Source organism: Carassius carassius, chromosome 8 (genome assembly GCF_963082965.1).
Source record: "Carassius carassius chromosome 8, fCarCar2.1, whole genome shotgun sequence".
Classification (NCBI taxonomy): Eukaryota; Metazoa; Chordata; class Actinopteri; order Cypriniformes; family Cyprinidae; genus Carassius; species Carassius carassius.
In genome coordinates this window covers 12107563-12178378 of record NC_081762.1, presented here as the reverse complement: position 1 = coordinate 12178378, position 70816 = coordinate 12107563, and the positions used below count along the sequence as shown (strand labels likewise).

The 70816-nt window shown below is 38.3% G+C and overlaps 7 protein-coding genes across 16 annotated transcripts in view; 3 read left to right on the top strand and 4 right to left on the bottom strand.

The window, feature by feature from the left end:
• The window catches only part of LOC132145297 (proteasome subunit beta type-2-like), a 12793-nt gene extending 12054 nt beyond the window's left edge, over positions 1-739 (bottom strand). Inside the window, exon 1 of the mRNA XM_059556199.1 lies at positions 521-739. Coding sequence (XP_059412182.1) covers positions 521-611 — 91 coding nt within the window. The 5' untranslated portion in view covers positions 612-739. The remainder of the gene's footprint in view (positions 1-520) is intronic.
• Positions 740-7801: 7062 nt separating this feature from the next.
• On the bottom strand, positions 7802-10057 carry LOC132145295 (uncharacterized). 2 transcript variants are annotated; one of them, XM_059556196.1, is made up of 2 exons: positions 9927-10057; positions 7802-9130 (listed from the first exon to the last, which is right to left on the bottom strand). In XM_059556196.1, exon 2 carries the CDS (start codon positions 9100-9102, stop codon positions 8116-8118), a length of 987 nt encoding a protein of 328 aa, XP_059412179.1. In that variant the 5' UTR covers positions 9103-9130; positions 9927-10057; the 3' UTR covers positions 7802-8115. The 2 variants fall into 2 exon arrangements, with proteins under 2 accessions (XP_059412179.1, XP_059412178.1); XM_059556195.1 differs by lacking the exon at positions 9927-10057 and adding an exon at positions 9794-9910.
• A 1661-nt stretch (positions 10058-11718) lies between these two features.
• Positions 11719-23675, bottom strand: LOC132145294 (claspin-like). 3 transcript variants are annotated; one of them, XM_059556194.1, is made up of 24 exons: positions 23656-23675; positions 22478-22589; positions 21962-22305; positions 21706-21870; positions 21562-21618; positions 21408-21480; positions 20023-20125; positions 19426-19928; positions 19156-19344; positions 18903-19057; positions 18579-18778; positions 18450-18502; positions 18116-18300; positions 17391-17916; positions 17245-17305; positions 17051-17132; positions 16238-16362; positions 15884-16045; positions 15445-15566; positions 15168-15295; positions 14979-15096; positions 12840-12916; positions 12500-12661; positions 11719-12035 (listed from the first exon to the last, which is right to left on the bottom strand). In XM_059556194.1, exons 2-24 carry the CDS (start codon positions 22536-22538, stop codon positions 11919-11921), a joined length of 3768 nt encoding a protein of 1255 aa, XP_059412177.1. In that variant the 5' UTR covers positions 22539-22589; positions 23656-23675; the 3' UTR covers positions 11719-11918. The 3 variants fall into 3 exon arrangements, with proteins under 3 accessions (XP_059412177.1, XP_059412174.1, XP_059412176.1); XM_059556191.1 differs by lacking the exon at positions 23656-23675 and adding an exon at positions 23103-23364; XM_059556193.1 differs by lacking the exon at positions 23656-23675 and adding an exon at positions 22748-22883.
• Positions 23676-23945: 270 nt separating this feature from the next.
• LOC132145292 (protein argonaute-4) lies at positions 23946-44264 on the top strand. 7 transcript variants are annotated; one of them, XM_059556186.1, is made up of 19 exons: positions 23946-24139; positions 27991-28162; positions 28693-28813; positions 28955-29136; positions 29247-29383; positions 29485-29619; positions 32686-32721; positions 33775-33862; positions 33970-34117; positions 34230-34349; positions 34485-34613; positions 38108-38256; positions 38525-38709; positions 38782-38941; positions 39383-39698; positions 39863-39997; positions 40722-40823; positions 40906-41105; positions 41194-44264. In XM_059556186.1, the coding sequence occupies exons 1-19, from the start codon at positions 24121-24123 to the stop codon at positions 41300-41302; spliced, it is 2643 nt and encodes an 880-aa protein (XP_059412169.1). In that variant the 5' UTR covers positions 23946-24120; the 3' UTR covers positions 41303-44264. The 7 variants fall into 7 exon arrangements, with proteins under 7 accessions (XP_059412169.1, XP_059412167.1, XP_059412171.1 ...); XM_059556184.1 differs by having other exon boundaries at positions 34485-34646; XM_059556188.1 differs by having other exon boundaries at positions 23947-24139; positions 38123-38256.
• Positions 44265-46391: 2127 nt separating this feature from the next.
• On the top strand, positions 46392-47680 carry LOC132145290 (claudin-4-like). Its single transcript, XM_059556182.1, has one exon. The coding sequence runs from the start codon at positions 46826-46828 to the stop codon at positions 47510-47512; it is 687 nt and encodes a 228-aa protein (XP_059412165.1). The 5' UTR covers positions 46392-46825; the 3' UTR covers positions 47513-47680.
• A 768-nt stretch (positions 47681-48448) lies between these two features.
• LOC132145291 (AFG2-interacting ribosome maturation factor-like) lies at positions 48449-49859 on the bottom strand. The gene is made up of 4 exons (XM_059556183.1): positions 49579-49859; positions 49332-49511; positions 49095-49213; positions 48449-48700 (listed from the first exon to the last, which is right to left on the bottom strand). The coding sequence occupies exons 1-4, from the start codon at positions 49845-49847 to the stop codon at positions 48660-48662; spliced, it is 609 nt and encodes a 202-aa protein (XP_059412166.1). The 5' UTR covers positions 49848-49859; the 3' UTR covers positions 48449-48659.
• A 331-nt stretch (positions 49860-50190) lies between these two features.
• Positions 50191-53728, top strand: LOC132145289 (borealin). The gene is made up of 11 exons (XM_059556181.1): positions 50191-50329; positions 50443-50543; positions 50621-50749; positions 50919-50956; positions 51056-51128; positions 51209-51273; positions 51751-51833; positions 51940-52035; positions 52339-52468; positions 52551-52637; positions 53453-53728. The coding sequence occupies exons 2-11, from the start codon at positions 50450-50452 to the stop codon at positions 53483-53485; spliced, it is 828 nt and encodes a 275-aa protein (XP_059412164.1). The 5' UTR covers positions 50191-50329; positions 50443-50449; the 3' UTR covers positions 53486-53728.
• The last annotated feature ends 17088 nt before the right edge of the window (positions 53729-70816 follow it).

Below are 70816 nucleotides of genomic sequence, written 5' to 3'. Positions count from 1 at the left end.
TTAAGTTTTAATCTAGACCACAAACAGCAACACTAACTTTACTTTATGGAGTTTACTTTGAATTTTAATATTCCTTCTTTGTAACTATGGAGGCGATCTTACTTTCACTTTCAGAAATAAATCGCAAACTCATCCGAGGACGCTAAACTGACACTCGAGGATAATCACAATATAATAACTTACGTGTTGTTCCCGTTGAAGGTTAAAGGTGTATTCTAAATGAAGTTTAATAAGCTGATTTGAATATATTAACTTAATATGTAAATCAGTTCAAAGCACAAACTGTGTTAGCACTAGGTAACGTTAGCTAACATACTTCGGATAAAACTTCTTAGCAATTGCCATCTATTCTGAAATGTTGACAAGTAAATTAAGAAATTAAGACATATGTACAAACACTAAAATATGGTTCATTTTTGTGGTCTACAATACTTTTATAGATTAAAATTTATTGAAATTAATGTAATTGATATCTGACCGGTTAGCATGCAGCTAGCATGCTACTACACGTCAAACTCACCGTGTTTCATCTGGATTATACTGCTGGCTGCTACATTATCTGCCGCAACCAGCACAAAGTCTGGCCCCTGAATCCCGATCAAGTATTCCATGTTGCAGACCGAGTCTAGAGGCAAAAAACACGCTCTGATCAGTGAGTAGACTTATAGTGCAGCTCAATCAGATATTACACAGCAAAACCTAAGTGGAGCTCAACGGCGGCGCACACTTCAGACGTCATCAGAGAGCGCGTGTGCTCGCTGTCACGTGACGATCTGTTTATGGACATGCTAAACCGGTGTAAACCCTAAAAAGGGACAATCTGGTGGGAAGACAGAGAAACTCTTGGAGAATATTACAGAGTGCACAATGTCATGGTCATTAAAATATAAAGAAATACAAAGTGTTTTTGGTGTTTTTCAGTGAAAAGTCAAGGTAATTAATAAAATCTTAAACAGGCTAGTTATAGACTATATTAGATTAGATAAAATTTGATTAGATTCAACTTTATTGTCATTATGCAGAGTACAAATACAGAGTTAATGAAATGCAGTTAGCATCATATAGTGTTTTATATACATATAAGCGCAGAGTAAGTGAAGCTGTGATTTACAGAATGTACAGTTCTGTACATCTGATAGAAATTACACTCTTTAATTATATTAAATCTCTAGAATTATATACTCTATATCTCTACATAGAGATAGATCGATAACCCTATTTGTTTTGCAGTGCATTAGTAAAAAATGTATAGTATTATGCCTATTCCATTCCCATAGAATAGCTTCTGTGAATATGAATGATTGATCATGTTGTCTAGACAGAAGGGGTTTCATATCTTATATACCCTCAGCTGCAGTAGGAACTTCTATAGCCCCCAACCACTACAAAGACTCTCATTCATGTTCATTAGTTTTGCCTCTTTGTGTCCCTTTCCTATACTGTGGTGCAATTAATACACTAGTATTTAGATATATAGAGCTCTTTTGTCTGAGAGCTTTTAATCTTTAATAGTTTTGTTTTTATATTGTGAAGATAGCTTTACTGCAGTTTAAGATTTTTTTTAAGATGGAAATCTGTGTATCCATGTGATGAAAGTATTCCTCTCTCCCCATCTCTCTCTTTTGGTAGTTGTCACTGGTTCAGCTTGACTGCTTCGTTAGGACTCGTCATTTGCATTCAGATTAATTATCTAATTACCGACAAATGTCCGGCGGCCACCCCGCACTCCGGCTCGTCAGCTCTGCGCCTGTAATTATTTTAATCATTTACTTTCATCTGGAGTGTTCCTGCCATACTTCTGTGTTTAGAGGCCATTCTTAATTACCCTGCCAAGACACTGTTCCCCTCTTTTCATGTGAGGAAAAGGGGCAGAGAGAGAGAGAGAGCCTGATGGGGACAAAATCCAGGAATCTTGACAGCATCATAAAAGCTCTGAGCTCTGCTGGTTGTTCACTCTGTTTTCCCCCCTTCAACTTCTCTCTCTCCGTTTCTCTGTATCTGACTCCCCCACCCCTCCGCCAACCCACATCCTTCTCCAATTCGAACTATTCCTCCCTCTCTCTCTCTCTCTCTTGCTCCCCACCCTCCCTCACTTCCTCCAGTTCCCCCTTTATCGCAAGCACACACAGGAACCGCCTCCGGGGCCCAGTGCTCTGACTACTAATACACTCACACACACTGTGACATACATCATGCGCCACGTTCTCTGCATATTATCTGGTAAATCTATACACCTCTCTCTCCACAGCTTCTCTTTATTTAGACACCACCAGACAGTCTGGTTCTCGAGTGCATGTGGTTTGTGTCTAGTAGTTGTTGGCTCAATTCCTGCCATCGCTCTTCTCGCTGTTGTGCCCTCTCAGCAATTGTGAGACACGCGCTGCGCACTGGTGCAAATATATAAGCTATAATTGAGGCCCCTGGCTGTTTAAGGATTATTCCAACTTTGGAATATCTGAAGTCTGAATGGTGGTGTTTCAGTTTCATTCAGTTCAAACTCATTAACTGAAATTTTTGTTTTCTGTCATCCGAACATAAAACAGTACTTGAGCTCTGTAATATATGAGTTCAGAGTGGTATTCGGGAGGGGAAAAAAGCACAGTTTCTGCTCAGTCCTGATAAAATGATGGGTGGTATTGTCCTATTTTGAGATAAATTCTTCAGCCAGAGACTCTGCAGAGAAAGAACAGTGCTGAGCATTAAGAGACACTCTGGCTCCGGAGGGATTCGTCTGAGTTTGGAGATTATGGACTCATAGCCCTAGGGTAGTTTGTTAAGAGTAGGGTATGTTTTGAACTCAGATTAAGAATATAGGTGGTGCATGGAGAGGGCAGAGTAAATTAATACTATGGTTTTTGTGTGGGCCCCGCAGCGGATGAGAAATATGGATGTTGCAGTTTTCAGTGTAATAAATAGTTAAAAATGCTGAGTGTGTGTGTGTGGGGGGGGGGACTTGCGATCCATTGTGCGATCACACAATGGATTGCAAGATGTTTATTCTTTACACCAGACAAGTATCTACTTTTATTTTACTAGAACTTATTATTAGTTATTAATTAAATCTGTAATTTTGATATGCATTATTCACCTCTTGACTAGAATTCTTTATATTTTTTAATAAATACTACTATTACTATACTATAAATACTATTCAAGACAGTAGCATCTCTTCATTAGACATTAGTGGGTATTCCACTCCTTACAAGTAACCATCGTACTACAAGATTTTTATTTTATTATTTTATTGTTAATTTTGACTAAGCAAGTAAAAAACAAGAGTAAGGTATAGGCTACTAAACTGAAAAACATACTACCTGATAGTTACAAGTAACTGGGATGAGCTACAATGAAACTGGAATAGGCACCTCTAACAATTGGAATACATTGCTGAAAGTGAACAGCGCATAATTCCATAAAATTCAATGGATTAAAATTCAATTTGAAGCATTATTTTCCATGAAACTGCACTGAAACTATCAGATGAAAACAAAATTTAAATTAAGCTTTTAAGGTGTTTCACAGCTGAAATTGAATTTGTTTCATTATTGATGAATTCTGTAGCAATAACACCGTTTATTGTGAAGCTGCTTTGACACAAACTGCATTGTATAATGCCTGTTATCTACTTGACTTGGCAAACATTTGCAATTGAATAGTTAGTTACTCAATATTGGAATAGTGACTGCAAAGGCATCAGTAGGCTACTAGCATAATGAAGTGCAACTGATAACACTTTGAAGGAAAATGTTAAAACGACTTGCCACATCCAGTGTGTTGCTGTAATATAATCATGCCTTTTCACTTTATCTATACAAAACTTTGACTGTGAATAAAGGTTGCATCAGGGAAATATGGTCAGCCGTGATGTCAGCGTGTTCAACATTGCAATTTCCACATTTGCATTCTTGAAGAAACGCAACGCCGGTGTCACCGGCACCGCTTTTCTCGGTTTAATCAGCAATTTCACGGTGCTGAGAGCGGGCCGGGTTGAATTCATTGTCCCGGCCTGTCGTCATTTAGCAGTGCTTTGCTTTTGTTAAGTGGCAGAGGGCGTCCACTGGACCTAGGCACGAGAGGGACCACTTCATCTGAAGGGGTGAAAAAGAGCAAGCTAAATGGAAATGACAGCCTCTGAAAAAATTCCTACCGGCAGCTGGGAGGATTTGACATGGCGAGCTCCCCCACCACCGTCGGCCCTGTGACCCCCGTGCCTGGCACACGCACCTGCCGCTCTGAGGCGCGCTTTCACCGGCAGAGAGATTATCGCGGGGCGTGGTGTGGTTGACCCGTCGTCAATAAAGTCCTGTGAAAACCCCCTTATGCGTGAAAGAGCCTCTATTCAAGAGCCTTTGTTCAACACATTTTTATGGGACAACATTGGCCATTATGAGGTTTCGAGATTTACATGGGACTCCATAGAGGGGTATAATCCTTTCAAGCAGCAAACAAATAAAAGTTTAAACCCGCTGTTTTCATATTTATTAGCTGGTTAAAGCAGGCGAGGCAGCTGATCCCACTTAAACCAACAGGCTTCAATATGTCTAGGCTCTTGCAGAAGATTAAACACAACCAAGATCGATCGATCGATCGATCGATCTATCTATCTATCTATCTATCTATCTATCTATCTATCTATCTATCTATCTATCTATCTATCTATCTATCTATCTATCTATCTATCTATCTATCTATCTATCTATCTATCTATCTATCTATCTATCTATCTATCTATCTATCTATCTATCTATCTATCTATCTATCTATCTATGATGCATGGACCCCAAGGCTGTCCACATCCCCCTGACTCTCAGCCACCCCTTCTCTGTCCAAGCTGATTGTTTCCACGCCAGTGGAGTTCTAGGGGCTACTTCATTGTCACAGTGCATCATGAAGAGGGAAAGATGAGGGGAGAGGTAAGAAAGACAGAGCAAGAGACTTTAAAATCTTTTGAGGGCACACATGAGAAGGGACCAAGTTCCCAAAAGTGATGCCTATTCACTTGAAAGTGACTGATATTGCCCCCTCGTGTTGAGGAATGTTTAACGCAACCAGTTCCTTTCGCTTTGCATAGGCATTTTAAGCACTAACACCTTGAATAGTTGCGAATTTTACATTGGAAATAATTTTATTCTGGAATTATGCCACATACACCTTTCCAAAAATACAATACAGGATTTAAAATAGTTCACGTTTCGATAAAATGGGCTATTAGCCTATAAAATTATTTTCTGAGACATATGTAATAATTACACAAATAGAAAAATAGAATTATATTATTATAAAGCCCAGTAGTCTTAATATAAACCGTGCCAATAGCTAGTAATAGCCCAGTTGCTAGATAGCCTATATAGCCTATTAACGGATGGATAATAAATAAATACATAAATTTGGTTGGTTCTACATTTTTATTATTATTATTATTATTATTATTATTATTATTATTATCATGGCTATCTGTCTATAAACATATACAATTTTTATAGGCTTTAGGCCTATATGTTGAAAATATTTGAATTTAGCTAATGGTAGAACTTGAGAGATCCGGAGATGCATATTTAAGTAGCCTACAGTTTCGCGTTTGCTGTCACAGCGGTGATACTTTCTTAAGTTCAACATATAGCCTATCTTTATTTTGGGCGCTAAAATCAGCGGCTCCGCATCATGAGAAACACGGCGTTTCATCCTGCAGCACACTCGCATCACACCCGTATCCTCGGGTGCAGAGACGTTCTCACCGTCGCCGTTATTCGCGCCCAGCAGGGACCTTCTCACTCAGCAGTCTGTCCCACTGCCTACATTATACAGTGTGGCTTTAAACTTATTTTTTATTTTTTAATGCTTTCTGTGTGAAGACACACATAGTCACAAAAAAAAAAAAAAAAAAAAAATCATGATCGACATCCCACCACTTCTTTTCCTCCCAGAGTCATCCCAGGGGCCTTAAAAGCAGGATAAAAGGAATAACACTGAATAACAAGGGACAGTTTCTAATATATTAGTCAAAGGTTTTCCTAAAACGGGTGATTAGTCAAAGTCTATCCCCAAAAAAGGGAAAGCATCACCCAAAAATGAAAATTCTGTCATGATTTACTCATCCCAAGATGTATGCTTGTTTTTCCCCTGCTGTTGAAAATAGAATATGTCTATATTTTGAGAAAAATACAGCGGGAAAAATATGGAAGTCAATAAGTAAATAAGCATTACCCACATTATTCAAAATATCTTTTTTTGTGTTCTGCAGAAGAAAGAAAATCACTGGAACAGTTTAAGGCTAGGCTAAGAAAATGACAGAATTTAAATTTTTGGGAGAATATTGCTTATGTATTCCTTAGAACAACGAAAGTCAAAATAAGAATGAATGGAGCTTAAATTAGACTACTTATTACAGAAACTTATTTTGTTTTAACATAGTGTTCAAGTATTCACTTAACTCAGATAGGGAGTAAAAGTATGGGCTCTAACTCAGAGATGAACTTTTACCTGAAAAAGTTAATATTAAGCAAGAGCTCTACGTTAGGCTTTCCCTGAGAGTTCATCGATAAAACGTAAGTAACTTAGGCTACTATCATTATTAACCTTACAGATAGCACAAAAACTTTAAGTGCTGTGTTTAAAACGTTTTCAGAAAAGTTGACTGTTAGCAAACTTTGCGAGAAGCGCCAAAAAATGGGTTGCGCACGTAGGCCTAACCCTCGACAGATTTCAGAAAGAAAACACTATTCTAAAATTATCAATTATTTCCCTTTTTTTTCGCAAATGTGCTGCCTATACGTAAATGAGCTGTCGTTGTTCGTTAAATGAGAAATTTTATCCCTTGTAAAACACACGTTTTCTTTAGCATTTTGTATCTGGTTAATTCTCGCAACACTTGTGCTCCGAGACAAAAACGCTTTCAAAGACGTGTGAGTAATTCTCTTAGCTCGCACTTTTGGTAGTGTGACATTGAGCCAAAGACGACAAATCAAATCATTAAACATGTTAATTCTTCAATACAGTCGCAAAAGAGTGTGATAAGCGCACACGGTTAGTAGTAAAAATTCTCTCGGATTATCCCTCATTTCGCCCCGGGCTTTTGGCTGCCGAGTCTTCCTGGACCTGCGGGCTACTCACCGGCCGGATTGGACCAGGTGCCCCGAGGCGCGATCGGTCCAATCTCCCTCAGGGAAAAGGAACCAGTGCAACTCTTACCCCGCAGCTCTGCTTTGACTGTGGATTATAGGGAAAACACTGGTATCTCCGTAAACACTCAAGACACATGCATACACAGAGAAAGGCCAGACGCTCTCAGCCCGGGGCAACAAGATATGAGCCCGTACTATTTAGATTAATGTAGGCCACTTTGATTTAAAACTCTCACCCAGCACCTTTTCTGTGTGATAAGGAGAAACAATTGAACACTGTGTGGTTCTTATAGAAAGCACTGTCATTAAAGGTCAAGAGAGGGTCTGGAATATATAATGTTGAAGCAATATCAAGCCTTGCTTAGAACATAAGAATTGCCAAATATTGTTATATAATGTGTCAGTACTAAATTTGTCTGAATTGTTTTTACACACTGGCTGGAAATGTGATCAAGAGAGCATGTGCTGTTATTACCCTAAAGAAAAATTCAACCTGATCAGACTTCTAAAAATATTTATAACTGGTGTAAAAAAAAAAAAAAAAAAAAAAAAAAAAAAAAAAACTGATCTCCTCAAAGCAATAATGTATTTAATTTAAATGTAAAATAATGTAGATGTTACTGTAAGAACTGCATTTTTAGGTCAACAGAATTTTTTTTTGCAATGTACTGCTCTTCAAAAAAAGGACACATTGAGCATTTATTGTGAAATATAATTTATTTTATACCACACAAAAACATTTATATGACATTTTTAAAAACATATCAGGTTGGAGGAGTTCAGCGACATCAGTAACCACATGGGCACAGTGCAAGGTGATGTTCTGGAGAACTTTTAACCACATTTATAAGAGTGATAAAAAGTTTAGCATTATGGAACATAATAGTTCAGAGACCCAGAAGGTAATTTGATTCAAAAGAACAAGATGAACAAAGATTACTTTTCACATGATAATAGTCATCAGCTGGTCTCATGACTTTTCTTAGATTGTCTGTTATCGGGCAGCGGTGGCAGCGCCCATGCGCAGAAGCTCTTTCCTATGCGTAAGAATGATGTCGAAACTGGACTGGAGCCGGTTCTGCTGCTCCTGGACACGGTTTTGTAAGGTGCGAACCCACCGAATAAGGGCCAGGCGACGATACATAGTCAGTTGGACTTGATGCTTCTCCATCTCCTGTGCCTTAAACCTCTCTCGGTCCTGTAGCGTCCAAACAGCCTCCATAAGTTCCGGCAGCTCTGAACAGGGGTCGGTGTCTGAGTCCGAAGAGCCGTCTTCAACTGCATCAGCACCCTCCAGGCTCTCTCGACGTCGCTCTGCCGTCTTATCCACGTGGTTTTGGTTTTTCAGGGTGTCCACAGTTGCATTCCCATTGTCTGCCATTGGACATTCTCTGCAGATTTGATCCCAGATGGAATTGTGGGCCCCTGCGCTCCCGATGTCTCCACTCTCTGTGCTGAGTGGGGAAGAGCTTTCTGACCTGTAACTGAATTCAAACTCTTCATCACTGTCAGCCCAGTCTATCACATCATCCTCCTCTTCGTCATCATCCAGTAGGTCCTCTACTTTCTCACTCTCTCCCAATGCCTTCTCCTTTTCATCATCTGTCACTCTACTCATCTCTTCATCAACCTTGCCTTCTTCTGCACCATCTGGAGGCACTCTACCTCCCATATCGTCACCGCTTTCAATCTCTGGAAGAGGCTCCAAAGGGCTCCAGCATGGCAGACGAGACAAGGGGGAGAGGGGTCCAGGTCCATAGTGGCTGGCAGAAAGGGGCAGATCACGGCCCAAAGCCCTTGGACGCACCCGGTTGCGATTTTCATCTCCTGTCATGGGGTCATCATCCTGCCCCAATAAGTTAAAGTTACCATCTTTCTCGCATCTCTTCTGACTGTTGGTATGGATGTGCAGAGTTGACTGTGGTCCAACTACAGCTTGACTTCCAAAGACAGGGTTCATAACCCGATCTTGCTGAAGCATTTTCAATTTTGTTCGAGATTCACTCGCTCTTTGAAAAGGGAAAATTAAAAAAATTTAGTGGTTTGACAGAAGAGTCTTTATAGGATGCAAAAGCCAAGTAATACATTATATCATTATATTTTGCCTGTGAATATAGTTTCAGACAAAACAGAAAAGTGCTGAAAGGCCACTAACACACTGTAAATAATATCTGTGGCTAAAATCCCTCGCTATTAACGGTTAAAATAATACATGAAATATTCAGTGGTGCAATTCCACGGCATGTTCTCCATTTCGGCGACATGAAATATTCAGATAGTCCACGTAATAACTTCTGGGCCCTGTCAATCATTCGTCGTGACAGCGCTGTGGTGCTGAAGAACCAGCGATTCAGGGGTGCACGCCTGAGGCCCAAATAATAAAATGATTGAGGACATAAAATCTGCAAGTAGTCCAGGGCTGCGTTAAAATAAATTTATACGATGCAAGAAGGAAATCAATAAAAATTAAACCACCAATCTAACGCATTTTTTGGAGCTCGGATGCTCGACTGGCCGCCTAACGAGCACAAACGTTATCAAAATAAATGTTATCGTGGATTTAGATAATTAGCAACAGTCAATCGCAAGAAACAAGAACAAAATATATCGATATAGAATCCAGATAAACAGGTTGGATTACGTAAGAGCGAGCGGCGTTGCGCTAGTCTCACCCCATCTCTCCGCTTCGCTCGCTCGTCCGGGAACGCGGAACGCCTAAACCTACTGCAATTTTATTTAGCCGTTACATAAATGGCTGATTGACAATAACATTTGAGAATCAATTATTAGAGGGCATTGTCTTACGGTTTGTTGTCTGTTTTTTCGTCCGCGAATAAGATCTAGTGTCCTCCCTGTTTTCCACTCCTCCTCCTCCGACCGAGCCTCTCTAGCGATGTTCTCTCCCTCCCATCCGCTCTCTTTTCCCGTGTACTGCAACGGACCACTGGGCTATGACTCACTTCCTAAACTGGGAAGGGACCACATAAGATGGAAACCGGTGAAATTAGTGGAAAATAGTGTGGGGAAAACTAATTCAAGTCTTGAACAAAGGAGGGGGCTCTAAATTAAGGACTGAACCCTCTAAAAAGAGGTCAAAACACATAATAAAAGTCATAGGGTCTTTTGTTATAAATTCTGGCAATACATTAAATATACGTACCATTTCATTATTAGATGCATCACAGAAACCCGTTTTACATTAGCTATCTGTACAAAAGGCGCTAGACTACAATTTGATTTACACTATTGCAGAAATTAATATTTTTTGCAACAAAAACCCTAAAACTCAAGTCATACAAAGTGTAAAATACACTCAACGTAATAAAAAAATAAAAAAGGACCACTATTTTACAACCAGGTTTATACCTTTTAATGGGCCTGCAGTTTTGTTGTTGTAGGTCTGTGATGGCTTATCATGAGGCACTGTGTGACTGTGTTTTGGTGCTTTCACATCAGACAGACTCAGTAAGTACATTCCCTCCTTACCCCATGACAAGCAATTGCTGGCGACAGAAAAGAACTCTTCTCCCCCACCCCACTCTGTCCAACAACATCCCCATTCAAGGGTGCACCTTCAGGCTGTCTCTACTCTCTCCCCCTTCAATCTCTCAATAAGAGCCTTAACACATGAAAAATACATCAAATAAAAACTTTGCCTGCGGCTTCGTCACATGGAAAATCATCTACATCAAGCAAACAATCTGGGGAAGGAACGGGAATGAAGATGAGAGCAAGAGACAAGAGATGCTTGAAGTTGCCTCATAAAATGAGCTTTAACACTTGCTGCATGAGTTCAAAAACATATAACCTGTAAAACACTATGGGTTAGACAAGTTTATGCCACTAAATAATAATGAAAAAGCTGGATTGTGTCCCACACATACATGATAACTTGCAGTAAAAACGTGCTGTTGCCAGAAGACCGAAGCACTTGTTTGGATGCGAGCAGCCTGCAGTTATGACCCATTTCCCTCAGTTCAGTTGCACGTCTCCCATGCCGGTGGTTTGAGCAGTGACAGAGCCCAGAGGAACTCACCCCTGGCACTGCTGTCAAAAGCCACCACTCAGATCCAGTATGACATTCAACCAATTGCCCAGAAGCTCTCCATATATATATATATATATATATATATATATATATATATATATATATATATATAAACACACACACACACTACATGGCTTTGCAGGCAACATGGAATTAGTTTTCTTGTTTGACAAGGTCAATTATCTTCAAAAGAGCATGTCTTTTTGGGACCATTGGTTAAAACGAAATGAGTGATGCGGAGGCTCAACATGTTGCTGGAACCAAACTTGCTTAAAAATCGCATGTTACAAATGAACTCAAAATTATCCAGCGGCTTTCGAGAATGATCTCTGTATTCTCAGCCTGGAGCAAGGTTGATCTAAAAAAAAAAAAAATATATATATATATATAATTACATAATTACATAAAAGAAAATCCCATTCCAGAAAGGAGCTGGATTAAATCCCTTACAAAAACACAGTAAAATGAATCATACCCAGACAAAATTTCTTGATTTGAGCAAGTTAAATAGAAAAAAATCTTGGCATTAAAAATGCAAATAGCAAGTAATGATTTTAAAATACACTTTAATACACTATTTTATAAAAACAAATAAAATTACACCACTTAAGTGAAATCACATATTTACATGATACAACATACAAATAGTCTAAAACATGCCAAACTCTCAACATCATAGCATTTAGTATGGACAATGGGACAAATATAATTATGTATTGTTAGTAACCCTGAGAAGTGTGGAAGCAACTTCAGTTTTCCAGATAGCTGAAAATACTTCGTGGTGGTCCTGTAGGTTTGAAGGAGTTCCCGAGACATGGCCGCTTAGCAGCAGGGCTTAAAGAGTCCATCTGTCCTCTTTTCTTAATCTGCAAAGTTAATTTACTCATTTTTACTCATACTTAAGAACAAATGTCTATACATATATACATACGCCCCAATTTGAGGTGTCTAATTACTTCACCACTCAAGATTAACGTTTTATTGTAAAATGATAGCTTTTAAAAACGTATACACACACACATATACATATATATGTATGTGTATATATATATATATATATATGTTTTTAAAAGCTATCATTTTACAATAAAACGTTTATCTTGAGTGGTGAAGTAATTAGACACCTCAAATTGGGGCGTCTTAATTAACAAATATTCTAAGACTACAGCTCCATCCGGTGGTAGAACTAATAACTACATATAAAAAAAAACCTTCCACCAAGGGACCACTCAGCATTTCTTTTGGTTCTACTTAATGTTATTCTAACTCCATAGTAAAATATCCTTTCAAAAATGTAAATATGGAAAAACTTAATGATCAAACAAAGTACCTGTTTTCTGGGTCCCTCTGATGCAGGTGGCTCTTTTTCTGGTGACAGGGTTTGGAAGAGGAAACCTCGTGAGTTACGAGGGGCCAAGGGATTGCTGTCAGAGATGCTGGCTAACTTTTGCAACACTGCTCGAGGCTGACTGAGTAATGAGCCTCTCTTGACCTGGAAATAAATTACAAGTAAAAGGTTACAAATCTGTGACAGCATTTCCTCTTAAAAGCCATTTAAACAAGTTGACAGTGGAATTGCTATTACAAATGCTAGAAAAATCAACACTAATAAACTAAAATTTACACAGGAAGTAGAGAACAGCATGAGGGAGTCTGCTGTGGATACTGACCACAGTGGGCTGAAATGGCTTTTGGAACTGGTTGGTATTGGGAGCCGCCCTCTCTTGCAAAGGAGCAGCTGAAGAGTCTGTAAACAGGTGACAGTTTTACAACAGGTGACGGTTTTAGAAGTGTATCCAGGAGAAAATATCCATCATTGGGCAAACAAATACTTCATCAGCACTTCTGTCCTAAATAGTGTTGTCAATAGACCCGGTACTTCTGTACCAAGTCGGTACTAAAAAAAATGAAAATGTGAAGGTACCAGGTTTCTGTAAGTACCAGTGGTACAGAGTACCCGGTCAACCCGGTTTTTGACGCATACAGCGCTATGATTTCCGAAGCAGAAAACGCGGACGGAATCTTAAAATCCAGTCATGAAAATGAAACGTACATTTTAATATGGACAGTCACAGATTTTGTCAAAGTCAGCATAAATTAATCAAATCAAATCTCTATATGGACCGGTTTCTGTAAATGTTAAGCTGCAAAAGTTGGTTGAAATATGAATCCTGCATGTTCTGCGCGTCTCTGTGTGAATGAATGGTTAGTTTACTACATAGACTGAATAGGAGTAAAACCAGTGTCAGTTTAAATGTATTCATGGTAACCCATCAAAATAAGTTAATTTTTACATAAAGGCATTGTGCTAGAAATATTACTATTATTTAGTAGAATGTATGTGATAGGGATGCACCGAAATGAAAATTCTTGGCCGAAACCGAAAAAGAGAAAACCAAGGCCGAAAACCGAAACCCCGAAAGAAATTATCCCAATTATTAGTACCATTGCATTTATTGCTATGACCGTGTACTAACTTTACTAAAATTAAAACATTGCAATTGCATAAATTAATATTAAAGTTTCAAAGATAATTACAATTACATAAATTATAAAAAAACATTAAAATGCATAATTACAAATTATGCAAATATTTATTAAGCACATTGCAACAATGCACAGTATAAAATAAAATTCAAACTAAAATTTAATCCCACTCATCTGTATATTAAATAATAATGTACAGGCCTACTGGCCTGCAGAAAGGTTTTAAAATTAACTGTTCTCTCATAAAAAGTGCATTTAGGTGAAGAGCATTTGAAATTTTTCTCTGTAGGACTAGAAAGTGCATTACTTCTCCAGTAGGCAAGACTGTTATCACTTCTGGGGATGGGGACTTCAGACAGATAACCATCTAGCTGTTGAGCAGTTGAGCTTGTCATCTGCCTGACATTTGAGAAATATTTGAGAGAGTGTATTTAAATAGGGCCAGGGCATAAATAAACATTTTTATCAAATTAAAGCAGAAATCTAGCAAAAAATCTAGCAGAAATATGGCTACAATCTGATATTATGCATGTATATGTATATGTGTGTGTATTATATATGCAGAGACGAGTCTTTTTTTTTTGCGCTCTGATCCGTCTCCTGCGCTTGGCGCTTCTCCGTCTCCACGCGGGTTCTCCGCATCCAGCGCGGCCTGGAGCATTTCTCGTGTGCTCTGCCATATTTCCGCATCCAAGTAATGGTCTTTATAACGCGGATCAAGCACATTCGCGATGAAGTGCGGAGGATCCGAAAAGATCTCAGTGAGACGTGTGCTAACAGACTCTATAAGACTGTACTTTTCTTTGTTTTCACTTCGTGGTCCGTCTCAATCTCTTTTTTTTCGGTGGCCGAATATTCAGTGCATCCCTAGTATGTGATACTGCTACTACGGTTGAAAAAATTTATAAAACTTATTTTTTAAAGAAATAAATCACACGATATTTCTTCCTTGTTTTAATTTTAATAGCAAATCTCCTTTATTTACCAAAAAATAAAATGTGTGTTTAAATTAATTATAAATTAATAAATAAAAGAAATTAAATTTGGGTGAAACTTGTTTACTGTTTTTCATAATTATATTACTTGTATAAGTCATTGGTTTTATTTTTAGTGATAAAAAGTGTGTGTTTTTTTTAATTAGCAAATTTTTGTGTTTTGTTTTGGTACTGAAATTGGTACAGAGAACAGTGGATTTTCACTGGTATCGGTAGCGAATACTGAAATTTTGGTACCGTGACAACACTAGTCCTAAATACTGTCAGAACACCTGAATTAGTGCATAGTTATTCTGCAATCCTTACAATCTCAGTGCATGTCGGTACCTTTCTTTTGAAGGGTCTTAGCAGTAAGCTTCTTAGCTAGCTTCATAAATTGACTGTCCTCCTCTTCAATCTTTTCCTCATCATCTGCATCCTCTCCCTTTTTGGCCTGAGCTTCAGTCTAAAGAACAGGATCCAAGTCAGACACAAGCACACAGGCATGAACACAGCATTTTTTTTTCTTACACACACCTGTTCTCTCATCCACTGTTCCCTTTCTAGCCGTTCTTTACGTCTTCGCAACTCCAGTTGATCGATTTCTTCATCTTCCTCTTCCTCGTCTCCATCAGGACCCATTCCACCAAACTCAAAGTTATCATCTGGACAAAACAAAACCGAAAAAAAACTACATGAATACAGGTCAGACTCTACTACATCTACTCCATTTAGCTGCTACAAGCACTGTCAAGAAACACTCTTCAACATCAGTTTACTGAGGAGTGGGATCCAGATCACAAGCTGAACTCACCAATGTTTTTCCAGCGGAAACGGCGAGCTCGTCCAGGTCCATCAGAATGCAGATCTCCATCAGCGAGGTAACGCTCCTGATACAGCCGCAGTCTTCGCTTATCATCATCTAAGACCTGCTTCCTGTAGGAAGAATATAATGAGCCTCATGTTCCTAGTGAAAGACTACGACAGTCTACAAAAGCAGCCAGATTTAAGGCATTTATAACACTTACAGAGTTAATTGATCACATGGCATGACAGAAGTACACAGCTAAGCAGCTATGATAAAAAGGTTGGCTCCCCCATGTGGCACACTGATATTACAACAATTTCTAGCAGCAGACAACTGTAAAATGTAAAGCTACCAGCAAGCATTTCAGCTGCTTTTGCAAGTACTCACCTGTTCCACCACCTAGTAAAAGAGCAAGTCAGTGGAGGATTAAGATAACATTTCTTACATGTGAATCTTGTTAACTTGATCCATTAATTCCTCATCTGATGGTAAATCTTCCTGTATCTCCTCCTCCTCGTATTCATCACCACCACAATCATCCTCATCCTCACTGCCCACATCACTGCCAGACAACTCTGCCTCGGATTCCACAAACTCTGCTAAACGGCTGTTGGGACACAAATAACATTTACAGATATCAATACACACACATAAAATCACTTTCACATAAGATGAAATATATTCATTAAGCAGTAATTCCCAATCTCTACCACACTAAAATGGTTTTAAACAACTTAAGATTGTTCATAACAAAAACTTACACAACTTCGATTGTGCTGAAAAACAAAAATAGGCATACATTTTCTTTTTGCCAGTGCGTCGTCCAAAGACCGCTTCCCTTTCCTTGTCCTGCTCGTCGTCCTCCTCCTCCTCTTCTTCATTCTCAGTTTCTTCTTCAGCATCTGATTTATCCTCATTTTCATCCTTAAATTAAAAACAATGTTTACAGCACTAAACAATGAACAGGAATTAAAGGGTTAGTTCACCCAATAATCTAAATTATGTAATTAATATCTCATATACTGATACACATGGCTCCATTCTTTTTTTTTCTTTAGGAGTGCTTGTCCTAACTTAAATTTAGGAGCACCTTCTGATCAATAATCAAAAATTCTAGCCACCTAATACGAGGTGACATGTGACAGGTATTTTCTTTTTACCTTTGCAATGGCATAATTCCATCTATTAAGTTAAAAAATGTATGTTTACAAACTTTTACATTTCCATTTAAACAATGTAATAAGAAGTAGAATAAGACAAATAAGTAACCAATCATATGAAATTAGTATTAATAAAAAAATAATTTGTACGACAGAGGGTGCACAGAAGAACACAAAAGTGGCTTGTAGGTACATTTCAGACGTTTAATGAGGCTCAGAGGTTGGTATGAGTGTAATTAAATTCATAAATTAATGTGGAGATTAATGTTTTAAATATTACATTTTTCCAGTGCCGTTATGTTGTCAGTGAAAAGCTGCAGCCGTGGCTGGGATGATTTTTGTTGTGCAGGCAGAACAATACGCTACAGGTTTCTTTTCCCCTCATTTTTTCCAATAGATGGAAATCTGTCAAAACCCGAAATGTTTTCAAAGTTCTTTTATCTGCTGAGTACCTTTTCACTGAGGCTGTCTACATCTGACAGGAGCCGGAACTCACAGTCACCTTCCTCCTCTTCCTCAATTATGTTCTTGTTCCTATGGGGACAGTATGAGGGTATAAAGCATTTAGTCTTTGGAACAACAAAATACAAACTATAATTTTCAAGGATATGCAATGAATCCATGCACACTGATTATAGCTTAGTACCTGTTCATTTCAGATGGCTTTTCAAAGGCAGGACTTGAGACGGAGCGCAGCGACAAAGCAGCTAGAAACAGGTTAGATAGCATTTGTTACCTACAACACTTAACAAGTGTCCTTTTAACCCTCAGTATAAATAACGCAAGACTTACACGGGCTTCCTGTGAACTTGCCAGAGCAGAGAGCCAGAAGCTGGTCCATGTCTGCCTCCGAGCTGCCCTGACTTTCACCTCGTTGCACTTCTGGCTCCAAGGTCTTGTTCTTTTCCCTTGGCTTGACGACTGGCTCTTCAGGCTGTGTGGAAAAAGCTCCAGAGCACAGCCCCAGAAGCTCATCCTCTGCTGCAGGCTGAGTAGCCCCTGGCTGGGTCTGCCCTGTTCTGAAGCCCCCTGAGCAGAGCCCCAGGAGCTCACCCATGTTAGCATCCATGGCGTTTTCATCCAGACTGTCTAGTATAAGCTGCCGTTTGTGGGAACGGCTAGGCAAACCGCGGGGACCGACGTTTAAGAAGCCATCGGCATCCAGTAGCTGGGAGTGGGTGTCCTCCTCCAGTGAGAAGCGACCCTGGGAGTCCCCAGCCGCAGGGAGGGCTGACTCACTCGGGGAAGAGGGAGCATAAAGGTCTTGAGAATCCTCCACAGGGAGGGAGAGGGAGGGTTCGGACATCTTACCTGAGCTCTGAAAAAATATTTAGGGTCTCTTTATTTAGTGATTTAACAGATTTACTTACTAAACTGGCAAACCTTGTTGTGTGTATTTAAGATCAAGAAGACTGTTGCAAGGCTGTTGAAACGACTGTAACAGTGGTGAAATTATGTGAGATTCAGCAAAAATTTTGCAAACAAACTTCATTTCAGGAGTTCCAAGAGGCCCTCACCTTTGAAGCAGAGCCGAGGAAGCTGGATCTGAAGAGGCAGGGAGATGGAGAGCGGAATGCAGTGTTGGACAGTCCTCTTCCTACAGCTCTATTGAATGGCTGGTATGATGGGATCATTGAGCCCATTAGCTCAAAGCTACTATTATGACTGCTGTCCTTAACCAATGAAAGGGTGTCATCCTCCTCTGTGAAAAGAACGAAAATTCAGTCTGATTTCACATTTATTTTATACTACCAATACTAAAAGAGCGACCAGTTGTTAAAGCAACAGGTATAACAACTTATTTTTTTAAATAAGAAACAGTAAAAGCATGTAAAATCCATATGCACTCACCCATTTTATTGTCGGCTTCATGGCCAGCTGCTCCTAATCTCCTTACACCATCCCTGGAAAGAAGATGACATTCAGTTAGTATGGACCACAGAAAGTGTGTTGCAGCTCAATTAGGAAACATGCACATACCCTGTGCGGGAACAGGAGTTGCCAGCAAACAGAATCAATGTTCCATCAGTGTCTGCTGGAGTTGGAGAGGGACTTTTGAAGCCAGGGGAAGGGCATGTTTTTACTGAAACTTCATCTTCACCTTCCTCTTTGTCCACAGTCTCTTCTCCCTCCTCCACTTCATCATCACCACCACCACCACCCAACAATTCATCAACACCCTAAAAAAAGGAATGGAAATAAAAATAAAATTGATGACTATAAAATGAGGAAAATCATGTTAAAGAGTATTGGAATCTGGAAGAAAACATTGACCAATCCAAAAGGAATGCCAATTTTTAGTACCTCTTCATCCTCTGACTCAGTCATCTCTGCTTCCTCTTCTTCCTCACAATCCTCATTGTCAAGGCGATGCAGAGCAGCTCTGTGCTCTCTCTCCTCCTTCCTGCGGATGGCCATGGCTTGTTGCAAGCGAGACTTCAACAGTACCAGTTTCTCACCTACAAAGATACAAGCAATGAACAATAATAAAAATGAAACATTATAACAGCATCCATAACCGGAAATCAAAGCACTGTGGTAAAAATAGTGATTGTACCTGGTTTGACATTTGCAGGCTCATCCTCTCCCTCATTAACAGTTACTGTGATTGATTCAGAGCGTAGTTCTTCCTGTCCTGAGGGGGCGCTGTCTTTTCTCACCACATTAAGCTGCAATGTGCGCTCCCTTTTAGGGCGAGGAGCAGGTTGGATGTGCTTCATGAAGCGTTCCTGTAGTGCTTTCAGAGCTATAATACACACACAAAATCAATTACTAGTTGTGGCAAAGGGTGAAAAACATTTAAAAAGTGATGATCCAAAACTCTCACCAGGGTTTTCCTGAGGTGGCTCCAACTGGACAAAAGCCCCATCATCTGCACACAACTTTGCCACAGGAGGAGGATCTAGACCAAGCTCTCTTAATCTGGCTAGTTTATCCTTGCGAGGTTTGAGCATATGAGCAGCAGTCTGAGCATGATCAACTGAGACCCGTTGCTCTTCTTGGTCCTTGTCTGAGTGTTTAGCTCCCTCAGTTTCTTGCTCAGTGGGAGTTTCTTTCGCTAGACCAATAGGGTTGGGTTTGTCAGTGCTTATATCATGTTCTACTTCTGCTTCACTTGAGGTCTGTGGGTTGCTATCATTTGTCAGATTGTCCTTATGAGTGCTGGTAGCAGTGTCTTCTAGAGGTAGGGATGTGGTGGAGGATTGGTTAGCCAGAGATGATTCTTTTGGAGGGCTTGAGTCCTGCTCTGGCATGTGCAGAGATCTTGTGGTTTGATCTGAAGGTGGTTGTGTAGTGCGCTCTAAAATACAAGCCTGGTACTTGGCAGACCTTAAGGACAAGTGGAAAAGATTACACTGGTAAATTCTACTGTATGAAAATATACAGGAGATCAGTTAGTTTGTTAGTGATAAGACTCTCATACTTGAGCAAAGCCATTGCACCACCCTCAGGACGAGGTTTTCTCTTGAAGAACTGGTCAATACTTTTGGGCTCTGGCATATAATATGGAAGATTGAGCATAGACTCTGCAAATGTATAAAAAAAGACAAGTGTCAGAGAGCATTTTTTTTAAATATTATATTATCCTGAAGTGATATTTGCCCCATCTACACCACACGTTTGGAGACGCATATATTTATAAAGTTATCATGTGCTTACTAAATCAAAACTTATTTGATCCAAAATACAATAAGACTAATATTGTGAACTAATATTGCAAAAAAACAACAAAAAACAACAACGACGACAGTTTCCTATTTAATATATCATCCCCCGGTTTCACAGACAAGGCTTAAGCCTAGTCCTAGACTAAAATGCAAGTCTGAGTTGTTTCAAATGAAAGAAACTTGTACTGATTGATCTTAAAATATATCAGTATTTGTTTTGTCTCAAGATGCACACCAGTAATGTTTTTTTCTAAGGCATGTTTATAAAAATTACTTAAATGTCCTAATTGAACTATGGCCTAATCCTGGTTTAGGCTAAGCCCTGTCTATGAAACCAGGCCTATATAATGTAATTTATTCCCATGATGGCAAAGCTGAATTTTCTGCTGTCATAACTATTCTTCAGCGTCATATGATCCTTCAGAAATCATTCTTAATATGCTGATTCAAGATTTTTTTATCAATGTTGAAAAGTTATGTTGCTTAATTTTTTTGGAAACCATGATACATGAATAGAAAGTAAAAAAAACAGCATTCACTTGACTATTTTAGTCCAAATGAAATCAAAGTGCATGATGCATGGTGCTTTTCCAATGCATGGTATGATTTAGCTCGACTCGGCACAGTACGGTACGGCACGGTTTGTGTTTCCACTGCAGTTCAGTATCGCTTTAGAGTGGGCGGGATTCCTCTACTGCCACGACTCCTTAAAAAAAAAAAAATAATAATCATTCCGTGTCGCCCCATCAAGCTCCCGCTGTATCCTCTCCTCTTTTATAAACAAGAGTAAAATCTGTACTTCTTCAACAGACTACAAAACCTTTTGATGGTTAAGAAAATGTGTGCTCGTTCAAAACAGTTGCATTCCATCTTTCACTGGCTGTGCCGATTTAAATCTAGCAGTTCTTTTGTGTTTGTGTCGCAAGTTCAGTGAAGCAGGTAGTGACATTACTCTCCGACCAATCTGTGATCAGCACAGTTTTTACACGTCATGTTTTGGGAACAGTACGTTTCACTTGGAGGTGGTACTAAAAAAAAAAACGAGGTACTGTACCCTGTGGAAACCCACCCAAAAGTGAACAGTACCGAGCTGTACCATGTAGTAGAAAAGTGCCTTTAGTGAGCCTAGCAGATGACTGACCTCGCACAAGTCTCTGACTCTCACTGTGAAGCTGCTTGAGTGCCTCCTTGCTAGCTTTTGCTGCTTTCCTCTCCTGAAAACAAGTCAGTGCTTTTATTATACACAATTAACACAATCAATGAGACCGTATCACTATAATAAAACAGAATCTCACCTTGCGTGGTGACCTGTTATCATGTTCCTCATCTCCACTGAACTCAGACAGGTGAGGCTAGAGAAAAATAATAATAAAAAGTAACCATAACAGATTCAAATCATGTGGTGACTTCAGACAGTCAAAGCAAAAGTCTGTGCTTACTTTGTGTTTGGCCTTCTTTTTCACAGCTGATCGAATAGCATCTAGAGACTCTTCCTCTTCACCTTCCAATTGCGGTTCAGAGTCTTCCTCTAACTGGGCGTCAAATAGATCAGAGTCTCCAAGCAAACAGCCGCTGTCATTAAACGCTTTGATTGGAAGGGCCTCCTTAAAATGAGAGAGAGAAAAAAAATCAAACAAAAGTGATTAAGTCAAATAATTCTGAAACTGCTAGTTTTTAAATGTTCTAAGCACCCACCTCTGTTTTTTCTTTCAGTCGTTTTACAAGGGCAACATTGCGTTTCTCTTTTTCTTTGCGTCTCTGTGACTTCTCCCTCTTTTTCTTTGCTTCTTTTGGTTTGACTTGGACTTCCACTTTCTCTGGCTCACTCTCATCACTGTCCATTAAGATACGGGGTACTCGTTTTCCTCGCTTCTTTTTAATGCTTTCGGTCTCATTAGTCTTTGTCTCCTCATCGCAGGACTCTGACAGGACCAGAGCATTTGCCATCCCAGCCTCTTCCTGCTCCCCATCGCTGTCACTGTCCTGCAGTGCCTTCCAAGAGCGGCCCTTCCGACTAACCATGATATCTTCATCTGACTCTGAAACAGAATGGTTGAAAAAGGATCTGTCATCCCGCAATATATTTTAGGTGACACTGTTTAGAAGTGTCAAAAGCATTCCTTTTGCACATTCATCAACATATATAAATGAAAAAAATTCTCAAATAGTTGTTTTCATCCATTAAAAAGAAGAAGATCTTATTCAACTAACCTTGCTGGTCTTCAGTGACCATGTTGGTGTCAATCACCTGTTCCTGCCTTGGTGAGCCCATTCCACTATCTGAATCACTTTCAGCTGTTCCCGCCTCAGCCAGATCTACAGGCTATGAAATATTACATTCGGTATGCATGTTAATACTTATTTGACAGACTTCCATTACAAAAAATAAAACTAGTTTAAGTTGATTAATCGCGTGCTTTTGTAAACACAAGGGAACGCAAATATTCTCTTTTTAGTCGCATTGTGACTAACGTTACACACCTTTTACAAGCACTAACGTTACATTATAACTAGAAAGCAACTTACAACGTATTTATTATTATTTTCTTTTGTTGTAAACACTAACTTAAATAGAATATAATAAAAAGAAATTCGACATTGGCAACAATTAAAATAAAAAAGCAAATACAGTGTGCACAGTTCCTCTGGCCTTACATGACAAAAGACAGGATGAACAGCTAAGCTGGTTAGCTAAACACAAATAACCTGATGAATTAATTCAAAATCTTTATCACCTGTTGGGCGAATTAGTTGTCAACTGGTATTTGTTCAACAAATGTAGTCATTTACATGTATCTTGGAAGTAAAATATTGTTATTTCGCTCTGATACGTTACCCGCTCAGACAGAAGAGAGCTCATCTTTAGGTTGTGTCTCGAGTTTTATTCGGTACGAAACTACATCAATTGCACGATGCAGCCCCTCCAAAGCCGTATAAATGTTAAAAAAGCACTCTTTTATCCAAAATGTCATAAAATCTAAATTTAAACGTTATTTTTACAATGCCAAAATGTATACATCCATCTCCCGCCCGATGGTGGTAAACGATTAAAACTTCACCCTTCGCGCCCTGGGCTCGAGCGCTTTTCTTTAACTTTCTCCGTCATTCTTTTCGAGCATCGCTATTGGATGAACGGTTGTTAGGCGCTTTTGGGCTGTGCTGATTGGACAAAAAGGTCAGAGCTGGAACACCAATAACGCGTCGGATTGGTCAATGCTGACTGTAAATGGACAACAACAGAGTTCCCGCAAATAAGGCAAGTTGCCACATGGGGGCAGGATATTTCTATAATAAAATACTCCAAGTAAATACGCAGCAACTTTCAGCATGCTTCATGTAAACTGTTAAGATAACGCATAAAGAGAAAGAAAAAGAAAAACATTCACAACCTTTTCAGTGCTTGTCAATGATTAAACCTTTGACCATCCACAGCTGATTTGCCATTAATCAACCCACGTGTAAAATAGCACTAGAACTGCATTAATTTCAGTGCCATGAGCCGTTGCTCAAATGAAATTATGTAATGCTACCCGCAACTTTGCAAGCCTGTGTGTGTATCCGTGTACTTCGCCCAAACCTTTATCATTTTTCCTGTGTGTCAATCATAGACTGTATAAAAACCTGTGTCAATGTGCGCTTCCACCAACCGAATTCCGCGTCTCCGCGCATGCGCACTTACAAATCCCATGGATCTGCTTTAAATCACTCAGAAGACAACGCAGGCAAGCGCTGCACATCTACGCATCCTTCCATTTCTTAAATTAGCCACGTTAAGCTTCGAGATACCGCCCCCAATTTCAGTGTCGGTACGGAGCCGCCAGGCCGGGACAGAGACGGAGAGAGATCCCTCGGCCATGGAAGCGCTCGGACCCGGTAAGTGCTAAAAAAACGAGCCGTTTGACAGCGTAGTACGGGCCGTTGCGCTGCCTCACCAGGGCCCGCGGTAGCGCGCTGTTTAGGCCTCGACGGAAAAAACGAAAACAGTCCCCTATCACGCTACGCCCGCTCGTCAAAACTGTACTAACGACACAAAGCTGTTGATAATCGTACTCCGTCTCGGCGAAGGAGATTTTGGGAAGCCAACAAGTGTTTGTTTATTACTGAATGAGCGTTAAATGGTTCTAGCCCAGTGCGGAAGACAGGACGGCATTGTGTGTGGTGGTGGGGATTTAACCACACGCATCTTTCTTCCGCGTCTGCCATGAACAAGCCTGTATATTACATATCACGTCCTCTGTTTTAAAAGTAAACCATTTTTAATGTTTTTATCGCAGAAGGTTTGATAGCGACGTGTGCACATATCGTAATTAATGTCTTGCGCGAGCTAGAAACGCAAATAGAACGAGAGAGAGCAAGCGAAATAGAACGCTCGCGTGCGGTGTAGTTGATACGGGCGCGGATGTTTTCCCCCCCACCCCAGTCTCTCTCTCTTTTTTTTTTTTTTTTTTTTATTGTTGGCGCTTTGTGTGATCCCCATGTGCGTTTGTTTATGCCTAAATGCTGAACATGCCAGAGGATAACGGTTGATTGGATTTTAAGCGGCAATGTCACGTATTTAAATCCATGAACAGCCAACGACCAACTGTTGGCCAACTATAAGAATGAACTCTCTGACCTCTCACAAATCGGCGTAATTATAATCTTAGACCATGAAGTGCATTAGAATTAAGCGATGTTGGTACAGTTTCAGTTTTTTGATTGCTAGTTCGCTTTGACTTCAAATTGCCGTGCGTTTGTTTTCATATTGTTTGTTAATGCATCAGTGCTTTTGAAAACATCTGATGTATACTGCTTCTCTCAAGTGATGCTTTTCAGTAACCTTGTAGCTCTTCTAGCTCATTAACTTAATTTTATGCAATCTGTATTGTCTATAATTACGTTTGTTTATTGGACAAATGTGAAAGCCTTATAAATTACTCTTAATTAGCACTTTGTTTGAAAGCATGATTTAATAAGGAAATTAATAGGGTGCATGTTGTAACAGATTCTTTTTTTTAAAAAAAAGCAAAAACGACTGTGTTTTGGGAATGTTTGCTTTGTAAATGTAACTTATTTTCTTTAGCTGTGAGGTCAGCCAATGCCAAAGATTTGCCATCAGTGTGTTTGCAAGAATGACAAATGTATGTTGATTGCAGTATTAAACTGTTGTGTAATTCTTAGCTCTGCACAAAGCAATGCATGCTTGTAAACAACTGCCAAACATTGCATTGTTTTTCAATGTTTAGCAGAATGCCCATACTGCTAATAATGTCTGCTTTTCACCATATATTCAATGCCTGATGAAAAATTAAACCCAAATGTGACACATTGAAGGAATGAAAAATGGGTTGAAAACCACAATTCTTTTTGATGTTGTTGCAATCTTACATAAGTTTATTAATTAATAAACTTAAGTATTATTTGGTAATCTACAATTTAAGGGGAAGTATATAAAAGCTCAATAGCCGTATAAGCAGCTTTAGTGTTAGGGGAAATGCATCCTCTTACAGATCTTGATGTATATTGATTGTGGCCGAGTTGTGTGATTCAGTAAGTAGTTAACATGGATCCTGCATATCTTTGTCATGTCTAGCATCCGCTGTGTAATCCAGGTGATCTGCCTGTGTCATGAAACTCAATGTCATTACTGAGTCATCACTTAGTCCAGCTGCCCCTCAGTTTAAGCCTATCATGCCATTTTAGCTCACAGCATGACAGTTTTAGCCTGTTTCCACCCAGTAGAGAGATGGTGAATTCAGGATACAGATTGGAATTTTCCTTTTTCATAGCCAAATTAAAGGAATGATTACATGATCATCTTGTTGACATTCCCGATGCAGCAGAGTAAAAAATGTGACACGTTAATTTTAAAGCCCCCTCGATTTTTGTCACAATTGTCATGTTTAGGGTAGCATAATAGTACTATTCCTTTGCACAATATTCAGATTTTCTGTATGCATAAATAACCCATTATGGTTGTCTAAATCTTTAATTTCTGCTTTATTTGAAGAATTAACCAGAAGAAATTACAGCAAGTGTTATTGTAATTGATTATTTTTTCAGACTGCCAAGTGTTATGACATTTTAAACAACATGGAATTAAAAACCAGTGCTGTTTTCTGTGGGTCTAAAATAGCTCTTAATTGACCCTTCTACAAATTAAGGCCTTAAAAGGTCTTAAATCAGAGTAGAAAGTCTTAAATGTATGAAGTCATGGCATTAAATGTTAAATTAATATCTTCCTTAAGTATTTTTTCCCTCAATACAAATATCTACACTCTCTATCCTGAAATCATGGTACATTTACTTGAGATGCAAATTCATCATGAAGTATTGTTTTCTGATAAATTAAAATTGAGTTTATGCTCAAGACAGAATAAACCTATGTTAATGAGTTATGGAAGTGTTTTATTTTTCTGAGCCAGCTGGCTGATTTTTATTTTTTTTATTTTTTTATCATAAAATCTTTATTTTGATTTTCACATCAGTTCACAAAACAAGACTTCTCTAATGTCATTTTGTAAATGCATCTTGTTTTATGAATCTCATAGAACCTGCTGAAACCCTGTACATCATATATACACACACACATGCATTATATTATATTTATTTATATATATTGTCTATGGTTAACAGTATTTAGTAGATGCTGAAATGGTGTTCCATTTTGAACATACCCTTATACTTCAGATGACTGCTAGACTGTCAGGCAGTTGTTGGATGTTCTGGATCAAATAAGCAATCCAGTGCCTTTTTGTTCATGGATTACTTTACTCCTAATGCGATTTGAAGGCATCAGGATACCACAAAAAGCACAGGCTTGATAATAAGTGCCGTGAGACGAGACCCTGATTACATACTGGAGGCAGTAGCTGCCCACTTTTAGCGATTGTGTCTGACACTTAGTGTGAAGTGTAACAGCTGAGTGGCCTATATAAAGAGTCCTCTTTGTTTTTGATTAATGCAGGTTTTCCAGCCATGTTCATGTTGTAGTTTAGAGAGCTTTGTTGGCATTGAGGAGGGGGAGCCATAGGCAGACAGTATGTGGAAGGGATGAGAGAGCGGTTATAGAGGTTCCCAATTGTTCTTCCTGGTGTTTTGCTTGTTAACTGGAGCGTGTAGGTCTGTGAGGGGCTTAGACCCCTGCAAACCACAGCGGTTTGACAAAAGGGTACATCATATCACTCTGATGGGCCCCAATAGCCATCCATCCCCCTAAAAAACATTTAACATTTTGAAATGAGTGAATGTCTTTTGCATAGTTTGAAGCTGTTCCTGCTTATCAGGATCTATTTAGATTAAATATAGCTAACTTTAAATTGGTCATGTTTTACTATTATAACAAAGTTTTTGATTTGTGATAGCGTCATCCCAGATCGCAGCACCCACCCCCACTTCCCGTATGACCCTGCTGTCGTCTGTCTGCAGTGGACACACAATCTTTTGTCTGTTAGCTTGCGTGGAGCTGCCTGAAGGCGGGACATTAATGATTGGCTATTATTGTTTCTTTTTTTTTTTTTACCCTGTTCGTGGGTTAAGGGTCAAGTCATGTTGCCTTAAGTTGTTTGTATCTCTGTCATTCTGTTCTTCCCTGTTAATCAATCTGAAAACAGGCATTCTCAGTATTGTGGTGTTCCATGAAAGAAAAGGGCACGTCAGTGGATGGTATTTGTCAGATGAGATCTCAGTCAATAGCCACCGTCTTTTGGCTTCATCTAAACAAAATGATTGTTTGTTTCTTCCAGGCCCGCCTGCCCCTCCCTCCCTCTTCCAACCACCACGCCGGCCCGGCTTGGGTACGGTGGGGAAGCCGATTCGCCTGCTGGCCAATCACTTCCAGGTGCAGATCCCCAAGATCGATGTCTACCATTATGACATTGACATCAAGCCTGAAAAGCGACCCCGTCGTGTCAACAGGTGAGTGCAAGCAGATAAGAAATATAGATTTATTATTTGATAATATCCATTTGTACATTCTTAATTGTACAGACGATCATATTTTATTTACACTGCCATTCAATAAATAAGACCCAAGCACCAATGGGAATATGTTTCTTTTGTGGATAGAAGTCTTATGCTCACCAAGGCTGCATATACTTATTTTGTTTTTAATTTAATTACTCCAGTTTTCAGTGTCATGTGATCCCTCAGAAATCATTCTATTATGCTGATTTGGAGCGCAAGAAACATTTATCAATTTTGAAAACAACTTCCTAATGTTTTAGTGGACATTAATAATAAAAAAAAAATTTCGTGATTCTTCGTAGAAATTGTAAATCTTTTGTAACATTATGAATGTCTTTGCGGACATTTAATGATCAATTTCACGCATCCTTGCCGATTAAAATCTTTATTTATAAAAAAAAAAAAAAAAAAAAGTTGAACAGTAGTGTGTGTGTGTATGTTGAGGATGTATTCATGTAAATTTTGGATATTTTATTCTATAGAGAGGTGGTGGATACGATGGTGAGACATTTTAAGATGCAGATCTTTGGGGACAGGCAACCTGGTTATGATGGCAAAAGGAACATGTATACAGCTCATCCGCTACCCATCGGGAGAGACAGGGTAACCAAAGCATGCTCAAGCAGTATTGGGTTTTTCCCAAATGTTTAATAAACACTACAATATCTTTTTTTGTTTGTTTTACTACTTATTGCAAGAAGAAAAGCTCCTTTTAAATCTAGGCGTTCTTGAAATGTGATGCAGGTGGATCTGGAGGTGACATTGCCAGGTGAGGGGAAGGATCAGACCTTCAAGGTGTCTCTGCAGTGGGTGTCAGTGGTGAGTCTGCAGATGCTCCTGGAAGCTCTGTCTGGTCACTTGAATGAGGTCCCGGAGGATTCTGTACAGGCTCTGGATGTCATCACTCGTCACCTGCCCTCAATGCGGTAAGGCGCAGTCTCTGAAATCCTGTTTGCCCATGTTAGTTGTGTAAAATCTATAATTTTTTGTTTATTTTGTGTGTGGGGGCTGACATCTTTCACGCTTTTTGATACAGGTACACTCCAGTAGGTCGTTCCTTCTTCTCACCACCAGAGGGGTATTACCACCCACTGGGAGGAGGGAGGGAGGTTTGGTTTGGTTTCCATCAGTCTGTCCGTCCAGCAATGTGGAACATGATGCTCAACATAGATGGTATATTATATCTTCCTAAATCTTTTCCTTCTATGTGTTTTTGTGCAAGTTATAATATTTCCAACTCTGCCTATTTTTATTTTATTTTCCACACGCTGCAGTTTCAGCTACAGCTTTCTACCGAGCCCAGCCTGTCATTGAGTTCATGTGTGAGGTTCTGGACATACAGAACATAAACGAGCAAACCAAGCCCCTTACAGATTCACAACGTGTCAAGTTCACCAAGGAGATCCGAGGTGAGGAGTGAAGCATGTTGCTGTAAAATGGTTCATAATGTTATTCATCGTAGCTCAAATTTAGTTTACACTACCTATCAAAAGTTTGGAGCTGGTAAGATGCTGCTTATTTTGTTTTTGAGGAGTCTTTTTGCCCACCAAGTCTACATCTCTCGAAATTACAGTAAAATAAGCATTTACTCCTGTGATGGTAAAGCTAAATTTTTAGCAGCCATTACTCCAGAGTTACATGATCCTTCATAAGTTTTCTAATATGATTTAGTGCTAGGGCTGTTGCGATGACCGCAATCTAGTAATACCGCTATATTAACGAACCAATCCCAATCTAGTAATACCGCTATATTAACGAACCAACCCCAGTGTATGACAATTAACTGTGTGGAAAAAAAAAAGTGTTTGCCATCAATTGTTCTAAGATGACAGTGATTATATTTGTCGATGTATCCTTTTTAATTGATCTCTAAAGTGAAACCGCTTCAGTGTTACCCAGGTGATGCACTGATTGATTGAGCTTTGTAAAGTGGCACTCTTATTATTTTAAACACCTTATTTCATTAATGAATTAATTTTTTTTAAGATAATAGTTGACTCGCTCATAAAGACAGTATTCCATAACTATTTAACTTCATTGACTGACTGTCTGGAACATGCAGAGAGCTTATACTGGTGAATTATCAGCGCACGTAAGAAAGCCTCTTGTTCAGTCAGATTCAAGAATCAGAAATAACTGTTATACATATTAGAGATTTTCTTACTATTGGGAAATGAGAAGGTCTGTATTCACAGCGGTGCCCTGGGCACTGATTAAAGGGTTACTCCACCCCATAATGAAAATTGACAATCAATGGGGTACCATGTCTTTCCAAACCTGTAAAAGCTCCATTTGTCTTCGGGACAGCATTTAATATATTTTGGATAAAAACAGGGAGGCTCGTAACTGTCCCATTGACTGCCAAGTAAAATACACCGTCAAGGTCCAGAAAGGTATGAAAGACATTGTCAGAATAGTCCACCTGCCATCAGTGGTTCCATTTTGAAGGGATGAGAATACTTTTTGTATGCAAAGAAAACAAAAATAACGACTTTATTCAACAATTTGTCTCCTCTGCGTCTCTCTGCATCACCGTAGCACCATTTTGGAGAATATCTGCTGATTTGTTTTCTTTATGTACAAAAAGTATTCTCGCTGCTTCATAATGTTATGGTTGAACCACTGATGGCAGGTGGACTATTCTGACAACCTCTTTCACACGTTTCTGGACTTTGACAGTATATTTACTTGGCAGTAAATGGGACAGTCACAAGGCTCCCAGTGTTCATGAAAAATATCTTAAATTGTGTTCCAAAGACGAGCTTTTATGGGTTTGGAACGAAATGGGGGTAAGTGATTAATGACAACATTTTCATTTTGGGTTGGAGTAACCCTTTAAAGGCCCCCCTTGATTGAAATAGTGTTATTTGTTATTCTAAATACTCCCAAACGTGTTTCTTTCCAAACTATATCATGAAATCTCAAATATAAGTAAATGCATTTTACACCATTATAGATGTTAGTTGATCTATTAGGGTGATGGGCCAAGTAGCCTAATGTTAGCTTAATCCAGACGTACTCAAGTTCAGAGGCCCAGCGGGCCACATGTAAACTACATAAAATGAGAGGGGCAACAAATTACATTTTGCATCATCAGGCTTTAAAAATATTTGCAGATTTAGAAATAGTTTATTACTTATCGAAGTCTTCCTTGTCAAATAACACTGAACATAAAAAATGTTTTTTAAAAGTAAAAATCTGGAACAAAAATTGGATTAAAAGATTGTTTTGCTATATTGATGGGGGAAAAAAGTGCATTCATACTCAGAATATTGAACAAACTCAAAATGCTAAAACACTAAATATTCTTGAGCAAATATAGTTCACAAATATCTTTAGAAGTATTTTTACTTATTGAGATATATGTATATGTATATATATATATATATATATATATATATATATATATATATATATATATGTATATGTAAAATGGAGATCACTCTTCTCCCACAATGATTCTGAAAAAAGACACCTAAATTAAATAACCTGTAATTTACTAGATTTTCTTGTAAAGTTAGCTGCTATTTATAAAATACAATATTCAACCAACCAATTAATAAAAAAATAAGTTAAACAAATGATTCAGTGACTCGCTCAAAGAATTCACTTGTTTCATTCCTGAATTAATCAATCTCAACAAATCTCACTTTAAATCACTGGTCTCTGCCTGCTGGCATTACGTTGTAATTGATAGAATCTTTATGTCAAGCATCGTCACTTTCAAAAAGGTGATATTTTTTTTTTTTTTTTTTTTTTTTTTTTTGATTGTATCTCTAGACAGCAGTGTTTATATCCGAACTATAAACTTTTATTCCGGTACTTATTATTTGAATGTTTGTAACACAGAAATAGACTTTGTTAAAGGTGTTTCATATATGTAAACTGCTCTGTCTGGATCAGTGGCAGATTTTAATGTTACGGTGTGATTCAAGGTTTTAATAGACATATAGCTGAATCCTGTCATCTATGAACAAGATTGCATTGGTGATTTGAATCTGTTTGCGATCTGGCTATTTATTTAAAAATCCATCAGTATACGACAGGAAACATATGATGCGACTACGTTACACACAAACCATCTGCCTGAGTAAATTGGACCATGTGAATTTTGACTGCCCAAGTGGTGTAGTAAAATTACAGAGCCTACATACACGCATATATGTGTGTGTGTGTATTGTATGGCATACAATTTGAAAGCATAAGAACTGAAAGTCTGAAATGTCAGTCAGTAATTTTTTATTTTTTTTATTATTATTTTTTTTTTTACACAATGGCATTATGTTAATGCAGGCATTTAGCCTATGAATTTATGAAAATGCATATTTTTTTAAATGAAAGAACCTTAAAGAATGTGGGCTGCTTTTGGTACTTGGATCTCATTATTAAAGCACAAATGAATTCAAGTTTAAGAATACAATGGAAGCAAAAATTTTAAAAATGTCTTTTTTTTTTGTTTTCTCTCTTTTTAACAGCATTTACTTACAATAGTGAAAGACGTCTTCCCTCAGGTAGATTGCATGTTTTCTTGGCTTGCTGGATGTTGGGCTCATGATTGATAATCACGCTGTTTGCTTTCGCCCAGAATGATTTGCTGAAATCAAAAAATGGACTGTAAAGGGTCCTGCTCATTGTGAAGAGAGAGCGACCAGACAGCAGAGGATTCTTCAAGATCTTAAAGCCTCCATCGAACGGCTATTTTCATAAAACAATGATTTGTCTGTAAAGAATGATTATCAATTGTGCTAATGTTAGCTAAATTATAATTTAAATTCAGATTGTGTAGTAAGCTAGCTAACCTTATCTTGATGGCGACCATAGCAGAAGTGGTATCTTCGGTACTCATGAATAATAATATCCCAACAAACTTTTTTTTTTTTGTACAGTGAGCAAGCAGTTCATGCATGCATAAATCCGATAATATTGGATACCATGCTATTGAGCCTCTCAAAATCATAGCAAGGTACATTTCTTCAAAGCGGCAGCCCTATTTAGTGCTCAAAAAATGCTTCTTATTCTGCGTTTACTGCAATTGCAAGATTTCAACTAAATAAAAAATCGTTCACGTTCTTATAGGCTGGGAGTTTTCTGAGAGCTACGACGTGACCGCAGTACCACCTGACTTCAGCAGATTCATTTAAGTGATACGTTTAGGAATTGATAGTGTTGCCGTAGGAAAGCATTAGTCCAAGGACGTGAGCATCTCCGTGTAGAACATTACATGTTGTCAATCTTGAGCCTGTGTTAATTTAGACAGGGCGTGAATGCAGCTTTATTATCAGTGTTGAAAACAGTTGTGCTGCTTAATATTTTTGTGGAAACTGATGTTTTCATAAGAACTATTTTTTTTTTTTTTTTTGTAACTTTTATAAATCTCTTTACTGTTACTTTTGATCAATTTAATAATAATAGTAAATTACATGATAAAAGTATTAATTTATTTTTAAAAAATCTTACCGACCCCAATCTTTTGAACGGTGGTATATGTTGCACCACATCAAGGGCCAAGACTGCTTCAGTTGTGGTTATGAAGTGAATTGCTGAGTTAATATCATTGTGTTTAGGACTGAAAGTGGAGGTCACACACTGCGGCCAGATGAAGAGGAAGTACCGTGTGTGCAATGTCACACGCCGCCCAGCCAGCCATCAGACGTTAGTGCTTTTTACATTTTTGCCAGTGTTTGCAAAATTTGCTGTAAACTATAGTTAAGCTTTTAATTCAATTTTTTTTGTTTACTATATTCTGCACATTTCTACAGATTTCCTTTGCAGCTTGAGAATGGACAAGCTATGGAGTGCACCGTTGCCCAATATTTCAAACAAAAGTACAGCCTGCAGCTCAAATACCCCCACCTGCCCTGCCTCCAAGTGGGACAAGAACAGAAGCACACCTATCTACCCCTTGAGGTAAGCGAGACATGCACATCATATAAAGTGTTTTCCAGGCTTTCACATGTAAAGAAATAAATTTGATTTGACTTGGCACTCGTTGAATACTTTCTTTGTATCCTCCATAAAGGTTTGTAACATAGTGGCAGGACAGCGCTGTATAAAGAAACTAACAGATAACCAGACCTCGACCATGATTAAAGCTACGGCCCGCTCAGCCCCAGACAGACAGGAAGAGATCAGCAGACTGGTGAGTGGCACCTGTTGAAAAATTAGTAAGATAAATGCCAATGGTCAGTATGGCAGCAGTACAAAGAGAAGTCCAGCCTTATAGTTAAAAGAGCCAATCACTTTGTCACCACTAAAACTCCTGTTATTCCTTAAGGTCAAAAGCAACAGCATGGTGGGCGGGCCTGACCCTTACCTGAAAGAGTTTGGCATTGTGGTACACAATGACATGACAGAGGTGACTGGGCGGGTCCTCCCAGCGCCCATGCTTCAGTATGGGGGCCGGGTGAGTACAGACACTGGGAGGGACTGTAGCAGGGTGAGTACTGGGGCTCGGGTGCAGGGTGAGTACGGGTGGGCTGGGAGCAATGGCATGTGTGTATCTGGGTGTGTGTGTGTACGTGTTGTCATGTTATGAGTGGACTAAGCAAAGGAATGATGATCAGACTCCGCTTGGCCAATGCTGTTCAGCATCATCAAAAATATATTTAACATCTCAGGAACTTGAGGAGCTCAATTCTAATGCAATTATATCATTATAATTATGGATGCAATGATAAAAAAAGTCAGAACCATTCCGATAATGAAAATTATGAGTATCTGCTGATACCGATTCAATCCGATACCAGTGCAGTTTTTTTTTTTAATTCAATGTTGAATTTCTGTACTTCTGTGTTGACCTGATTTTCACTATTTTGTGCGTAAAACTCAATCTGCTACATATAGACAACTTCATTTGAATGAAAAATAATAAATGAAAAAATGTATAATCACAATCTATGACAAAAATACTAATATAAACTAGGTTGGTGGATAGTTCAGCAGCAAAATATACTCTATAAAAGTCAAGGGTGCACAATAATTTTATAAAATCTAGTGAAATATTTTATTTATAAATAAAAGTCAGTGTACTGTTTGAGTAAATTAATTACTCCGGGATATTGGTTTATTTGGACTCTGAGTGAATGTCAACCATGTTAAAAAAAGTGAATAAGTTGAATAATTTGTGGATTAATGCTTACTGGAGACAATGTTTCAAAAATGAAATGTTTGAAATGTTTCAAATGAATCAGTCCGATTTGGTGAACTAGTTAAAATCGAACGAATCGTTTACGAACCGCACATCATTAGTACAAAGTGAACAGCTTCAGAACACTTGAAATATAGTGCACAAAAACGTTTTGGTGCTTTATAATATTTCTGTGCCTTTCGTGGGGCTCAACAATAACACAATAGTATATGTACAATATCGGATTTGGGTCTGTCTCGTCTAACAAATACCGTTCTGCAGAAAATGCCTGAGTATCGGATCGATGCATCCCTAATTATATTTACTCCTGTAAACTTCCACACATCTCATTTATTGCTGTTTGCTATTGTTTAAAACTACAACTGTACATAAACATCTCATTTTAACTTCCACAAATTGATGTGGGATGCTACTTGTGTAGAGAAGCCTCTTGTCTTGTTTAAAATTAACCTGCCAGTAGAGTCTTATCTTCATTCCTGTGAAATAACAACCTCTTGAAAGATTGCTCTCTCTTTGCAAACAGTACCAGTTGTTTTGGTTAATTTGGAGAAACCGTTGCATGTAAAGAGATCTGCAACCTCATGTCTTTGTTTATAAATTCTTAATTACTGTCACTAACTTATACTGTGCACTAAGTAACAGTGCAGTCAATACTATCACTGTAATTTGTTAATGAGCTCAACTGCAAATTGGATTACTATGATCTATAACCGCTTGTTATGTGTGCTTTTAATCTTAATGTTTTCATCTGCTCTAGTCTTTAGGGCCTTCATTTTATATTATATTGCTGGGCAACGATTAAAATTTGTAATCGCAATTAATCACATTATTTTCTGCGATTAATCACATTGTTAGGCACAAAACTAATAATGCATTCAAAAGTAGTGTATTCTGCACCTTTTTTTTTTCCCCATTTAAAATTAGGCCTACTGCTATGTGAATAAAAGTGTAATAACATGGTTTGCAAGCACTTTAAATATTTTAACTGCTACTATGTAACAGGAACACCTCTCTAAAAAGCCCCTTATTTGTTTATTGTAGCCTAAATCTCAACTTATAACATTAATGTAATTAAATTAAATATAAAACAAGATGTTTGTCACTGCCATGATATTAATGTTTTTGTAGAAAATATTTTATAGTTTGTTATAGAAAAACAAGTTATGCTCAGAGTCCAGGACCTCGATCATAACATTATAACAGGCACCTTCCTATTAGAGACCTGCACGATCGCGGGACACTTCGCAGCAGATGATACAGATGATACCACTTGATGGGCGGGTAGAGACTCGTGTGTGCAGGATGTGGGAGAATAATTAGTGTGTGCTCACAGTAGGCAATCTTAACCATGCCGGAGCATGTTTGACCCCTAAAGCATGGTTCATTTGACTACTGTGATCATTCCGTTTAGCAGTCCCTGGCTAGGTTGGAAGAGGTGGGCAAGAGCGCAGTTCAGTTATATGTAGATCCTTGAATGTTAAGGCCCCGATATATTTCAAACGAAATCAAAGAACGAATTGATATGACGTCATTTCGAACAAAACCAGTTTAATATAATAAATGAACACTAATAAAATAAATTAACAAACTGACTCCCTTTTTTTCCACATCATGCTAAAGAGACATTCACACTTCCCATAAAGGACTGATTATTTAATCATTATTCTTTTGTTTATAATATTCTGACCATTGGTGCCTGTCTCACACCTAGATTGCTTGCACTTCATCATTTCATAGTTGTTGTGTTTGGGGGATATGTGCAAGTGTGGCGAGTCATGTTTACATTAATCTACACCCCACCTCCAGCAGTGCAGGGGTGTCAGAATGTTCGGAAAACCATATAGCGTCGATAATTGCATGAACATTTCTGAGTGATAAATCTGTAAAGCCATATATTGTAAGAGGGATGTGTGTTACCGACTCAAAATAATAAACCACAAAGTTAACAAAACGATACACTCCACTGTGTTGAGCGAGAGCGCTTCTCTGCTGTCTTCAAGTGCTATTGAAAATGTCCTATTTCCAAAATGGTCATGATTACGAGCTTGTTGCATTCTTTTCTGTTAAATGAAAGTGGACAGTGGTTTGTGAATGTTGATGCTTAGCCTAAATAATTTGATAAGGAGCATCCCCTCCTGTGACCCATGATTTGCCTGTAGGCCTATGTGTTGTCAGACAGAGCCAGTGAGCAACAGACTTTAATAATAATAAAAAAAAAAATTGTGTTAACGGGCAATAAAATAAATAATTGTTGGCATTAATCAATTGTGTTAACTTGCCCAGCCCTAATTATATTATATTATATTGTATTATACAAATGTAATAAAATACAGTAATTTTTTTTTTTTTCATTTTGTTTAAACGTTTAATTTATTATTATTGTGGAGCTTTTGTGGAATATTTCATAAGCCCTGAACACTAGAGCATTATTTTTTTCTATTAAATTCAAATAACCCCTGTATTGATGCATTCCTCCTTGAATAAATGATTTGTGTTATTGCATTAATTTACTTGCTTCATGTTTAACCTTTACAGCTAATTTGTATGGCAGTTTTAGACTAAGTTTTTTTAATACTGAAATGATGTGTGTTTAATTAATGGGGAGGTTGGTAGTGGGTCTTTTCTGCATGGTCTGCTTTGTGCTATTAGCCCAGGCCTGTTAGAGTTGGGTGGGTATGGGGTTGGCAGTGGAGGGTATTGGGTAGAGCGTGTATCTCGTGATCAGAACGAAGGATTCACTAAGAGTGTAGGGACTCTCTCCCCAGAACAAGACGCTGGCTACACCCAACCAGGGTGTCTGGGACATGAGGGGAAAGCAGTTTTATGCGGGTATAGAGATCAAAGTGTGGGCCGTGGCCTGCTTCGCCCCTCAGAAACAATGCAGAGAGGATTTGCTCAAGTAAGGATTGCTCAACTTTTTTTTTTTTTTTTTTTTACATTTAATTGTATAATTTTTCTAGAAGTCTGTTTTAGTATATTTAAAAGATGCATAATTAAGTTATTTTAATTAAAAGACTTATTCTAAACCTTTCATGTTGAATTTTTTTTTTATATCTGTTTGTTTGACAAAGTTTTGACGGATTTAATTCTTAAAGCTTTTTCAAACATTTTTCAAAACCAGAAGTGCATGATTAAATATTCTTTTTTGTGTGTGTGTCTGTTTGAAGGAGTTTCACTGACCAGCTGCGCAAGATATCCAAGGATGCAGGGATGCCCATCCAAGGCCAGCCCTGCTTCTGCAAGTACGCCCAGGGGGCAGACAGCGTGGAGCCAATGTTCAAGCATCTCAAAATGTCTTATGTGGGACTACAGCTTATTGTGGTTATTCTACCTGGGAAAACACCAGTCTATGGTAAAGAGAGCTCCTTTAATGATGAAGCGCAACAATAGTCTGTGATACTGAAGTGGTTTTGTGCCTCTCCAGCGGAAGTGAAGCGTGTGGGAGATACTCTGTTAGGAATGGCCACTCAGTGCGTTCAGGTGAAGAATGTGGTGAAGACGTCCCCTCAGACGCTGTCCAATCTCTGTCTGAAGATCAACGCCAAACTAGGGGGCATCAACAATGTGCTGGTTCCACATCAGAGGTGGGTTTTGGACTAGGGATGGTTTATGATGAGGTGAGAGTATGTATGTGTATATGTACATATATCAATTACAAACAGTAAGTATTCATCATTTACCATGAAATGTGCTACATATTTTGCCAAAAATGCATTTAACATAAAGGCTTCAAATAAAGTTCTACCAAAAGATTTAGATATCCTCTTTAGTTCAGGAGTTTTTTGTCATTGTGATTTCAGATTGTAATGTCAAATCTACATGATTAGTCTGGGCTCCAAACAATGCTTACATAAATAGTTCATTTTTAATCCACTCAGAAATAATCACCATGTCACCTAGCAACAGGACTGACAATTCTAGGCAATTTTAAAGAGCTTTAATGCATTGTCAACCTAGAAATTCCTTCAACATAGAAATTAAATGAACTAAATTGTTCTTTCATATGTCTGTTTGCTTTCCATCAGGCCCTCTGTGTTCCAGCAGCCAGTCATCTTCTTGGGGGCCGATGTCACTCACCCACCTGCAGGTGATGGGAAGAAACCGTCCATTGCGGCTGTGGTGGGTAGCATGGATGGGCACCCCAGCCGCTATTGTGCCACCGTGCGAGTGCAAACCTCACGCCAGGACCTGTCCCAGGAACAGTTCTTCAGCCAGGAAGTCATCCAGGATCTCACCAACATGGTGCGAGAGCTCCTCATTCAGTTCTACAAGTCTACCCGATTCAAGCCCACACGCATCATCTACTACCGCGGAGGAGTCTCTGAGGGCCAGATGAAGCAGGTGAGTCATCCGGAGGAGATGCATTGACTCGGACTGCTGCTGCATTGATGATATTGGAAAGCTGATTTCAGTTGAATGAAATGAAATAAAATGTGATTTTGAGATGGAGAAATTACATGTTTAGTTTTTCTTCTTCATTAAGTATGGTTCACTGTCTTGTGCAGGTTGCCTGGCCAGAACTGATCGCCATCAGGAAAGCTTGCATCAGTCTAGAAGAGGACTACAGACCAGGAATCACTTACATTGTAGTGCAGAAACGTCACCACACTCGACTCTTTTGTTCTGACAAAGCAGAGAGAGTAAGTCTTGTGTATTTTTATTTTTTGGAAATCTACTGTAAATTTGATCAAATACAGTAACATTTTCAGCAACCATTTCCTTAGTCTTCAGTGTCATGTTTATTCTATCATTCTAATATGCTGATTTGCTGCTCAACAAATCATTATCAATGTTAAAAACAGTTGAACTGCTTAATTTTTTTGCAAAATGTTTTTTTCAGGATTCTTTGCTTTAATAGAAAGTTTCACAAACTGCATGAAAAATATATATAAAAAAAAACTTACCCCCACTCTTTCGAACAGTAGTGTATGATTACATATTTCCTCATTCTTACTCTAAACACTGTACATGGATAAGCTTAAACGCTTTTTTGGAGAACTGTTTAACTGTTTAATAAGACTGCTTCAGAGTATTTTTGCTTGTTTTCCATCCTTTAAACTGCCTCACCTTTGGTTAAAACAAAAACTGTGGTTTGTTTCTAACGGTCTAAGTGGGCGGTTCACAGTAAGATTATGCATAGTAGACTGTGCAGAGCCAGACATTTGCTCAATGTTTAAAGTACTGGTGTATGTGAGGCAAACTATGAGATTTCGATGTGGATGGACAACCTACAGCAACGCACCTGTTATATAAACAAAGCATCACAAAATCTTGTTTTATGGGACATTGTGTCAATCTTAAAATCAACATGAATGATTCATCGTGTTCTCTTCTAAATCCTGTATACAAATTTCTTTGACTCAGGTCGGGAAGAGTGGCAATGTCCCAGCAGGCACTACAGTGGACAGCACCATTACACACCCCTCAGAGTTTGACTTCTACCTGTGCAGCCATGCTGGTATCCAGGTGAGTCACAGCCCAGTTGCTTATTAGTTAATTTATCTGTTTGTCAGTTCAAGATTCACACATTTGCATTTCCTTCCCACAGGGCACAAGCCGTCCCTCTCACTATCACGTCTTGTGGGATGACAACTGTTTCACAGCCGACGAACTGCAGCTGTTGACTTACCAGCTCTGCCACACCTACGTGCGCTGCACCCGCTCCGTCTCTATCCCCGCACCAGCTTACTACGCCCGGCTTGTGGCATTCCGTGCCCGCTACCACTTAGTGGACAAAGACCATGACAGGTTATTAGCATATATTTATTACCTGGGACATTCTTATAAATTTAACAAATTAATTTGAATGCTTTCTGTATCATTTTTCTGTGTGCAGTGCTGAGGGCAGTCACGTATCAGGACAGAGTAATGGCCGAGACCCTCAGGCCTTGGCTAAGGCGGTCCAGATTCACTATGATACCCAGCACACTATGTACTTCGCCTGACGTCAACCAGCAGGAGACGCACTTCTACACTCCCTCTTCAATCTGTCTCTCTCTCTTTCTCTTCCTGTTTCTCTCTATCGCGTCTTCGTCTGCAGCAAAGCAGTTCTGAAGCCAGGGGGCCATCTGTCAGTCCAGTCGAAATTGGTCGGCCTCAGAAGAACCAACCTCTACCAGCAGTCCTGCACTGAGAGGCTTTTGGCCTCCAATGCACAGAGAGAGAAAAAATCAAATTGAGCCATTTTTAACCTTTCATTTTTGTTTTGATTTTGAATGTCTTTTTAATTTGTAATGTACACTGAGTGTGAGCAAACCTGCGCCATTGGTCAGGGCAGCTCTGGCTCTCTCAGCTAAGCTGGACTCTGTCTACTTTTACCTCAAGCCGCCATCGGCTGAATCTTGTCAAGTCTTTTGGGGCGGGTGGGGTGGATCTTGCATGTCGGGGTGGGTGGGGGTTGACTTGGATAGATTTGTTTCTCTCCTTTTTATGGTCGTATTTGGACTCCCTCCTCTCAGTCTTTTACAAACGAGGTGACCTGGGTATACATACCCATTACCCGCTCCCATTTTGTGTGCTCGTGTGGATGTGCGTGAGTGTGTCTGTGTGTGAATGTGGGTTCATGTCTCATGGCAGGCCACTGAATTGTAAAGGGAAATCTAGGAGCAAACTGCTGTAAATGCCTCTTCTTTTTTTATATTAACACACACATAGATATAAAAAAAATATATAAATATCTACAGCTCTATAAGCATATTCCACTTAATGATCTAACAGGCTTTCATAAGCTGATGGTTTTGTGTAGCAGTAGCATTACCCATAGTCTCCTCTGTGACTGTTGGGGTTGTCGGACCTGGGCAAACAGGGCTTGGTGCAGGTGCCATTCTTCCTGTGGCAAGACCGGAAATGCAGGTCTTATTCAGATAGTTATTTTAGAGGGTTGAAAGGTATGGCCATTGCACAGTTCCAGACGTAGCACAAACGTGCCGTCTGAGAGGCTAGGCTTGCAACAAACGGCACTCTCCCTTCTTTTATGCATTTATACATAAGATTCAAATCAGATTTGTAAGAGTTTAATATAAATGTTTTTTTTTGTGGTAAACTTTAACAGTTTGTTAGAGTAGATAATCGTTGTTCTCGTCGGTCCTATTGTTGATATTTGTTGATATCAGTTTTCTGCAAATCTGTCTCAAAATTAATTGATCCTGGAGTCATTGTGGTTGTTAACGGAGTTTTTTTTTTTTTTTTTAAATGCAGCTTAATTTCTTGTAACGTTGTGGCAATGGTAACAAGGGCACAAAATGCTTTTGTTTGTCCACTTAATCTTTTTTTTTTGTTTGTTTTAACTGATCAAATATTGAGTTTTAGCTCATTTCTGTACCAAGTTAATGGGGGGGAAAAAGTGGAGTGACAAATCGGAACTTTTTTGGGGGAAATCTTAGCAATGTTCCGCAGTTATATGAATTTTACACTTAAATTGTGTTTTACTTCTGTGTGTGTATATGAACTTGAATCTATAATATAAATCTGAATGAATTTTCTCTTGCGTATTAAAAATAGGACACCATACATTAAGACACACGAGCATAAGCACTGCCTTTGGACTGAACAGCAACGATGGTGCAGTCTGAAGGATCTCCAGCGTGCACGCCTTGTCGGGGGGCCGCTCTGCAAAAACCCTTTTGTAATAAACCATCCGTAAAGCAGCAGGTTTGCTATGAATGAGTTTGAGCACCAAACTGTCGTTGGCGTGGACGCTGGTCCCATGAAAGAAGAACAGGGAGTGGGCAAGGGCATCACATGCAATAAATTGAATTTACACGTTGAATGCTAAATGGGTTACTCGATGTCACAGCTTCCAGAGAATAACACATTTAAGTGTTAGGCATCTTTTTAGGCATTTTCACTAAATTGTTACATGACATTTAATTCCAGTTTGTATCATGATATCATTGCAAAGCAATATAACCCAAAATCTAGAACAATTTAAAAGCTGTAATCCTTTTTTGTCGATGTGGCTGTTTGTTGGATTCCTATTGCCATTTGTGTTTATGTACTTATTTTGCTTGTATCAATCAGTGGGAATGTGCATATGGTGGACTAGCTCTTTAGGCTATGTGGAAAATTTTCTAATTTAAACCGTGCTCGCCTGCATGCCAGAGTATTGTTCTAACCTCTTATAAAATATTTATTATGGCGCAGTTTTTTTTTTCTTGAGTAAATTAATACAGTGAGACCGTTTTGAGTAGCGATTGTTGTCCGGTCTCTTTTACAGGATTTAAAAATTCTCCAAAAATGTCAGTAACTTAGGGATAGAATCGGGGGCTGAAGGGGTGCGGTTGTCGGTCTTTGGGAGCTCCAACTCAAACGAGGTACTTTCTTCAATCACTGGGCCACTTAGACTGACTTCCTCACCCTTTCTTTCCGTCCTCATGCCGAAGAGGGGCCCTTTTACCCACTGTCTTGTTCCTTCTCTGTTCTCGGGCTCTCCAGTGCTGTGGCGCCGCCCTGGTGGCACCTCCACACATGCATTTCCTCTCTGCATGTGGTTGGCCCCAAGGGTCCACTGTACAAGGATTACCTCTTTAAACTTTTTTTTAAACCGTTCTCTGTCCCGATTTAAAGAGAGCATGAATTTTTTTTTTTATTCCTAATTGATTATATATGGCTTTGTTATTTGAAAAATGTGTATTGTAATTTAAGTTTTTGTTTCTCTTACTGGTGTGTAGCTTTTTTGTGCTGTTCTGAGCTGTGTGACCCGTCCGATAGCAATAGGGGCACTCTCTTTGACCTGCTGGGGAAGGCTCAGGACTCCTGTAGCTTCTCCTATCCGAGTGCCCCGTCAGTTGCTGTACTGCTTTGTGACATTTTTACCCCCCCCCCCACACACACTTTTTTTTAGCCTGCAGGGAATATTTGTGTTATTGTGCAAAGTAATAAATTGGTATTTTATGCCTATAACACACACCTCTGTCTCCTGTCATTATTGAGGTTCAAGAAAGGAAACCTTAAAGTCAGATTTTTGTGAATTTTATTGTACAGATATTAATCATTTTACAATCTTTAAAGTGTGTGTGTGTGTATATGTGTATGGAATGTTTTTAGAAATAGCTTACATTTAAAACCACTAGATGGCTACACTTACTTAGATCTACAAGGTAAACAACTTCACTGTTGTGATGCAGCACTATCCAGCTTAAATAGTTTTCCTTGCTAAATGTTTATGAATGTATTTCATATATTGATGTATTAATGGAACAGAACAACATTTAAATTCCCAGAAAATCTTGGCAGCTTTGGTCACCATTGATGTTTATCACATGGTAAAGTTCAGCTTGGATGCTCTACTTCAAACAACAACTTTTGTGTTCCACAGTAAATAGTAATTTATTAAGATTAAAATGAGGACACCCCCCCCCCCACACCCACAATTTATTTATTTATTTTTGAAAGTCATTCGTGAAGTGTATATACTAATGGATACTTACAGATCAGCTGTTGATATTAAGGTGTTCACATTTCTTTATTCTACAGTTTGCCTTTTTAAAAGCTGCATTCTTGTATGAATTCTACTTGAGCTTCATTGTGGGCCATCAGTCATTCGTCTGCTCTCTCTCTTTTGTGTACCCACTCTCTCATTTACTATGTCCTGTGCTGTTGTCATGACCACTGTTGCCAAGGAGAGGCAGCCACAAGAGAAAGGAAACTAAAGCCAGAGATCTTGTAGCCGTAATATTTAATTCATCACCTCAGACGCTAACGTTTGCATGTTATTGAGCAGAATGAAACAAAGGAACCGAGCAAAACGACAAAAAAACAAACAAAAACCATCCTTTGGAAACAACTTAGTAGTTGCTTAATTCTCTTAATGTAAGTTACAGTTTATATAGACCAAAAATAAATACATTTACAACACCATCGATTCCTCTTTAATCACCTTGCAAGGTAACCTTACATTGCTGTGATCGGATCATTTGTACCTTTTGTAAAATATCCCTTTACAACTTGACAGCCATGTAAATTTGCACTTCTGCCTAAAATGCTGTTACACTAAGAGTGCTTTTGAGAAGACGTGCATTACTGATGTTCTCCATCACAAAAAATGGACAAGCATACTGTTTCAGAGTGTGAGAATTTGGTGTTAGTCATCAGTCACCCTCAGAAATGCCCACAACCACAAACATCCTCACAAGCCTACTCTTTTAAAGCAATTTCTTTGTCTCATTAGGGGAATGGCAAACACTCTTTTGTATTGGCCTTTCAAAAGCAATGAATGCTTTGAGATGTATCATTGATGGCCCCTAGATTGTCTTTGTGTTAACTGATCCACTAGCAGACACCACTCTTGCCCTCCATCCTCTGTCTCACTCCATCTCCCTTTATATCCTGTCATCCACTTTTTTTCTTTCAGGATGAGAGTGGCTTTGCTCAACAGTGTTTCTAAAGATTGATGAGACTAGCACACTTGAAACACCTGTAAGGGTTATCGTGTCGCCCAATAAGCAATCTGTACTCTGACAGAAACCAACCAACCCGTGAAGGTTTTGTTGCAGGGATGAGGACATTGCTTTTGTCTTTGCCTATGTGGCCTGAAGCACAGCACCCTTTTTTGTGTCTGCTCTTGATATGACGAGCATCCAACCTAAAGAGCTTAAGAGGACAACGTATTTACTTTTGGCTTCTATCCGCACAAGTGTCACATCTGAAGAACTTTTCTTTTAACTTCACACGAAACTATTGGATAATTTACGAGGGCCTTTGCCATCATTCAGACTCTTGTTTAGGTTCTGTTTGACGTTTGTGTGGTGCTTGGAAGTAATGCATCTTTGACAGCCACTGCATCCACGTCACAGTATCAAATTCAATTGGTGTGACCTGTTCGGGTAAGGCAACACCGGACTGGGTAGCAACAGAGACACATGTCCCAGTGATAAGAGCAGATCTTTCTTTACCGAGAAGACATACTAAGTCCACCAGAGTGGTGCGAGACCAACTTCTACCCTCCGGACGTAGCCTGTGATGGTGGGACTCTCACTGAAGTTCAGTCAATCCCATATGGGTGAGTTAAGACAAGTGGCAGCAGTTCTTCAATTATTTATCACTTCAAAGAAAGACCAGGCGAAAGTGTACACCACCGTCTGAGAAACCAAAAGACGGACTAGAACGTGGCTGAACAAAACTTGGTTCCAAGAATTTTGAAAGACAAATCCTAAGAGGTCTGGCAAGGATCTTAGACTTCTTGCAGAAGATTGGGACCAAGTAACAGACTAGAACAAAACTTTGCTCTGAGAATTTAAAGACACTCCGAGAAGTCCAGCAAGGAACTTTGAAGGTGGACACGAGGTGGACTGACAAAACATAAGACCAGAAGAAGGACTGACCAAGACTTCTTGCTGAGGATTGGCAAACGTGCCAACCTCTTTGGGCAAGGAGGGCTAAAGCTATTATCTATAATTGGAGCATCTGCAAGCGGAAAAGTGTCGTCGAGTTTGTGGCCCGAGGAGGCGTGGTACTCAGAGGGTGGTGAGATGGTGAACACAGGTATGCAGCTGATCAGCTTCACCTTTGCTGTGACAGGCTGGGTGATGGCTATAGCAGTGACTGCACTGCCCCAGTGGAAGGTCACGGCCTTCATAGGCAGCAACATCTTGACCTCCGAAATTATTTGGCAGGGGATCTGGATGAACTGCATCTACCAGACCACTGGCCATATGCAGTGTAAGACCTACGACTCCATGCTAGCTCTACCGCCTGATATCCAAGCAGCACGAGCCCTGATGTGCATTGCTATCTTCTTGGGCTGGTTGTCCTGCACCGTTTCTTGCTGTGGAATGAAGTGCACCACCTGTGCCGGGGACGATCGCCATGCCAAGGCTGGCATAGCGCTGTCCGGTGGGGTGCTCTTCATCCTGACGGGCCTGTGCGTCCTAGTGCCAGTTTCCTGGACAGCAAACACTGTGGTGCAGGACTTCTACAACCCCAATGTTCCCCTCCAGCACAAGCAGGAGCTGGGTCAGGCCATTTACCTGGGATGGGCGGCAGCAGTGATTCTTATGATCAGTGGGGCAGTGCTGAGCAGTACCTGCCCACACATCGAGAGAGGAGGGTACAGACGTGGATACATAGGCCGCAGTTTTGCAAACTCCAGGCCTTCTGCTCCTGATCTGCCGAAGCCAATTACCACCAGTACCCTGCCTCTTAAGGAGTATGTATGATAGAGATAAAAAATGAAAGAAAATGTGGGAAGGTTTGGCTAAACGGATAATGATTAAAGGTGATTTCTGTTTCAATGGACGGATGCATTTTGTGTTACTGTCACTCTGATGATCATGGCCATATTTGCCATTTAAAATCCCATTTATCTGCTTTTTCTGTCATTGCTTATATATCGGACACATGTTGGTGCTGTTCACTCCAGCTCCTTTGTTAAATTGTCTGTAATATACAGATTGTATTTATTGTTATATTATTTGGTTTGCTTTTGTTTAGATGTGTTTTTATGTTTATGTATGTAAAGCACTAGTGGCACCAAAATTGAATTATAATTTGCTATTTGTTCAGTGGAACATTGGCAAAACCAGTGCTGTGAGTTGAACTATTAGTTAGTCAGTGGTAAAAAAAAAAAAAAGAGTATTTGAAAACTTTTTAATAAATTCTGAGTGCACCTTTAATTCAAGAGTCTAGTATCTAGAATTTGAAGCATAGTGTATTAGTAATATTTGTGGTAGTATTGCAGTGGGTCTACAATTTTCAGAAACATTCCTTTCCCTTGCTGCTTGTCACTCAGTCTGCATATTAGTGTATTTTCTCATATGAAGGCATTTAGATTAGTTTTTTTATTTTGTCCAGAAGTATTAACTGTGGGCTAACTGAACTCTTAGGTCCATTTTGCAGTGTCTTTTTCCTTTCTTTTTTTGTAAATGGTAATCTATCTTCTGTTTTGTAGACAACTGACAGCACACCCTGCTGTCCTTAGAAACAGTACACCCACTTATAGTATGTTGGATTGATGTGTTCATTGTGTTTTCTCTGTATCTATTTATTAAAATTGTAAACTTGAACCATTTGAGGAAAAAATAAAAACGAAGTGTATTGTGACATTCAATGACAACAGTGCATTTGTTTTATAAATATATATTAAAAAGCATAAATTAAATAACCACATTTATTAAAACAGACCACTGCTCTTACAATGATGCTAATATTCAGTCTTTGAATATTCAACTCAATGTCCATAGCAAAACTCAATTAATCCAGGAGTCTTGAGGTCCAACATTACTATACAGCTGTCCTTTTTTAAGGATTCTTCTTTGCCAACTGAGAACAACAGCCAACACAGGATACTGGATAAATAGCTGACAATCATTCAGTCTCCATGAAAAACGAAACTTGACACAATGCATCTAAAACACAGAAACATGAATGAACAAAATATATCATTAGAGACCAAAATCTCTCATTTACTGTTGTATATAATTGTATACATCATATGTACATACATTAATTTATGATTCTTATCAAATGTCACACAACAAACAAAATCTATGATTAATAGATGCAGCCAAACTATTACACAGTATCAGACTCTCTGTTTACACCTGGTATCAAAATATTAGATGCGTTTTATTATGGCCACTTGTGATAAGAAGGGAGCATCACAAAATGTTCTGGACCGCTGTTTACATGTGTGTTTAGTTCCAACCACTTGTAATCAGATCAGCCAAGAGAGACATTAATACCAGATGAAAATGGGGCCAAAGAGTGTAACCTTATCTACTCTAGGAAAAGAGGAAATACCTGCAATTCTCTCCTCTCCACTAGCTGAATGAAGAGATTCCCATCTCTTTGGTGCCGTTTCCATTAACGTAAGGTCACTGGGTGTCAGCGCCTGCAGGAGGTTCCTTCTCTGCACTAATCTGACCAGATGAATTTAGGATTCATTTCAAATAATGCATGTACCTAAACACACAGATAGATGAAGTATCATATTGATGTAAATAGTGGTCATGATGAGGAATGAGACTTAAAGGATACTGTAGGTGGTAACAGCGATCTGCATCTTGAAGCCACTCTAACATATCTGAGATGGAGGGACAGGTGGCTGATCTGGAGACACATCCAGCAATGTCAAGAGTGTCTGTGTTCTTCTCATAGAACTGGAAAACAGCAGACACCTGTTTACTGATGGCGTCCCGTACCCTCTGAAGAGCATCCCTAGAAATAAAGACCAAATGAAGCATTGTTTCTATGTGCATTTAAATTACAATCAAACAGGACTTACATTTTCTCAGCTAGCTTCCCCAAAACTGCATCCACAGCCAGTGACAGTTTGTAATGAAGGCGTTCTTGTAAACTCGGGAAATTGGAAAGAGGTGTGTTTGCAATCTGAACTTTTTTCAGGGTCTTCAGCTGCACTGCAAGGTTTCCAAGAGAGCTCATGAGAGGTTTACATTCAGCTGATTCACTGTCCCAAACGCTTTTATTCGCTTTTAGCGTCTCAAAGCATTTTTTGAGTTGTTGGTGCAGTGATAATAAAACATCACTGGACATGTTTTTTTTTTTAATTCAGTGACAGAACTTGAGAAACAATGTGAACGACGTACTTTTACATTCATATATACATATAGATTCATATAACTATACTAAATGCATCTATTTCAAAGGTTTCATTAATTAATCATACTACGCAAATATTTAAATATGTCTGATAAACTACAACTCGTATTGTGAGAGCGAATAAAATAGTCCTGTTTCCATCGTAAAAGTACATGTGATAACTGTGATGCGCTCCTTCCGGGAACATGCATCATCCACCAATCCGCTTATTTCTTCTTTAACCGTGAGAGTAAAACCCTCAACCATTGGTCAGACTCTTCGTTTAAGAAAGGCGATATCTTATTGGTCAGAGCACGAAGCGACATGCATGCTGATTGGCTTACTGGCGTAGTAGCGTTAATTTGAAAAGGCTCTTCCTAACTGCCGAGGTCCGCTACAGTGAGAGACACAGTTTCGACATAGACCGGGTTATTAGAGTAAGAAAAACAGAAATGCGCTTTTTAAAAATTAACTAGATATGTACCTAGTACTAATATATATGAGCGTAATCGCCGTGGGGTTGAAGAAATGTATCGTCTTTGTTTTTCAGGTTCATCATGGCACCGAGAAAACGCACCCAGAATGCTAAAAACAAGAAGAATCCCAAAACACCGAAACTGGAAGCTTTTCTGCTTGATTTTGACGATGAAGGTAAACTTTGTCGCTAGTGTCTGAATACTATTTTTTTCGTGTGTGTGTCCATGCGTTGAAAGCTTTACTCTTTGTAGTTCACACTATTGTTGAAAGACTGAAGGAGAAGACAAACAATCTTCTGAAAGATGCAGACAACCTTTACAAGACCGCTCTGATAAAGCTTCCCATGGCAGTGAGGAAACTGAACTGGATCGAGTACTGCAGTAAGGATTTTCCTCTGTTTATTCATGTGATATGTGCTCATATGTCAGTTGCTCTGTTTTTGACAAATGGTCGATGTAGCCTCTGTTACTATGGGGTAAAATAGCATAGGAAGGAAAACCTATCTCAAATGCTTTGGTATTGTCTCACGGTTCTTATTTTAAACTTCAGATATAGAGAAGCCAAAGTCCCCAGTGGATGATTCAAAGGTACTTGCATCAAACACGTTTGTTTGTTTGTCCATATGTTTACATGTTGTTAAATCAATCACTATTGGTCTTTATTGAAAGTGTTCTCTCTCTGATCAGGTGAGGGAGGAAGCTGCTCAAGTCGAGCTTGCTATTGCCGAAAATCATGTGATTCCCAAGTTTGCTGCCAAAGGTACATTTTGCATCCCCTGTCAGTTTGTTAAACCTTCTTGTATTTTCAAAGCTGACCTTCCAATTTGATCTGATTTACAGAAGCCAAAAGTGGTGCAAACTCAGAAGATGAAAACGTGGCGCCCCTTAAGTCTGCTGTCAAAAAGGTTTGCAGTAGTATGATCTTTGAAATCTACCTAGTAGGGCATTCAAATCATGTTGAAGTTAATATATTGACAAAGATGAGGATGTGTGATTGCAATATCTGTCTAGCAGTGGAAAAAAACTTGCATGATGTAAAAAAAAATGCATACTAAAATCTGGATTACCATTTTTTTAAAACATCGACGTAGGAAATTTTGAGGGCAGTGTGGTTCATGTTTACTTTGCCTTTTACATTTATGCATTTGGTGGAAGCTTTTATCCAAAGCAACTCACATTGCATTTGTCAGTATACACTGTATCAGTTCATGTATTTTTCATGCATAACCTTTATGTTGCTAGTGCCATATTCTACTGTTGAGCTACAGTTATTTGTTAAATAAAATGATTGGTAATACTAGGAGGGTCCTTGGGAAAATCCGGCCCCTGTTTGTGTGTACAGGAGCCTGATTTCCTTTCTCTCCTAAATATGTCTAATGTAGAAGAAAGCATCAAAGAAGGCCCCTTCTACCTCGAAGAAGGCCAGAGCTCTCTCCATCAGCAAACAGAGTAACACCATCCAAAGGTAAAGAAAACGTACAATCCGCTAATATTAAACACAGATTTTGACCTAACAGTGTTCTCTCACGGCATCCCAATATTTTGAATCCATATTTGCTTTTTGTACATAGGTCTACAAGAAAGCCTCTGATCACCCCTGCTAGAAGTTTACTTGAGTCTTCAATCATTGGCGCCACTCCGCTTATCACACCACGCTTTGACCCAAGGTAAATGCTTACACATAACATTATGTGGCTTTGATTGTGATTTGCTTGAATATTCATAACTTTTTAATAATTTATTGTCTTTCGCAAATGGCACATTTACAAAAAAACTAAACAAATTCTATTTACAAAATCCCATTTTAGTATACCAAAATAGATCTAGAATTACATAGTCCCCATCTATGAAATGTAAACACAATTTTTGCACCCTTAAGGTCAAAATAATTAAAGGTTTTCCAAGCTCATTCGATTAATGACCTTTTTCTAAGGGCCATTTGTGTAAATTTCTTTTCTGTTTGTCGTCAGATTGCCCAAGACTCCAGCACTGAGGCTTCCACATCACAGGGAGAAGGTGTACAGCATGTCTGTTAACGGCTCACCTATTGTTGGCAGTGGAGAGGACATTGTCATCAGTGTCCCCCTCGGAAATGGAGAGGTGGGTGATTTGCTGCCGCTACTAATGAAGTAAAACACATTGTGCATGTATGCATACATGACATGTTTTTTTATCATTTCAGTGCATTCAGCTGCTGGCCAGTGAGATGGACTCTGTGGATCTGAGTCAGCTGGATGAGAAGGCCTTGCGCAGTATCAGAAACCTGCAGGTATGTGTTGCTGTCACTGATCTATAATAGAGAACTGGATTGCTCATTAGGTCATATTGGTATTCCCATACATTCCATTGAATTAATAGGAAATTGAATGAATTGAATGAGAAATCCACCTAACAAGTCAGCGTTTTTAAATCTGAAGTACCCATGCACATTTGTACAATGCAGACACCCTCTGCATGTAAACGCTTGTTTGTTTAATGTCTCGAGTTTCCCCTGCTAATTAGGTATGTTCATATACATTACAGTAGTGAACATCAGATGAACATGATAAACATCACATGGACGAGATCCTCAATACATGTATAACAAATGACAAAGTGCTCATTTTGAAATCTGAATCCATATATATGCTTTGTATATATTTTGATATATAGAACATTTTACATGGAAACGCTAATGCTTGTAAAACGCCATATTTGCGTGATCTCGGAGATTATTCAGAGAAATAGCTGCCTACATACAGTACGGACTTAAAAGCATGAAACTAATCCAGTGTGACTGAATCGCTTCTGATCGGGAGATTTTTAGATCAGCGGTTTGCTTGTGACTCAATGGTTCTTTCTGCCGGTAGGGAATAGTAAGATGTTTGCAGTTTAGGATGCAATGAGCCATCCAGTCATTATATATACGGTAGATCAGTGGTTGATGTTAATTCGAGCTTCTAAGAAAGCATGTTTTTTTTTTTTTTTTTTTCACTGAATTGATTTTAAATTAAATTTACTTTAAATAACAGTTTTTATAGTGATGCCACCTTCTAAATCAGAATAAAATAAAATAACGTTTGTTTTGTTTTTCCCCCAATGCAGAATCGTCTCACAACTCTGTGTGGAACAAAGTGAACGCCCCGTCTCCAGTTCTGTGCAGCATACTGCATTGTAATATCACTTCAAACTGTCAGCATTGATTATTATTTTTTATTTTATATTATAACCGTGTAGATTTTACTTTTTACTTTCAGGCTATGTGCTATAGTTTCATTCCCATTAACTTTTAAAAGGTAAATGTAAATAAGATTAGTTGTGGTCATAATCTGTGTTGTAAAGCCTTTTGTAAATATGACTCTTAAATCCCATGATTCCACATCCCCGATGTCTATTGCTTTTCCTTGTCCTTGGTTTCTTTTGAGCTTTGTTTTTTTTTGGTGGATAATTAATCCACCATTAATAAGTATATGGTAACCAGTAGGTGTTAAGCTCTATATAAACAAGAAATAAATAAAAAGCCAACAAAAGCTGTATGATGGCAAAGAAAAAAAAACCATTTTCAATAGTGCGGTGTAGTAACTGATTACCTAATCCGATTTGGATTCAGATCAAATTACATAATCAGATTCCAAAAATGTTGTGCTTGTAATTAGAGTATATTATAATTTAAAATGCTTCTAATCAGATTATAGTTACTTTTCTATGGATTTCATATTCATACAGTGGCAGTAAATTATGGATGTCTGTACAAAAATGTTTCACAACTGAAAGACTTTGGGCTTGTCGTTGTTTTCATGTTCATAAATGTGTTTAATGCAGGACTTCCCAAACGTTGGCAACTCTTAAAAGATTATAAGATATTTAAAAAATGTAACAACATATTTCCATGTTTACAGTTTTCTGATGTTGGTTAATGGCAACAATAACATTCAGGTAAACAAATACAATATTTACATTAACACTGTTCAAGAGTTTTTAAACTACTTTTTATTTAAAATTTTTATGATTTCCGTATTTCCAATTCACTCTCTATCGACTAATGCATTTTCTGATGTTGACAGCAAAAAAAAAAAAAGCCAGCTAGAGAGAACATTGACTGAATGACTGTGAATCTTGAGTCATGAAAAATAGAAAGCCAATAGGCCTATGTTCTGTGAAATAAAGTGGAGTATGTTCTCTCTAATATGCATGAGCATGTTAGTTTCATTATTGTTCAAATTGAACAGGAAAATTTCATTTTTTGCCGTTCTTTAATTATTTGGTTTTGAATGTATGAATTAATGTATTTGTTTGTTTATTCATTGTAGTCTATTGTATTTTGTTCTCTCCTAAACACTCAAGCAAACTAAGTTTTCGGTATAAATGTAAATGTATTTTTAACACATATCCCTTATATATATATATATATATATATATATATATATATATATATATATATATATATCCTTATATATTATTGAATTATTATGATTTATTAATCATTTTTAAAATTATACTTATTTCAATTGAATATTTTTTCGTTCCTGAATATGTGACATCCGCTGGGATACCAGTGTTTGTACGTCACTAGAGGGCAGTGCGCACATACCCAAACAACACTATTGTGCAGAGAATCGTCCAAGAACAAAACAGAACAGCTGACTGCTGCACCTTTCCAAAGATCTCGGTCCGTTTAGTCATTATTAGAGTTCAAGAGCTTTAAAAACTTTTTTTTTTTTTTTTTGTAAAAAGTTATTTCAGTTGAAAAAGAAAGAGAAATAGGCCTACCTAACAAATGAATCACAGCTGATACACAAGCATGCCTTCCTTCTCTTTCTCTCTCTGCCTCCTGCAACACACAGCCCACAGTCTCCTCTCTTCCTCCGTCTCTGACCTTCAGGGTTGGGAAGAGCCAGTAAAAATGCATCCAATTAGTGCTTGTTAATGCACTGCCCTCATTACAGGAGAGAGCGGGAGATGAGTTCAACATCAGCTCCATACTGAGTCCTGTTGCTGCTAAACAGCTTCTGGCAGGCTGCGTCTCCTCCAGCACATTCATTCACGACATATATGTTCTACATCCACTGTAGACAAACTCACTGTGCCATTAAAGATCAGTGCTGAAGAACTGTGGCTTTATGGGATTGAACAGATGCTGTACTCACTGAGGCGTTGAGTTCAGATCCCCTGTTAGCAAACGTACGCTAGCGCACCTGCTTCATGAATCACATTCACACTGCTGTTATGCTTCAGCTATTGAGCTGGAAAATATTTTGCACCCTAGATACATGACTTGATTTACAGAATAATACATGCTGATGTAGTCCTTTGGACAAATAGGCCCTGTCCCAAATAGTGCTCTGGGTATTTTCCCCCCTAAACTAAATTTGTTTTTCATTACAAACAATTGTGCATCACATCAGAGCCGTGTTTTCCACAAATGCATCATCACCAAAAATCCAGAGGAGACGGGTGCCTAATTAGGCAGAGGGATGGAGGAAATTGGCAAATTTGTGGGTAGATGGATTGCCTTGGCACCGATCTCACCAGCCAAATGAATTCCTCTGTCTGCCCTGTCCCCCTTACAAGACCATCCGTCAAGTGGGTCAACTAATCGATTTATTCACAGCGTCTCAGTCTGCCATAGAGGCACTTCCTTCTCACTTAGTGGAGCTAGAATACAGCCACACAGAGTTTGTATGGTGTTGTATGAGCATACGGTTCTTTTGATTCATTGGAAGCATTTTGAATTGTGCTGAATATAAACAGTAAGTAACTGGCAGTTGGTTGAAATTTTACTTAGTACTTAAGCTTCCACTATATGGATCATGCTTTTAAAGGGTTAGTTCACTCAAAAATGAAAATTCTGTTATTAATTACTCACCCTCATTTTGTTCCAAATCCCTAAGATCTTTGTTCATCTTTGGAAGACAAATCAAGATATTTTTTATTAAGTCAAAGAGCTTTCTGACCCTGCATAGACAGCAATGCAACTGACACATTCAAGGCTCAGAAAGGTATTAAGGATACATTAAAATGTATGTGACATCAGTGGTTCAACACACACACATTTTCCACAAAAATATTAAGTAGTACAACACTGATAATAATAAATGTTTCTTTAGCACCAAATCAGCATAGTATATTGGAATGATTTAACTTTGCCATCCCAGGAATAAACTGGATGTTAAAATGCATTCAAACTGAAATTGTTTATTTTAAATTATTTTAAATTGTTAGAATATTTCACAATATCTACATCACAATATCACTAAATCTAGATATCTGAAAATGACAATGTTTAATATTTATTTATTTTTAAGTTTTAAAATGTTCGCCAACAGAATTTGGTTACACTTTATTTTACAGTGTTCTTGTTACAGTGTAATTATACATTTAAGTACTGAGTAATATTAATGAACTACAAATAAGGTTAGTGTTAGAATGATGGCTTGGTGTAGTGATGCTGCAGGTAATTATGCATAATTTACTGTTAATATAAATATATATAACATAAAAAGGACACTCTAAAATTAAGTGTTACCCAGATTTCTTTTTTTTATTAGCGCAGCTGTTCACTCACAGTTGTTTAAAGTGAGAAGTAAAACATGTATTGTGACGTGTGAAGAAAAATAGTTAAATATCCCTTTGAGTCAGCCATATTATTCCAAGAATGTTTAGAATATAAATTAAACCACTGTAGTTTCCATCACATAATAGTAATAATAAGAGAAGCACAATACATCATTTGAGATGTGCTGGAAATGCCACTGTGGTGGAAATGTTCTTTCTGAAAGAATGACCAAAAATGACAGAATTGTCCTTGTGCATGCATATGCTCGGTTGAAGATCGTTAATGTAGAGCTTCAAAAATATGGTATGGTGTTTCATACTTGGAATTTGTGCTCTGCAGTCAACCCATCCAAGTGCACACACAGCAGTGAGCAGTGAACAAACACACACACACACACACACACACACACACACACATACTGTGAACACACACCCGGAGCAGTGGGCAGCCAATGCTGCAGCACCCAGTGAGCAGTTGGGGGTTTGGTGCCTTACTCAATGGTCTCACCTCAGTTGTGGTATTGAGGGTGGAAGAGAGCGCTGTTCAAACCCGCGAACTTTGGGTTACAACTCCGACTCTCTAACCATTGAAATGTGTGTTTATTTTCTAAACGTCCAATTCTAAATCTTGTTGAGCTCAGTAAACAACTATTGGTTGCCATAGAGACAACCCAATGGTTTAATTATGTGGTGAAATGTCTTGCCCATTTGTTGACCTCAGTAATTATAATAGAGCCTGACGTTCCCATAGATCTGAGGCTGATGATACTGCACCAGTCTGGGCACGTACCCTCTGCCAAATGGTCTGAGCCTTAATAGTGTTTTGATGGGCCACCCCTCTGTCACCACAAACCCGAGGTGGTGCAGAAACAAGGACATCTGCTGCCAGAAAGTCATTCTCCTTTACAATCGACTTTGCAAATTAATGTAAAGGAGCCGTCTGCAGACTCTCAGGACATGTTTTGCCCTTTTGGCACGTCCAATATGTTGTTTTATCTGTCAGCAACACTGAATAAGCCACGGAACATCAAAGAGACAGAGGAAGGCCCTCAGAGGTTCTGATACAGTACAACAGAGCTCATGCTAATACTTCTATGCCAGCCTCGGTCTCCGAGGACGTCCTATTATTTGAGAAATGTGAACCGTGAGCAGGCAAATTAGCATTGGTTTTTATTTTTTGTTTCATATTTTGCGTAGGTTTGGATGACAAACATCCTTACCTTGACACTGAGAATGAAATTAGCTTAAAAAAAAGTATTTGCAGTCTTTGAAAAAGCTAAGTCTCGTTAGGTCTGCAATTGGGCTTTGGTTCATAGCCCTCTTTCTCTAAAGTGCCTCAATAAAGTCTATCACCTTATTTGCAAAAGTAATATGGCCCAGTGCGATCCCAAATTACATATAAATGACACAGCAAATTGGAAAATTAGGAGAAGAGGGAAGGGTAATTTGCAAGCAAACAGGGTAAAACCAATTTATTAGGAGAGAAGAGAAGAAAAATAGCCATAGCTACTGTCGTCCATAAAAACATCAGACTATCATTCAGACTCGCAGGTTTATCTCTGAAATCCTCCTTTGGGTCAAATATATGAATGTCTATTACCATTGAGAAGGATGCTGTTTAAATTAAACTGAATGATTTTGTGATTAGTTTTGTCAATTTTTTTTTTTTTGTCAAATCTTAAGGAAAGGCCATTAGTGTTTATTCTGACTGTGTTCTGTCACTTGTGTTATTTGGCACTTGTCCTTCACCAGTCATGCTTCTAAAGCGAGGGTCAGATGTCAGGTGAGGACACGTCCATCAGAAGCTGAAAGCATCTTTTAAATCAGCTTCATAGTAACTTCATAATATAGCACCAAAAAGTATTTAGATATTCACAGACCTGGTGTTGTGAAAAGATCTAGAATAAAACTTTTTATACAATAAAATTTATACATTTGTACAGTTTAATAGTTGGGTTCAGCCATCATTTATGCAATTTTTAAGTGCATGAAAAAATAATCTGTGTGTGTGTATGTATGTACCTGGTATTCCCTACATTATGATCAAATGTCCCCACAAGTATTATAACAGTACATTTTGACCTTGAGGGGACAGTTTTTTTGGTCCCCATCAGGAAAATAGCTTATAAATCATACAGAATTAAGTGCTTTGAAAATGTAAAATAGAAAGTTTCTTGTGAGAGGGAGGGTTAGGGTAAGGGGATAGAAAATACAGTTTGTACAGTATGAAAAAAATATGCCTTTGTGAAAAATGATTGAAAAGTGATTGAATCCATCATACAATATACATAAAAACCAATGTCTTATTAGATATATAGGTATACATAAAATAAATATTATTATTAGAAACAAAATAAAATTGATCATGATTATTTTTATTTATGATTATTTGATCATGTAATACCATGATATTTATGCAGATTTATTGTCGGTATTGAAAACAGTGTTGCTGCTTAATATTATTTTGGAGTCTGTTATATGTTTTTCAAAATATAAACTTTTCTAAAATAATAAACCTTTACTATCACATAAAAAAAAAAAAAAAAGAGCATATCCTTGCTAAAACTATCCTTGCAAACTTTTGAATGATAGTTTGTACTGTTGTAAAATATTTCTATTTTGAGTGTCTGTTCTTTTTACCTATTTATTCATCAGAGAATCCTGAAAAATGTTCCAGGTTCCAAAAACATAAAAAAATTTAAAATGTAAATTAAGCAGCACAACTGTTTTCAACATTAATAATAAATCAGCATTGATTAAATAAATTAGTCAAGGTGAGAAAAGTGTGTTTAAAAGTTTATTTCTATAAAAGTCCACAAATGGCCATACAGTAGTTGCATACAGAACAGAGGTAGTCATACAGGTAGATGCTGTTTTTTGTTGTTGTTGTGATGTTTGTTCATAGTTCAGCTGAAATGCTGACCTTACTCTTTTGAGGAGAACAGCCAGCGCAGCCTTCACGCTTCTGTGAACCTCCAGGTCCTGAAAAAGACAGTTTTATATAGTACAGGTCAGTCCAAAAACACTTACACACTCCAGAAGCAGCCTATATTTATTAAAATGCCGAGACAGATAGTTGGATATTGTTCAGTTTCTGCATCCTGCTGTGGAGCGCTATGGTCTATGTTTCTGACAGCGGTAATGATACCCAGAGCATTTATAACAGCCATTTGACTTTGTGGGGTTGCCATGTAGAAAAAAGCAAGCGGAAGTGCATTGCGAATAAAGATCTGCCTTCAATGCCACATTTCAATCAAAGCTCAAAGCAAAAGCAGTTTTTAGCTGCACACCTGCGGTCAAAGTGCTTACTGCTGGCACAAATTAGCATGTTGATTTCTTTTTCGAATGTTGCAAGCTGCTGTTAGTCCCTCAAACCAAAGCAGCTAAAAATTGGTCAAAGCAAGCACTGAAGCCAAATGTGTAATTTGAAGTAGTGATAGCCGTAAACATACCTTCATTATCATTCAAACACATTCCCACCATATAATTTAGGCTACCATAGCCAAAATTACTCATTGTGAATATAACAAATTAAATTGTATAGTTTTTTTTGAAAACAGAATGACAGTTTTTTATATATATAGTTTATGTAAGGAGTAAAATTTGAGGTTAAAATGATATTCTATAACTTTAAATAAGATCTTTTAAATAAGGGCCCTTCACACAGAATGTGTTTTTGCATTCCTTTGAGGTGATTTTCTATTGTTTTTCTGTGGAAACATGCAATAGTTGGCCGTCTTTGATGTTTCACTCATTTTACATCTTTTAAAGTGACTCACACATGACACATCATTCTATTCTAAAAATGAAAGTAGCTAAATTATTTAAAAACACGTTTCTTAACCTTGCGTTTTTTTCCATTCCACTGCCCAGGAAACATTTGAGCAAAATGTTTGTATTGTCATCACAGTTATGGTGCATTCATGTTTTTGCATCAACAAATGCAAGAACGTGTTGTTGCCACTGATCTATAATAGAGAACAAATAGTCATATATAGATCGGTGGTTGTTGCTTTTAAAAAGGGAAGGTCTTGAGATTTCTTTTTTCAAAGTTTAACTTCATTTACCTTGAGTGCCACATTTTTAGAACACTTTCATGGACTTATACATCAGCTCGTAACTTTATTAGTAATTGCAGTGTGTTTTTGGCTTTTTACCGTTTTTCTAAGTAAATGTTCTTGATGCACATGATTAACAATAGTTCTCACTTTTTTAAACACAAAAATGTGTTCTGTATCAATGGACCTTGACTCTGTTTCATAGACTGCCACTGTCATGACAGTAATTGTGTCTTTTGTAATATATTATGAGCCATTCTCACTATTTTTTGCAATGAAAAACGCAAGATACATGCAGTGGATGGGTCATTCTATTACCAATCTGGATAGTAACTTTCTTAGTAATTGAAACAAAATGCTCGATTTAAATTACAAGAACAACCTTTGCTGTTTTAGTATGTTTAGACATGACAAAGCAAAAAAGTGAAAATCTGCCTATTATTCTCTGTCACACCTCTTGAAATAACTATTTGTGTCTTCTTCTGGAGTCTCTATGCTCCATATATGGAGGCTTCACAAGTTGCAGACGGACGGCGTGTGTGAGTCCAGAGAGTTTGAGGTCCCTGGTCTGAGGTTTCTGACCATCAAATGGGCCCCGTGGGTTTCGTTCTAGAACCAGCTCCTCTCAAACCATCTGTCAGCCTGTTCCTGATACCGACACCAGGGAAACCTGTCCAGTCAGTAAGTAAAGGGCAGCTATGTTGGATCACAGCCATTCTTATGCTGGCCTTGTAGCAGCATATTGTACTGCTGCACTTTTTTTTTTTTTGGTTAATTTGTACAAAAAATGGATCAATATGTTTTTTCATCTCTCAGCAAGACGTCTTATTCAAGACTGATGTTGAAGCAAAAATTTGATAAATATTTCCTTGAAGGTTCTTAAAAGTCTGTATGGAGGACTTCTAGTTTTTCATTCAGAGTTGAATCTAACAGGAATAAAATGAAAGCTGATGCTACAGACAGAAAAGATGGCTGGCATATGCTCACTTTCTTTGTAAACATCGGGGAAACATATCATAAAGACTTTCAAGTATCAAAATGATGCCACACTTAATAATGGATGTTTTTCTTTTTCAGAAAGTTCTTCGGATACTGTTCAGACCGAAGGCCCCCAAAGGCCTGTATAAATCTGTAAAAATGTAATCGATAGAGCGGCAAGTTTAGCTTTTCTCTCAATTTGCCAAGTTTCTCTCACTCAAACTGGGAAGGGCATTTGTAGTTCCCAGCATGCTTTGCATTGGGAGTAAATGTTGATTATTTTTAGAGTGCTTTATAAGCGTTTTTTAGCAAGATGAAAAAGAGGGAGAGTTGATAGTGTTTAATGTCTAACATATGTTTTGTTAGCACTGAATGATGTTAATAAAAAAGGTTATGTAAAAGGAATCATTTCAGGTATATATATATATATATATATATATATATATATATATATATATATTAAGTAATGTATATTCAAAGCACTTTTTAATCAGGAAAGATCCCCTTATAAAGCGTTTATTATTGCATTTTATACACACTTTGGGAATGTTAATTCAATAATAATAATTTACCTTTTTTGTGATGCAATGTCTTGTCTTTTACTAACATTCTTTGAAGTATATATATTCTTTGAAGTATATATATATATATATATATATATATATATATATATATATATATATATATATATATATATGTATATATATATATATATATATATACTTCAAAGAATGTTAGTAAAAGACAGGGACATGCATCACAAAAAAGGTAAATTATTATTATTGAATTAACATTCCCAAAGTGTGTATAAAATGCAATAATAAACGCTTATATATATATATATATATATATATATATATATATATATATATATATATAACAAACTTATTATTATACTTTAGCATTTTCATAATAAAACTGACTCTTTTTCAGACTCTGCTTTGACACTGTGCTTAACCTTGAAACCATAAAATGGATGCTTTCATATTTTTTTGTTTCATTCAGTGATACACTCTACATTAAAAATTGTCATTGCTGCGTTCACTGCCATCGATAAAGGATAAAGAGTAAGTTTCTTTACCACTAGTGCTGAAGCCTTCCATTTCATGAACATGGAAGAGTGTACAAGGTCTATTGCTTCAAATTTCCCTTCGTGTTCCCTCTTCAGATCTGTCATGGCCTTATCTTGCTCGGTTATCTATGATCAAAGCAATAAACTGGCTTTACTGCGGCTACACCACAGACATCAGTCAGCTTTGCCTGCGAGTCACTTTTATTGCAAGCACATATCAGAGCATCCCCACTCCTTACGTTCTTACCAGACATACTGGAAGATAACACTTCCACACTAACCAGGGAAACCAAGAGGAATTAGTGGAGGCTGTTGGACGAAAAATTTATCATTTCAATTAGAGGTGATGATAAACGAACGATTCTGCCACGAAAAGTTCAGCTCTGATTTGACAGAATTACAATGCATATGTATTATCCTTGCCATGTATCTGTGAGGTTTGAGGGCATTGTTAAAGTCTTACACACCTAAACAAAGCATCAAACAATATATATGAGCACACTGAGGGATATTGTAAAAAATGGCTCCATTTAAATCAGTCTGCCAAGGTAATGTTGCCATTTTCTGCTGTACTACTTCTGGGGTTTTAAAGATAGGGCTGGTTGGTTTTATAGATAGGCCAGGCATCTCAAAATTAAGCAACCTGAAAATGACCTAAGCAACCTTCTCATTACTAATATTAAATCGTGTAGTGAAAGATGCACAAAGCTTGCTGTTCTGACATGAGTATGGAGACTTGGAAATGGAAATCTTGGCAAATTGGGGTGACATGAGGTGACTTTGTTTATTTTGGCAAGGATGCAGTTCTCAGAAAGAATGGATAATGCATAAATTAGGATGAGGCATGGATCTGGATTGCGGGGACCAGCTTCACGCCTCAGCACGTGTTTTCTGGGATGGTGTGATGGATGGGGTGCTGCATGGTGAGCCGGTCTTTGCGTGCCCGACATGCGGCGAGCAAATTAAGAACGGTGACATATGAGGATGAAGGTCACCACTATCTTTGAGCGAAGTGCTCAATCTTAAGTGTGAAAGTGAAAATTCTTCTGCCAGAGCACATTATGAAGAGAAATTATGCAAACTTAGCCTGTTGTGAGGCTCGCCTGTTGATGTTTTTGTCACAGTTTTTTTCCATCTTTGTTTAAAAACATACATAAACATTCATGGTATTTATACTTAGGATTTTTTTTTTTTTTTTACATATGTTTTTATATTGTTCTATATTTATCCAATCAAATTCTCCCAGAATGCTAAAACCAGCCTAAGCTTTTACCAGCCTTTTAGCTTGTCATCCAGATCATAACTGTTCAGCAGGCTGGTTTTAGAGAGGTTTTTGCCACTTGTTTAGCTGGTCAGGCTGGGAGATCAGGTGAAACAACCATCTAAACCAGTTTGACCAGCCTAGTCAGGCTGTGAAACTGTGTAATCATGTTTTGTCCTGTATTTCAAAATTTCTTTATGACTGAGTGAATTGAACCATGAGAAATCGGGTCACCCTACAGTTAATCCAATTAGGCTACATTGTAAAGTCCTTTTATCTTTAGCCTATTGGCTATTTTTATGTGGGGTGTAAGATTGAAGCCCAGTTGCTAAAGTTATTCTGTATCATGTAAAATCCTATTGATTTATCATTTTCCCATAATGGAGATATAACAACATAACAATTTAGAAAATATTATACTTGACATACAATAACAATCAATCTTTTGATGCGTATGTTTTTGGCAGTTGAGTCAGAATCGGCGATACCCATGTTTGAATTAATCATTTGGTATAAAATATAATATCCAAACGTGCCTGCCAAACAATCGGAATCGATTCATGATTCAGTCTGAATTATACAGACAGTTCACTTAATCATTTGGTGCACGCGTTCTCTTGCAGTAAACAGAGTAGCCTACAGGTGTATCTCAAAAAATTAGAATATCATGGAAAATTAGACTATTAAATTTTAAGCTTGATTAGTTTGATTAATTTTGAGTATAAATACTGGGTACCTCTTGGGCTAGTTTATAAAATGTAACCACAATTATGGGAAAGACTACTGACTTGACAGTTGTCCAAAAGACAATCATCAACACCCTCCACAAGGAGGGTAAACCACAGAAGGTCATTGCTGAAAGGGCTGGCTGTTCACAGAGTGCTGTATCAAAATATATTCATAGAAAGTTGAAGTGTGGTAGGAAAAGGTGCTCAAGCAACAGGGATGACCACAGCCTTGGGAAGATTGTCAGGAAAAGACGATTCTAGAACTTGGGAGAGATGCACAAAGAGTGGACTGAAGCCGGAGTCAGTGCATCAAGAGTCAACACACTCAGTCATCTTCAGGAAAAGGGCTACAGCTGTCATATTCCTAGAATCAAGCCACTCCTAAACCAGAAAAAATGTCAGAAGCATTTCATCTGTGGTAAGGAGAAAAAGAACAGGACTGTTGCTCACTGGTCCACAGTCCTTTTTTCAGATGAAAGTAAATTTAGCATTTAATTTGGAAATCAAGGTCTGGAGGAAGACTGGAAAGGCACAGAATCCAAAGTCCAGTGTGAAGTTTCTGAAGTCAGAGATGATTTGGGGAGCCGTGGCGTCTTCTGGTGTTGCTCCATTGTGTTTTAACAAGTCCAAAGTCAATGTAGCCATCTACCAGGAGATTTTGGAGCACTTTATGCTTCCATCTGATGTCAAGCTTTATGGAGATGCAGATTTAATTTTCCAGCAGGACTTTAGCACCTGCCCACAGTGCCAAAACCACTTCCAAGTGGTTTGCTTACCATGATATTACTGTGCTTGATTGGCCAACCAACTCACCTGACCTGAACCTCACAGAGAATCTATGGGGTATTGTGAAGAGGAAGAAAACAATATAGAGGAGTTGAAGGCCGCTATTAAAGTAACATGGGCTTCAATAATGCCTCAGCAGTGCCACAGACTGATCCCTTCATGCCACACCGCATGGAAGCAGTAATTCCTGCAAAAGGAGCCCCAACAAAGTATTGAGTGCATAATTAAACCTGCTTTGGAGATCTAGAACATTTCTGTTTTGTAAATCTTTTTTTGATTGACCTTTGAGAAAATTTTCACATTTTTTGAGATACAGAATTTTTAATTTTCCTAACCTGCAAGTTATAACCATCAGAATTAAAGAAAACTCTTGAAATATTTCAGTTTGTGTGAATCTAGAATATAAGAAAGTTTGCTCTTTTAAACTAGATTACAAAAAATAAAGACCTTTTCCATGATATTCAATTTTTTAGATGCACCTGTACATCCAGATCGTTGAATGAAGTGGATATTTATCGACTACAATCCATCGAAATCAAACCTAAAAATTAATCCTGTTATTTACCAGCGAAGAAGATGGACTTTATTCACTGGCATGTAAACAACTCCATATTACATGTAAAGACATTTTCTAAAAGATTTAAAACACTATAGTACACAGAAAAAAAGTACAATATTTTAATGAAAATATTACTTCATTTTGTCATAATTGCAACTTCAGTTATTTAAAGTACAGAGTACAGACTGTAAAACAAACCATTGAACTTTATTGTTTTGAAGTTTCTTGGAACATTTCTTGGGACATAAACACATTTGCCTACTCAGCAGTTCACCCTCATTAGAAGACTTCCCAGTGTTCATAAATGTGTTTATTATTTAACCTAGACAAATATTTGCTTGCATGGCAAACTGAATGCTTACAGTTGTGTGATTGTTTGTTTGTTTATTTCACATCGAAGTCACAGTAAATCAATAATGATGGCGCATGAGGCACTGGGCCCAACTGGAAACCCATCTGTCATTGCAGTGAAAATTGTGTACCCTGTCAATGTATACATTTTCATATATGTGCTCTGTTGCTTTAGCAGATGTCTAATGCACACATCTTGGGCCTCTCCCTCAGCGCCCACCCTCAAGATGTAATAACACCAACTCAGTGAGATAAAGGAAGCAGATGAAGGAATGGGGGCATGTCATTCCTTAAGAGGAGAAACCTCCAAGGCGTCAGCAGAAAAAAGATGCTTGCTTTGTTTCTTTCGGCTATTCAGCACTTTTTGAGCAGATGTTCTGTTCTCATATCAGTGGATGTGTATTTCCTTCCCCAGATGAGGCTGAGTTGTAGTCACAGGTAAGCGGGCAGCCTTTGCTGATGGTGTGTTTACTCTGGATCTCGGTCTTACCGTGTGGAGTGGAGTGGTGTGGGTGGAGTTTGAGCTGGGCTTTCATTAGTGCTGAAGAGGTAGTTCAGGGGCTCCAGAGGGTCCAAATTAGATAAACATACAAACACTCAGCAACTGCCTCTCCTTCTGTTTCTCATTCTATCTCTGTTTTTTTTGTGTTGCTTATTTCTTATTATGTTATCTTGAGCTTATGGCTTGAGATTATATTCATTTTTGTGACCAGCAATATATGAGCTAAAGACCTTTCATGGTTGTAGCACTGTACATTTTTATTTAATAACCTGTATTCAGAACTGAATTTTTACTTATTTAAAAAAAAAATATTTTCATTTTATTTGTTGTTTTATTATAAAGATCATTATTCTTGCTTCGACTGGTTTCCATGTTTTATGGGGAAATTTTACAGACATAATGGTTAAAATACTGTACAAATTGTTATTTCTGTCCCCCATACTCTACTATACCTACCCCTCACACTTAACTTTCTGCAGTTTTGGATTTTTAAAAAAATTAAAAAAAAATGATTCTGTATGATTTAGAAGCTCATTTTAGAAAATGTTCCCCCAAGGTCAAAAATACACATGCACACACACATATAATTTAATTATTTTTTTATAGTCTACTGTGCATTTTTTTTAATGCAGTAAAACACTAATAGTGTGAAATATTATTGCAGTTTGAAATAACTTTTTTTATTTTTTATTCCTGTGATGGCAAAGCTGAATTTTCAGCATCATTACTCAGGTCTTCAATTTTACACGATCCTTCAGAAATCATTCTAATGTACTGATTTCCGGCGCAAGGAAATTTTCAAACAGTTGTGTAGCATTTATTTGAAATATACATATTGCATACTGCATATTACATATTTTGTAACATTATAAATGTATTTATTGTCACATTTGATCAATTTAATGTGCTCTTGGAATTTAACCTCAATTAATAAGTAAGTAAAATATATATTTTTTAAATATATTTTTTGTGACCCCCTTCTAGAATCAGGCATGTGATTCTAAAGACAAAAAAGAAGGAAAATTGGACACTTAAAGGAGCATTTCACCCGTGGGAACATTGATCTTCATTGAAAGTGGGTCATATATGTAGTCGAAATTTATTAAAACTTTTGAATTTGGTGCCTTTTTGACCGAGTTATTACAGAAAGTAACTTTAGGGCTCATTTGTATGTAAAACCACAACTCCCACAATGCAACACATTTGCACAGCTCCACAAGCCACTCCCACTAATCCAGAACACCGCTGTTAGGCGATATTGTCTACAAGACATTGAGGACACAGTTAGCGATGTATGGTATTTACGTGCCACTGTAGTAAACAATGCCACAGTAAGCTTTTTGTGCATTAAAAAAGGTACTGCACAAACAGTTTACAGTTGACGTTACGTAACTTATTAACCGGGAATCATTTCTTGATAATAATGCTTGAAGAAATTGTGTACATTTCACGAAATGAATAATAAATAAAATTGAAACACTTATTTTACAGTTAGACGTCCATTTGTCCCTGCAGGCTTCGGCTGGCGTTTCCAGTTTACCTTCGGAATTCTGAAGTATGTCTCCAGGACGCCTCTGTCCATATGCGGGGCGAAACTAGGATGGTTCACAACGCAAACATCCGTGTCCTTGTCTGCCTCAGACATTTCTTCGAGGAGAAATTGGCATCTTTCAAATTCTTGCAGCAGAAGGACTCGAGCTCTGTGTCCGTAGGCGCACAACGAGAGCACAGGCTCGAGCACGCCCGGGCTCCTCGTACGCGACAGGCAGGTCTCCGGCCTCGGCTGCAGCCGCCGCCTCCTGTTCATCCATCAGCCTCAGCTGCTCTGCGCTATATTGTGGCTCGTATAGATAGCCATGAACATCTGTTTCGAGCAACAGACTTTGAAAATCCTCTTCTTCCGTATCATGAGTTGTTCCTCCAGCCATTCTCGTAAATCTGACTCCATAAGCACTTGTTAGCTTAGCTACATAGCTTCCAAACAAGATGGCGGATTTTCATTTTCGTTTCTGTAAGTTTAGTCCCACCCACTGATCTGTAATAGGCCTGTAGGGTGAGTGGGTCCCATCCCCTGGAATAATAATAAGCTAGTGTCTGTAGTCTCTACACTTTTCAATGAATTTTGACTTCCTGCTTATTATGACGCAAAATGACGATTTTTACGTCATAATAAGCAGGAAGTAAAACACTTAAATCCTTATTTCTCCCATCTCAGGGAAAAACAAAGGAAAAATCCACGATCATTATAATATATGACTGGGTTTCTAACAATACAAAGCTAAATGCAAATGGGTGAAGTGATCCTTTAAGCAGCAAATCAGTATATTGATTTCTGAAAGGTCATGTGACATTGAAGACTGGAGTAATCATGCTGAAAATTCAGCTTTGATAGCAGCAATCAATTACATCCCTAATAATTTTTTTTTTTTTTTGGTGATTTAAATGGGTGGTTGATTGTAATTTAATTTTTTTAATGTTAGTCAGTTTGTAATGTTGCTGTTTGCGCATAAACATTATCTGCAAAGTTGCAGCGCTAGAAGTTCAATGCAAACGGAGATATTGTCTTTTAAAATTCTGGAAGTTTAATGCCTACAAAACAGCTGGGAAGGGACTACAATGAGCTTCTGCCCAGGTCCGTTACGTCACTAACCTGGTCCCGGGAACATGCAACAAAGGGGGCGAGACCATGTTCTGCTGCTTTAGAGAAGAGGAAGAGAGAACTAGGGGTGCATGTAAAAGTCTGTGCATATATGAATCACAATACTGTCTTCTAATGATTCTAATGGATTCACAAGTTTCAAAACCAATGTTCTAAAGCATCGGTTCTCAATCCTACACTTATTTTCACAAAGCAATGAGAAGCATTATAAATGGACGTGTGTACGGTTGCTGTGCTGTATTAAAGCTTTAATCAAAATAAAACCGTATATTAAAATGTCACAGAATGAGTAGCATTTAGAAACAACATCGTATCTAAAAGTATTAGACAACGACAAACAAACATACCATTAAGAGCCGTGCTTGCACAGGTTCTGTGCGATCCTCTTCATCAATATTCTCTGCATCTCAATCGGGCTCAAATTGATAAGCAATATAGAGGACGTCATTGCAATACATCCACAGCACATTCTGAGTTTGAGAGGGGCGGGATGATCAGATACGCTCGAGGTGGTTTAGCGAATCACAACACACTGAGCTAGCTCTCAAAGGCCTCAATCACCTCCTCACCAGTCTGTGCTGCCATCGAGATCCCTGCATCATCCACCATCAACCCTGCCTGGTAATACTTCTCTAATAAACATCATTTACTTGCAACTGCTTCCTGTCCTTAATTCAAACGTGACAGAACGATCTGACAACCAATGGAAGCAGCGAGTAACCCATCATCGGCGTTGGAAGAGTTCCTCAGCGCCAGTGCTCGAAGGATGGACTCCCAGGAATGGAATCTTAACGACACTGGTTGCGCTGTTCAGGTTTTGGTGGCGCAGGTTTTCTGCGAGCCCCCATTGGGCCGCTCACACCGCCCGTTCCTCCCACACCATCGGAGACCCCCACCCAGCCGGAACCACGCCTTCCTATTCTGGAAACCTACTCGGGTGAGCCGAATTTCTGTAGAGCT

Bases quoted from the DNA above. Each gene is read 5' to 3' on its own strand.
- LOC132145294 (XM_059556191.1), bottom strand. From the start codon at position 23,126: ATGAGCTCTCTTCTGTCTGAGCGG. The intron at 22,590-23,102 runs GTAACGTATCAG...AATATTTCATAG, and splicing joins GCTCTCTTCTGTCTGAGCGG to CCTGTAGATCTGGCTGAGGC. The intron at 12,917-14,978 runs GTACCGACATGC...ACCTGTTTACAG, and splicing joins TAAGACCCTTCAAAAGAAAG to ACTCTTCAGCTGCTCCTTTG.
- LOC132145292 (XM_059556184.1), top strand. The intron at 29,137-29,246 runs GTAAGGCGCAGT...TTTTTGATACAG, and splicing joins CGTCACCTGCCCTCAATGCG to GTACACTCCAGTAGGTCGTT. The intron at 39,699-39,862 runs GTGAGTCATCCG...TGTCTTGTGCAG, and splicing joins CTGAGGGCCAGATGAAGCAG to GTTGCCTGGCCAGAACTGAT.
- LOC132145290 (XM_059556182.1), top strand. From the start codon at position 46,826: ATGGTGAACACAGGTATGCAGCTGATCAGCTTCACCTTTGCTGTGACA.
- LOC132145291 (XM_059556183.1), bottom strand. From the start codon at position 49,847: ATGTCCAGTGATGTTTTATTATCACTGCACCAACAACTCAAAAAATGC. The intron at 49,512-49,578 runs GTAAGTCCTGTT...CTTTATTTCTAG, and splicing joins GGGAAGCTAGCTGAGAAAAT to GGATGCTCTTCAGAGGGTAC. The intron at 48,701-49,094 runs GTATTTCCTCTT...TCTGTGTTTTAG, and splicing joins TGGAGAGGAGAGAATTGCAG to ATGCATTGTGTCAAGTTTCG.
- LOC132145289 (XM_059556181.1), top strand. From the start codon at position 50,450: ATGGCACCGAGAAAACGCACCCAGAATGCTAAAAACAAGAAGAATCCC. The intron at 51,834-51,939 runs GTAAAGAAAACG...TTTTGTACATAG, and splicing joins CAGAGTAACACCATCCAAAG to GTCTACAAGAAAGCCTCTGA. The intron at 52,469-52,550 runs GTGGGTGATTTG...TTATCATTTCAG, and splicing joins TCCCCCTCGGAAATGGAGAG to TGCATTCAGCTGCTGGCCAG.